The sequence below is a fragment of the Urocitellus parryii genome, chromosome 3, assembly GCF_045843805.1.
Source record: "Urocitellus parryii isolate mUroPar1 chromosome 3, mUroPar1.hap1, whole genome shotgun sequence".
Taxonomy (NCBI): Eukaryota; Metazoa; Chordata; class Mammalia; order Rodentia; family Sciuridae; genus Urocitellus; species Urocitellus parryii.
The window spans coordinates 30,625,927-30,698,015 of NC_135533.1; the positions used below are offsets into that span (position 1 = coordinate 30,625,927).

General features: G+C 36.9%; 1 protein-coding gene across 1 annotated transcript; it reads left to right on the forward strand.

Annotated features, from left to right (window-relative positions):
- Window positions 1–3,720: 3,720 nt before the first annotated feature.
- Window positions 3,721–39,074, forward strand: Col1a2 (collagen type I alpha 2 chain). The gene is made up of 52 exons (XM_026391508.2): window positions 3,721–4,041; window positions 6,635–6,645; window positions 7,230–7,244; window positions 7,883–7,918; window positions 9,060–9,152; window positions 10,430–10,483; window positions 13,464–13,508; window positions 13,600–13,653; window positions 13,745–13,798; window positions 14,092–14,145; window positions 14,549–14,602; window positions 14,909–14,962; window positions 16,521–16,565; window positions 16,857–16,910; window positions 17,014–17,058; window positions 17,440–17,493; window positions 18,005–18,103; window positions 18,238–18,282; window positions 18,397–18,495; window positions 18,915–18,968; window positions 19,094–19,201; window positions 19,578–19,631; window positions 19,736–19,834; window positions 20,752–20,805; window positions 21,273–21,371; window positions 21,797–21,850; window positions 22,339–22,392; window positions 22,544–22,597; window positions 22,874–22,927; window positions 23,909–23,953; window positions 25,068–25,166; window positions 26,359–26,466; window positions 27,142–27,195; window positions 28,063–28,116; window positions 28,822–28,875; window positions 28,979–29,032; window positions 29,129–29,236; window positions 29,612–29,665; window positions 30,572–30,625; window positions 31,572–31,733; window positions 32,741–32,848; window positions 33,512–33,619; window positions 33,972–34,025; window positions 34,108–34,215; window positions 34,352–34,405; window positions 34,818–34,925; window positions 35,418–35,471; window positions 35,595–35,702; window positions 36,017–36,275; window positions 36,703–36,887; window positions 37,529–37,771; window positions 38,588–39,074. Exons 1-52 carry the CDS (start codon window positions 3,972–3,974, stop codon window positions 38,732–38,734), a joined length of 4,101 nt encoding a protein of 1,366 aa, XP_026247293.1. The 5' UTR covers window positions 3,721–3,971; the 3' UTR covers window positions 38,735–39,074.
- Window positions 39,075–72,089: the final 33,015 nt, after the last annotated feature.

Here is a 72,089-nt window from a genome sequence, read left to right on the forward strand (position 1 = left end):
CGCAGCTTCCACAAAGCCCTCCCTGATGCAACTCCTTAAATATAGACATATGTAGTCACCCCATTCTTGTCTATCCTCCAATAGACTATAAGCTCCCTGAGGGCAATCAATAACCATGTCATTTTGTTTCACAGTTATATATCCAGCAACTCTCTGACATAATGCTAAATATCACTTAAGTGAATATACAGCTAGTTCCATTTAAATAAAAGGAACTGAATATCAAACCTGATATAATATAGAGTAGTATCTCCATACCCTCCAAACACTTAAGCCTTCTCAGCTACCACCTTGACTATTAGCAAAAGCCTTCTAGAACTGGAACTCAGCAAGGTAGCATAGTGTTGGTGCTTTTCACCAAGTGTGGATCCTCAAGAGAACATCCTCAGTAAACATTTGAAAGGATATGTCAGGCAGATGTGTAATCTTTACCAAAGAGAAGAATGTAAACATAGGAAAACATGGTCTTCCCCTACTGTCCTGCATCTCTCTAACCACTGACTCTAACCAGTTTTCCATACCTAGAGGTATGCTCCAGCTGTAGTCTGTGGGTTGTTGAAAGCTGAAAAGATCATCTTTTTGCTTACTAGAGAATGATAGGGAGATTGACCGTCTAGTAGCATTAACTGCAGTAGCCAAGTCACTGAAGTATTGGATAGCTTCTGCTTCCCTTCTTCAATCCCCCCACACTCAATCCAGGCCCCACCCACTCTCTTTCTCCTTTTTTGTCCCCTTAGTTTTGCTCTCTGCCTTCTCCATTCCACATACCATCCAGGCCATATCCAGGACCCTCAGTTCAAGCTTTGGGTCAGCTCTTCCAGCTCTCTCAGTCCCGCCCCCATCCACACAAAAAAACGCCTTGTTATTGGGAGGTGCAATATATTTAACAGAGAGCTAGATGTAAGCATTAAAGAATTCCTCCTTTAAAACAAACATCTAATGAACTATCTTCCCCAATAACTGATCGGTAGGAGAGTCTCAAAATTACACATGAAAATAGCTGAAATTGGAATCTGTCTCCCACTTAAAAAAGAAAAATTCCCCTTCCGTTTTTCTCTGTTTTCATTGTTCCTGTCTAGAACCAGGGCCTCCCACTAAATGCTGACGACTGCCTGCTGCATGCCCTGCCACATCAGCAGGGAGGGAGCCCAGAAGCATTTGGTATTTGCATCAGTTTCCAGGAATGCTTTTCAAGATATCAGTTCACTCTGCTGTTAGCAGAGATGTTTTTCTTCTCAGTGTATATGTGTGTGCTTGAACTTCTATTTCTCTAATTCTCAAAAACTAGTGGACTTTTTGTTGGTTGGTTTGTTTGCTAAAAGGGAAATTATAATCACTTTCAAAAAATATTCTACATTTTAATCTATTTTGACAACAAAAAAAACCTACAATTAAACGTTTAAGGTCTTAGATAGCTACTGCAGTCCAATGATTTGGCCAACTTGACCCCAGAAGCATGAGATAACTTTCCCTGAAGGGCATTGAAGTATTTCTTTCATAAATCTGTTTTCTTACAATCTTAAGTCATTTTGTTCAGGATTAATCTCTGACTTTCAGCATCACAGGACAAATGTACAAATAATGTTCTGCAAAAGCAATTCAACACCGTGGCAAAAATCATAACTCACTCTTTTGATTAATACAAAAAAAAATTGGCTATGTAGCACTGAAGTTTTTCTTTTCTATAAAAGTGATTTCTACTTTTAAAGTTTTTGGTTAGTTCTATAACAGCAATAATTTGGGGAAAGGGTAAAAATGGTCTTGGACTATGCAATTCAACCTCAGCTCTTTTGTGGTTGTTACCAGAACCTAAGAGACTTCAAACACTGTCACCTAGTTAGGAACAAACTAGAAAGTGGATTTCTTCTTGTAAACATCCTCCTAGGACTGACCAGACACCCTTTCAAATTCTTTTACTCCAAGTTATTTCAAAGTATCTTCCAAAGTTGTCTCCCAAGTCAGTGCCTATAAGAACAAACTGTTTATTGAAGTTTACTATAGTTATTATTTTACTTCTGCTAACTGTTTTTATTCTTTGAAGTTCCGAAAAAGCAGTTCATTTAAGAATATTCCAGCCCTTTGGTTTATAGCAGCTGCTGATGGAGTTAATTTATGCAGACATTCTTCCTCACAGCAAAGCAAGAAAGGGAGAGGAGTGGATAAAGAAAAGGGAAGATTCCCAAGGAATCCACCCGTTTCTGTTTCTAGTGGACACAGAATTGACCTAAAGATGTTCCTTTTGTGATAACTTCTGGGGTAGAATGACAGTCTGACTAGTCCATCACTATTTCATTAGGGATGTTTGGCAGACTGAGAAGTTGAGACCCATAGTCTTCCAAACCCTGGTCCAAGAATGACTTCCCAAGAGGATTTTGGAGACAGTATTAAGAATACAATTTTGGGGAGACCCGGCCTTCGGCACCTCTCAAGTCTCAGGGTCAAGGTTCCATGTCATCCTCTCCCTGGTGGGGAGTTGAGAACTGAATGAAGGCAAGGGAAGAAGGAGGTTAGGTGTCAGGGAAAGAGTTAACATCCACGTTGCAGGGGACAATCTTGGAGTGTTGACAAAAGACTGTGCACAACTCAACCTCAGAAGGTCCTCTAGATGCCCTAGATGTTTTCTCCTGTGTGAGAGAGAAGAGAGGCTAGAGAATGAAGGTGTCAGCTTTAAGAGAGGTGTCAGTGAATGGACAGCAAGGCTAAGTGAACTGGGGACTCAGAGGAGGGTTATCTGGGTCCAGGCTCAGGGTACAGCTGGTAAACCTGGACTGTAAAGAAGAGGAGAAATATGAAGGGAAGTAGGTTCCCTACGGCCACCTTACAGAGGAGAAACTGAGGAAGAGAAGTCACCAGGTCAGTTGCAGACATTTTACAGGTCCAGATAGTCCCCAAGGTACAATTTAGAATTAGCCTTAGCAGAAGCAAACCAGGAGTTGAAGTGCTTTCCTGATGGCTTGATCTAGGCTAGTGTGCACGACGCCTACCCTTTCTGGTGCTGGGTGCCACGCCGTGTCTTCCCTGCTCCCCACCCAAGCAGTTGCTCTCGCCCCCGCCCCCAGTCCCTTTGCACTGAGGGGGGGGGGGAGAGAGAGAGAGAGAGAGAGAGAGAGAGAGAGAGAGAGAGAGAGAGAGAGAGAGATGGTGAGAGGGAGAGGCAGAAGGAGAAAGGAGAGACTGATTAAAAAAAAAAAAAAGTGGGCACACTTGCCCTAAAGCTGGAGAAAAGCTGGACTCGAGCAGGGGGCAGGGTGGAGGAGGCTTGGGAGGGCGGCCTCGGGCTGCGCCACGCAGTCGGATCTTCCCTCCCTCCCGCCCTGCCCCCTCCGCGCCCGCCCAGCCCCCTCCACCCTGCAGGTGGCCCATAGGGCACAAGGTGAGGCAGGACTGGACAGCTCCTGCTTTGATCTCCGGGCTTCAGGTCCCTCTACAGCTGCCCAGCTGCCCAGCTGCCCAGAGATCCTCAAACTTTTGCCCACGTCGGAGTCGGCAAAGCGCTCCGACGTGTCCAAAAGTGTTTCCAAACTTGGAAAGGGCGGGGGGAGGCGGGTGGATGGGGAGGGAGGAGGTATGCAGACAGCGAGTCAGAGTTTCCCCTCGAAAGCCTCAAAAGTGTCCACGTCCTCAAAAAGAATGGAACCAATTTAAGAAGCCAGCCCCGTGGCCACGTCCCTCCCCCACTTCGCTCCCTCCTCTGCGCCCCCGCAGTCTCCTCCCAGTGTGGCTGCCCGGGCCCCCAGCCCCAGCCCTCTCATTGGCGGAGGCGCTTTTGGAGGCACCCTCGGGCCAGGGAAACTTTTGCCATATAAATAGGGCAGATCCCGGCTTTATTATTTTAGCACCACGGCGGCAGGAGGTTTCGGCTAAGTTGGAGGTACTGGCCGCGACTGCATGCCTGCTCCTGCCAGGTGATACCTCCGTCGGTGACCCAGGGGCTCTGCGACACAAGGAGTCTGCATGTCTAAGTGGTAGACATGCTCAGCTTTGTGGATACGCGGACTTTGTTGCTGCTTGCAGTAACTTCGTGCCTAGCAACATGCCAATGTAAGTGCCTTCAGCTTGTTCGGGGAGGTGGGGGAGAGAAGTTAGATGGGTGGACGCCCTGGTCTGAAAAGGGGAAACCTAAACCTCAATTCCTTGCACAGCTTGGAGGGAAGGCTCTCTGGCATGTGGAGAAACGCTGGAATTGATCAGGAACACGGAAAGTACTTTAAAAATGAAAACATGAAGGACTCAACAACTCTCCCTACAAGTTAGGAACTTTTAACTCAGTAACACAGTTAACTTAATCTGGATCCTCAGTTAGAGAAGCGCACAGGGAGCAGAAGGTCTTTTCCCCTAAGGATGAGCTAGCTATTAACTTACTTGGCGAAAAAAAAAAAAAATACAGGCCTACACCAGTTATGTCCCATAACTATCCTCATACACACATTTTAAGACTTGAGGCCTGCTTTAGAAAGCCCTTTAATTCAATCATACAAAGCTCAACCATTGAACTTATCTTCTGGTCGTCTTGAGGTTGGTCTGGATGATGGTGATGATGGTGGTGGTGGTGGTGGTGATGGTGATACGGCGCCCTCTGGAGGGGGGAACATGAAAGTACAGGGGACCAGGCCTTAAGCTAATGGAATCCCAATTTAAGACTCCACAGGTTTGTACAAAATTATTTAATTTCTGGTTGGAGACATTCCCAGTGGCTAGTCAGCATATCCTGCGAAGGATTCTACTTGGAGTGGACACCTTCTTAGGAAGTAAAATTAGCTTCTCAACACTTTATATGGTAATGGGAATGGTGAAATTATATTTAACTAAAATTTACTTTACCTTTTGAGTCTTGGAGTTGACCCTAAACCTAAACAGATGATCACTGTTCCTAGTGATCATCAAACGCTGAGCACAGCATGTTGGGAAATACCAACCTTGTCTTGAAACTCAAGGGACATGGTTCTTCTTCCCACGACCTTGGGCTACTCAAACTGGGCCTGTTCCAAAATGTGGAGTGGAGCTAAATGGTCTCCAAGGTCACTTCTTGGTTTGGATTTTATGACCAGTCTTCCAAGTCAGGATAGAATGAAGAAAATCAGTCCGTTTTCATCTTAAAAATGGCTGCCTAATTACTACTACTAGACAAAGACGTTCACTTGAGACGGGATGAGGGGGATCAGGCCACACCCAACACTTCAAAAACTTGCTCCGCCCACATGCCACGGTGTCTTCCACTGCATTTTTACTGATGCATTTCTCTCTGTGTGTGTGTGTGTGTATGTGTGTGTGTGCGCGCGCGCAATTTCCCTTCAGCCACTTTTAGTATACACACTGTGGATATCAAGGAGTAAATTCATTGAACAGATTCCCATTACCAAGTTCGTTTTTTTATGGAACCTGAGAGTGGAAGGGAAGAGTTGAGTCCTATAGGAAAAATTGGAAAGCGAACTAGGGAAGTTTGAAGGCACCCATGGCATCTCACCTAATCAACAGCTATCCAGCATCTGTAATAAAGGTTACCAAACACACATTCTTCAAAATGGCTCACGTCTAAGTAATTAAAAGGGCAAATTTCCAAAATCTTAAGGGGTCTTATTAATCAAATGGAGCCTAATTAGTCTTCCTATTTATTAATGGACACAAAGAAGTAAACATATCATTTTTATAATTTAACAGTAATTCTCATAAATTGCCCTTAAATGCCAGTGCTGGATATCGCCCACCCTCCTGAACTGTGACTGTTGCAAGAGATGTTCTCACTTCAAATGACACACTTCTTGGCCACCTAATTAAAGCAATTTTTAGGGGTGATTCATTCTATTGGAAGCTTAGCCACACTTGTATCCCATATTAACCCATAATTTTTATACTGTAGAAATGAAAGTCAGTCTTTAAAGACTGAAAAGTAGTAATGACAAAGGAGGAATTTTACTTTAGTTTGTTTTTCCCATTATATTTCAAGCTCTTTAATCCACAATTTTCCCACAAAGTAACCCTTTCTTAGAGACAAAGTGATACATGTTAGGAAAATGGCGTTGGCTAATTTAAGTGAACTAATTTAAAGCTAAAACTCAGATGTCTGAATTAATCCATTTTCATAGTTACTAACGTACAAATTAGACCTTAAAAAAAAGACATTAAAAATGGTAAAAACTCAGTGACCTACTAAGTGACGTTAATGTTTTATAAAAGACAAAGTCTGCTTTAGCTAACAAACTTTCCTAAATTTTCTGTTTTTGACATTTAAATATTAAAAATGATCTAAACCATAAATTATTTCCTCCACCATCCACTGGTCTTGTCTTACAGTCAGTGATTCATCTGTGCAATTTCCAGCCTAATTGCTAAGCATTAGAAATATCCTTCAGACACATGAATATTTCACAGCATTTATAAAATAGTAAATAATTAACAATTTCATTCAAAATATATTTACATATTAATATAGCAAACAAATCACCCTGCTGATCCCTGCCATATTTTTTGACCTGCATAATTTCCAAGTCATTATAATATTCTTAATAAAAAATATAATTGGCCCTTTAATTAGGTAACTGAATTTTGTAAACTTGTGTATCTATTTGGCAATTACCGTTAATGATCAATGAAATTATACTAATAATAATTTTCTACTTTTCTCTTTTCTCTACAGCTTTACAAGAGGTTAGTAAAATTATATTTATAAAAAAAATTATCTACTTTGATTTCCTTGGTCATAGTGATTGCTTCTCTGGGAAGGGAAGGTGAAGCTACCCTGGTATTGACTAACCCAGCTTCCAAAGAAAACCATGAGATATTATGGGAGTCAAACCCTTTTTGGCTTCCAGAGTAAGTGCCCACCCCATTTTCCAAAATGGGTGGTGCTTCTGCATAAGGGTAGTTTCATAAAATACCCATGAGAAATAGAAAGAGTAAATAATCCAGTTTAAGTTTGGGTTTTAGCATTAGCTACTACAAAGGATAAGACTTCACTGAGCTACAGAATTTTTCATTTCTTTGCAAAATAATTATGAGCAAATTCTTTGTGAATTGAACTTGCAGCAGTATTATAGATAAGTATACATATTTGTTTCTGTACAAAATACATTTTATTTAATGTATTGGTAAAATTTTACATTGTATTTTGAGAGTAGATTAAGATAATAGTAAATGGGTATATAATGCAATCTGTAGATATAATTGTTTTTAAAATATATATGTATATATAGTTCACATAATAATCTTTTACTTATTCTTTTCTTTTCTAGGGAACTGCAAAAAAGGTAAGAATCCAATATTTCTCCATAAATATCTGAGATTATCAAGATACCTTAGTTTAACTAAATTTAAAGTAAACTATAAAAGGAAAATACTTTGTCAAGATTTTTGCCCACATGAATATGCATTAGTTGAAACATAAAGTAGCTTTGATGTTTAAGGTAATAAAGTTTTATTACCTTTCAAAATCATCTCTAATTATATTTATGTTATACAAACTGATTATTTACATACTACAGGAAAAAAAGACTTTTTTCTTGAAGATTGAATGGTATTGTGTTAATTAAAGGTAGTAAACAAAAGTTATTTTAAAGAACTTTGACTATACAAATATGCTGTTAAACTGTAACAAAATGGTCACCTTATCTATAGTAATCATCTTATTAAAAATACTATGCTTAATATTGGCCTAATTACTAGAGACTATAGCAGCCTCCAGTTCTTCAATTTTTTAAAAAAATTACATATAATTATAATAAAAGCAATATACTTTTATCTATTGTATTGTGACAATTTTTAGCTACTATCTAAAAATGTTGGGCTTACGTCAGACTTACCAACTAATTATTATCCATAATGGCTTGTTTCTTTGCTGGAAATTATTTAGACACCTATTATTGTGCCGTTTGCATCTTCCTTGTAGGGCCCAACTGGAGATAGAGGACCACGTGGAGAAAGGGTATGTAATTTTTGAACTACTAAATGGCTTTAGCCCATATTGGAAAAACCACATATTAGAAACTAAAGGAGACTGACAATTCATTAGAATATTATGTATCCAGATAATTGTGCCACCTTTTAAATAGGAAATGCCCTGCCGAAAGGGTGAATGAGCATTATTATATATAATCAATATTCTTTTTAGGTCAACATTATCCTTTAAAAAGAAAAACTATTACAGACAGCCATATTCTTTGTGTGGTCTTTCTTTCTTTGTTTTTAATGGACCTGCCCGACACATACATAATGGCAATGTATCTACACACCACCACACAGTCCTCTTTTTAATATGTTCTGTTTGCTTTTGAAGTAAGATCTCTTCTATGGCTTGGGAATAATAATAAAGTGATAGTCAGTAACATGTTTCTCTGTCTAAATTCATACATGTACAAGTCAGCCTTTTACATTTTATTTGTGGCTTTCTTAGATCTCCCTGAAATGCTTACTTGACATTTATAATAACTACAAGTTTTTGCGTTATAGGATACTTTCGTTAAGACATAAATGCTGATATCTCATATCAGTCCTGAAGTGCAGATTTACATGTATTCCACTCAAACAATTTATTAGAGATAAATTATTTCAGTTAATTACCTTAACAACTTAAATTGTATTTGTAATAGGAAATCTTCAAGAATTTCTATATTCTGATAAAATGACTATCAATTAATCTACTATTCACATTTAACATACCAAATTGCTTGAATGCCTTCATCAAAATCAGAAATCAGCCATCAACAAACATAGTATATTTTTGTGCATTGTGAAAAATGAAGGGCATACACTTTAGCTATAATTTCTATCTTCGTTTGAATACTGGACCTCCGTTTCAAATTAATATCCCATGACTAAGATATTCCTTTAGGAAAACTACCTGCTGTTACTAAAGTTTATTCTAAAGTTTGTTCTAAGACAGACCCATACCTAAGTACATTTCAGTGAATGATAAATACAGTGTATTAAATTTCCACCTTTCATGTACATTGAAAAGTCTGAACAACTACTTTTACCTTATGTATTCTCAGGTCTCCTTTTCATTTACTGCATAGGTTTCCATGGAACCTGTCTAATCCTATTTTAATTCACTCTATACACAACAGGGTCCACCAGGCCCCCCAGGCAAAGATGGTGAAGATGGCCCCAATGGCCCTCCTGGTCCACCTGGCCCTCCTGGCCCCCCTGGTCTTGGCGGGGTAAGGTGTCTTAAGTACTTTTAACTTTTTATAACTTAGTTTCTTATACTTCTGTTGGAAGAAGGCTTATTATAGAATTTATTTTTAGCAATTAAGGGAAAGTCTGCTCTTCGGAAATTAGTATATTTTATTTCATTTCTTGGGTTTCTTCATTCACGTTTCTGCTTTGCCTGTTCTCTTTGTGAACTCTTGTCAATTATAGGACTGGTCTTTGTGTTCACTGAAGGTAGCTGCAGCCATCAGCGCCATTATTTAATTTGGGGATTTAATATCTTTTTTCAGTAAGGCACAAATAAGAGGTGTTGCATTATTAAAGAGTTTGATTAGATTGAATTACATAAGTGAAATCCCTGATCTTAAGCAATTTCACAAACATCCTACCCTTTTTATTCTTCTTGGCTTGAAGTCTGCTGAACCAACATTCAAAGTGGTTTTAGGTTTAATTTGCTTGAAACTAATTTGAGAAAAGTACATTTCCCTTTTTCATTAATATCTTCTTTTAGCTTTATGTCTTTAACAATGGTATGAGTGCCAAATGGCCTCACTGCAGGAAGGAAAACATATTTGCTTAATTGGTTAGCACTATGAATCAGAAGCCTGATTCTAATACCCAACTGTATGCCAGTAAAATAAGACCTTTCTCCCCAAAGATCTTATTATGATTGCTTATCTACTGAGTACATTAAAAAGCACCTTCTTTAATAGAGCTACCACTCTAAGAGAGATCTTTAACAGTAAAGTTATTACTGTGAACTATTTTTTAAAAGTTTAATCTTCCAAGGGGCATTTTAATTTAATTTTCCTCTAAACTTGAAAACTTTTTATATCCTTTCTGAAACTCCAGCAAGAAAAAGGTCTTTCAGTTATTTTTTGTGAGTTTTGTAGGGCAAACAGTGAAGGGCAACAGGTGAAAAATGCAAAGGTGTCCTCTTGATCTCTGCTTAATTTATTCATGGCTCTAGGACACTTTAAAAGTTTAAGAAGCTTCCCTTTCTCACTGCAGATGTAGGTAAGGGTTAGGGGCAAATAAACTGAGTTAACAGAGCAGAAGAAAGTATGAAAAATAAGACAGGAAGGCTCTGAACTTCAGACTAGGTGTGGACTCTATTTTAAACTTATATTTCTCCTGAGTTTTTAGAAATCTAATTCAGTTGGGAATTGTAAACTAATTATAGCAACAAAAAAACCTTTATAAGTAGAATAGAAAAAATGAGCTGCATGACCAGTAAAAATATATATATATATATATACACATGTACTTTTTTTCACCCTTCTAGCACTTTGCTGCTCAGTATGATGGAAAAGGAGTTGGAATGGGCCCTGGACCAATGGTATGCTTATCTCTTTTTGTCTTGGCAAAAATGTATACTATTTAGAATTTATTTTATGGTAAATTTTGCAGTGCCATACATTTAGCTACTTAGGTAAACATTCAAACCTTAGATAAAATAAAAACAATAATTCTTTCTGTGTTTAAATATATCAAAACCCAAGCCTAGGTTAAATATGTCAATTTTCTCTACAAACAAGCCTCATTAAAATAGATTAGCCAATAAATTTTTTAAAAATAAAATAGCTCAAATATAATAAAATAAGTGAGATATTTATGTCCAAGAAATAATCTTTGGATGTCATAACCATAACTTAGGAAAATCAGTTTCACTCAAAATATTACAATTTCAATTCACTTTTTTTTTTACATTTCTTAACATTGTTAGAATATTAAGCAACACTTAGAAATATAGAGCTATTTATTTCTTAAGTTCCCTGAACTTGGTGGAAAGGATCAACAAGTTCTAATCTGGTTCATTTATTTTATGACTAGAGACTTCAATCCCTTTTCCCAAGGTCATGCAGAACTAGACTTAACCACCAGGCAAGATGTAAGGTAGCCAACAACAGCGTGGCTCATGTTCCTAGTTCTCATATATAATGTTCATTTAATCACAAGAGTTTTATCAGAGGCATTCAATGGGATATTAATGGTAGTATGCATTTGGAGAGATAGCCATGAATGAATGAATGAATGACAGATTCTGACTCTCCCTCAAGGAGTTGACAATGTTAGAATTTTTTCTTTATTCTCCATTTTGATAAAAAAAAACCCTATTGTTAGAATATCAATGACAAATTGATGTAGAAGACAATATGAGTAAAATTTAGCCCTTCTATCACTCAGCACAAAATATGGGAACATATCCTATCATTTGAGTAAAAGTTTATAAAAATTCCATAGGAGCTTATGTTGGTGACGGTGACCTTTTGAATGAATGAAGCCTCTACCAAATATTAGTGAGATGTGTTAGGCAAAAAACTGATACGATCATGCAAAATGTATACTATATATGTATGCAAATGAGGGGAAAATTACCAGCAGTAAAAAATATTAGTTTGATTAAGCATTGCAGAATTTAATACACATAGATACACACACAATTTGGTGATTCTAATTACTTGTTTCCAAAGATATTTATCTGCCCAAAGTGAGTATGGTCTTTAAAATATAAATCTTACCTGCACCACGCATTCAGTGCTCTATATTCAAAAGATATTCTACTGGAACTAATGGTCCGCAATAAGCTAATATACTATAAGGGCAAGATAATATTTTCTGTAAATTAAAATCTGACTTGAGAAATAATGTACCTTTAATTGATGTTTTCCAATTTCATGATTTTTCCTGGTAATTTAGAATGCTCATATCTTAAATGAATATGTATGTGGGGGGGTTTCTTTTGGCATTGTTTGTATTGGATGTATGAAATTAGCTGTTTCTGCTAATGCTGGACATTAGTTGTGAAGCAGTACCTATTTCTCAAGAAGAAGCAAAGGGGGAAATAAAATAAAGTGACTGTGGATGTCATTTTAAAACCAAAAGCACATATCAACTGGGAAAATTAATATGGATTTCAGATTCCCCTGTCTTTGGAAAATCTCTCTGGGGGGCATAAAGCAGAGTATTTTACTTTTAAATATCAGTGAAATATAATTGAAGCTTGCACATCCACACACATGCTCAGACATATATCAACAGATATGTGTTTCACAAAAAGGGAAGATAGGCAGCAATAAAGCATTAAAATAATTTTCCATGTTGGAAAAATCAATAACTCTAAAACCCCACAGGGTTCTTTTCTGAATTAATGAGTAATCATAGTGTGTCTCACAGTCCCTACAAAATAAACTACCTTTTATGTAAATGAAATTGTTGCAAATACATGGAAAAATGAATAAATACAATATTAAAAATTTATGATGGCAAAGGAAATTATTTGAATGTATATCTAAAAATTATTTTTATTGAAGAGAGACAGCTTCTTTTAATGTTGAAGCACATTTCCAAAACCAAATAAATAATTCTTATAATTAAAATAATGTGCATTTTAAATAACATTTATAGGGTTTCACTATAGGCATTAATATAGTGGGGCCATTTGACTGAAGAGTCCCCTCAGTTGATCTGTCATAAACAAATTGCTCAAGACATGCAGGAGAAATATTTTCAGCATTATGAGGGATGGGTCTCACCGACGAGCTCATCCAGGCATTGATTACTGCAAAGGGGGGTCAAGAGTATGTATTCAGCTTGGAAACCAGTAACATTCTGTTTTACCTTCTTTGGGTATTACAGAATAAAGAACAATGGGAAAACAATCTGCTGTCATTTGGGCCATATTTTCAATACTAATATCATAGGCTGGACTCTTCCAGTAGGCTGTTTCAATAATATTTCATTGTTCCTTCACCCCTCATTACATCCACTTTCCTTTGACATTTTCATCAGTCACCAACAGCCCTTAAAGGAGCTATAAGGTTATAATGCACCTCCCTGTAATCATTAAGAAGGACTTTTGATCCTTTTCAATTTATGCCCCTTGTGGCAATAAAAATATCAATTTCTTAGCTAAGTATGACATTGGAAGATGACATATGATCAAGGGAATCTAAATGAAATTCTTTGTCAGCTGATAGAAGGCAATCATACATTCTGTACTTGTGCAAAGACCAATTCACTTCATTGCATCAGAACAACCTCAATATGCACAATTGTGCACAATTTTAAGTGAACGATGACCATCCTATCCAGAGCTCATTGAGTTTCACTAATTCAGGTTGAGATAAAAGGAGAATCAAAGGGAGAAAAAGTGGGGAAAACATGGGTTCTTTGGAAAGAACAAAAATATGAGATAAAATCAGGACAGTTCTGTTCATTTGTCTATCACAAAATATCTGTGGCACAGTAGTGTCTTAGCTAATTCATCCAAGGCCATGACAACTTATCAGTGCTAACCATGTCTGTCATCTTTGTAGGGTTTAATGGGACCTAGAGGCCCTCCAGGTGCAGCTGGAGCCCCTGTAAGTATGGAAAGCTCATAATCTTTCTTCTGCAAAAAGAGAGAATTAAAAAATAAAGTTTGGAATGTTACTTTTATTTTTCTTCTTTTAGGGCCCTCAAGGTTTCCAAGGACCTGCTGGTGAGCCTGGTGAACCTGGTCAGACTGTGAGTACATTTTTATTCCTTTGTGATAAATTTTTTTCAGGAAATTTGGACATATTCCCTTAACTAAATAATGAGTCTCCTCTTTCCTTAGGGTCCTGCAGGTGCTCGTGGTCCACCTGGTGCTCCTGGCAAGGCTGGTGAGGATGTAAGTGCTTACCTGAAGGACTTCCAAAACACCATTTAAATACCCCAGATCTAAATGTAATGTTCTTCCAAAATATGCTTGACATAATTCTCCTCATATGGGAAATATTATTGTTAATGAAATATTAATTAACTTGCTTGTATTTAGGGAAATATAATTGTTAATTAAAGAAGTACTTGAATTCACATTTTTATGTGATACCTTTCTCTTCTATTGTGAAAAACCGAGATGCCCTACTTTTGTCTGATGGTTTACCAAGTTGAGGTTGACCCTAGGATGCTTTCATGTTTTAGGGTCACCCTGGAAAACCTGGACGACCCGGTGAGAGAGGAGTTGTTGGACCACAGGTGAGACTTTTTAACCACAGTGTATAATCCAAACGTCAGAGGTCTCACAGATAAAATAGTTGCTCAGGCAAACATCCACCTAAATAGTACTGTAGACATTACTCATGCTTGTCACACTACTTAAAGGCATCTGACAGAACCTGGGAAAGAACGCATACATTTCTATTAATGCAAATAATGTAATATAATGGTAACAAGTGTGCATAAGCAAGAAAACTGTTTTCCATAAATAACATAGTCTTAGCTATTCATGTTAGAGCTAGTTGTGGCTCTGTGCTTTAAAACATTATAGCCTTTGATTCCAAGATTGAACTTAAGTGAGAATTTCTTGGGAAGGAGGAAGTCATTGTCCTTTCATTTGTGCCAAAAATATTATTCATATTCTTCTGTGTTTCTTTCTAAGGGTGCTCGTGGTTTCCCTGGAACTCCTGGACTTCCTGGCTTCAAGGGCATTAGGGTGAGCACATGCTTTGCCCAGATGAGAAAAAAAAAATGCTGATTATTTGGGCTGGGGTGGGGATGGGGAGGGTTCAATTGTTTTAAACTCCTGGATGACACATTCTTGCTTCCACATTCTGGGAGTTTGTTTAGATGACTTACCTGGTGCTCTGGATCCAGCTCACCTGGAGCTAGAGCACTGGAGTCCATCCTATGAAAGCAGTCACAGGATTCACCAGGGAGATATTTATTGCAAAGATAGAAGATTTTGATTTGAGAAAGCACTATAATGGGATAGCATTTAATAATAAGGATTGCCTTTCAGGGACACAATGGTCTGGATGGATTGAAGGGACAGCCTGGTGCTCAAGGTGTGAAGGTAAATATTGAATTAGAAAGTTTGTAAACAACTTATTAAAATTCCCCATCCCATAAACAAAAAGTATATTCATGCTGAGGACTACCCAAATTGTAAATGGTATCTTGTCTCCTCTTCTGTGTTTCAACCCCCTCAATGGTGTGGACTATAAGATTTTATGACAAAAGGCCAATTATTAATGTTTATTTAGTTTAATATCTATTAAACAATTGAGACAAAAATAATGTCAATAGTTTCTTCCTCCATTTCCTTTCCTCTTCCTATAATCTCAATCGATCTCTGCAACCAAAATAAAAGTAAATAAACATATAATCAGATATTAGAATATTACGTGTTATTTTAAACTGTAAATTCTCCTTTGCCATGCACTAATTAGATAGGTACATTCATGTCACAATACACTTTTCAACCTCTTTCCTGTGATTTATCTGTGCACACTCAAAAAATTTTTAATTAGGTAATTAAAGTCTCAGAAGTGTGTTATCTCTTGGCTAGGCTCTTCTCTGACAGCGTTTTCAACTATAAAATGTTCTCTTTCCTATTAAGGAGATAATGTGATATTAAAGTGAATACCAACGTAATTACAAATTAATGAGTAACGAATACTAGCGGGACCAGAAATGAACATGAATATGGAGAATCTGTTCTAACTTTCCAGCTGCCACACAAATGGATAAGGTCAAACTCATTCTCCCAGGGGCCCAATATAACAGCTCAGACTACTAATCACAGTATCATAAAGTGTTAGGGCTGCAAGGAGCTTTGTAGACCCCCTCATTTTTTGCAGAAGAGGGAAACTGAGGCTTGACAAGAGCTAATGACTCTCCCAAAGTCACACATCTAGTGGCTGGAAGGGCACATGCTAAAACTCCTGATGCTCATTTCAGGGCTTAATCATAACTAACTTGCTTCAGGTAGAATCCTACAAATGAAGGTCCTTAATGGTCTCATATAGCATATTCTTTCCATATCTAAATCAGATTATATTGAAGGAAAGTTCTTTACATGTGTCGTAGGATTAAATCACCCCACCACTGCCACTGCCACCATGGTCACTACTAGGGATAAAAATATAGATCGGAAATAAGTATCGCAGCTCTAAAAAATATTATGAAGCTTCAAATTGTCTTGCATATTTTATGAAAATGGTAAGGTTGAGTGTTTAAAATAATTTTAAAGAGGATAAATATGATTATACTGCCATCTCTGTTTTATATTATCATGCCAAATAAATAAGCCTAGTCTAAATGATGTTCAGTATATGAAGAGAAAAATGGGCCACTAAGGAAATAACCACATTTCCTTAGTACCATGACATTTAGTATGTTTAAATAAAAACTTGTATTTTAACAAATTTTAAAAACACACATGTGAGAGATAATTGAGAAATCATCTTTATGTGTAAAAAACATTAAAAATTATGTGAATGGTTCAAATTGAAATAATAGGGTCAAAAATTGCACAATCAGGAAATAGATATATTTTTTTTCTGACATATATATATATATATATATATATATATATATAATCAGAAACTCAATCTTTCTTCTCCACGCAGGGTGAACCCGGTGCCCCAGGTGAAAATGGAACTCCAGGTCAAGCAGTAAGTATTTATTACTTTATTGTAAATCTAAAGGTGTCGTGCTCTTTGTGAACTAGAACTTCCTTGATGTTTTTGCTAGTTACCCTTTCCCTCAGCCCTGTATTCTTTGATATGTTCCTAATCTGCATACTTAATCAAACTATATATACTCCCTTTTAGTTGGTATTAGAATAAGACCTATTAATTTTTCGTGGATTTTTGTGTGTGTTAGAAAATGAACAAGGCAAATTATGCCTATGACACTTTAAAGATCAGCATTCTGGATTTTACTAAAAAGATTTCTGCTTCTAGGGAGCCCGTGGGCTTCCTGGTGAGAGAGGCCGTGTCGGTGCCCCTGGCCCAGCTGTAAGTATCCCATTTTTGTTTGTTTTTACCCTTTTTTTAAAATAATCTTCTAATGGCTTCCCTTTAACTTTCCTATTGACTCTTTTTCTTATTTTCTTCATAGGGCGCCCGTGGCAGTGATGGCAGTGTTGGTCCCGTGGGTCCTGCTGTAAGTGTTAACACTAGGGAATTGGGGAGGGTTGAAAGTGTGGTGGTGGTAGCCACTTCCCTCACTCATTTCCTATGAAATAACATCTCTCCAGACACTTTACCAAATGTTCTGGGAGGTCTTTTGAAGTTTCCATTTATAAGTTGCAGAACCTACTTCCAAATACCTGAGGCTATGGGTGGATGTGTAAAGTAAAATCCACCCCACCTTGGATACCTGTTTTGCCTTCCCTGAATATGACCCTCATGTCTAAGGCTAGCAGCCAATTCTGTCTTTGCCAATATCAAATAAGATCAAGACACTCTAAACGGCTTCTCTCTTCTGTTGCTGTTGCCTTTTCGGTTTACTTAGAGGAAATTTCTTTTTCTGCTTTGATTCCAGGGTCCTATTGGATCTGCTGGCCCCCCAGGCTTCCCAGGTGCCCCTGGTCCCAAGGTAAAAACACCAGTGCCTATAATCATTGCCTTGATAGACTTTTTACTCTGATGTGAAACATCAGAACGGTGGTGGCAGAGATAATTACAGAATAGTTACCTTAATTGTGTCCCCTTCAAAATGGATAGAGGATGATGGATTTTCCACTTCAAGTTCAAAATCAATCATCTCTCTGCACCTGTAAACTATGAGCATAAAGATCACTGGCAATATGGAAATTGATTCCATTGGGTCCCAGACTAGTCAGGACTGAGAACTAGTCGGCCACAGAGAGTCAGAGGTGGAGTCAAGGTAGCAATGAGAGCAACAGGTAGTAATCTGAATTCTGCCAAGTGGCAGAAGTAGGCTAAAAAAAAAGTAGGAAAAGAACCCCAAATCTTGGGGTTACAAATGAGATAAGGAAAATGATTGCAATTCTGAAGAAGTTCCACCAAAATTTGGTGTCCTAATAACAGGGATATGCTGTTTCATTATTTGCTGGCCGATTGTTCATTGTCATTTTCTCTTTTAGGGTGAAATTGGACCTGTGGGTAACCCTGGTCCTTCTGGTCCTGCTGGTCCTCGTGGTGAAGTGGGTCTTCCTGGTCTTTCTGGCCCAGTTGGACCTCCTGTAAGTAGCTGTTGTTGTTAATCTTATAAAGTAGAAGAAGGCAAGGAAAAAAATGAAAAAGAGAAATGAAGGTGGAATTGAAGAAGATCAGATATATTCCAGTGAATTGATATCCTTCTTCCTCTTTCTCATAGGGTAATCCTGGAGCCAATGGCCTTGCTGGTGCTAAGGGTGCCGCTGTGAGTATACCTGGGTAGCTAAAACGTGCTACTCTGGTTTTAAAGAAATTTGATAAGTGCTGCCTCTACAGCTCATCATCACATGATGGACCAGGTTTTGCTTTCCTTCAACAGGGTCTTCCTGGTGTTGCTGGGGCTCCTGGCCTCCCTGGTCCCCGTGGTATTCCTGGTCCTGTTGGTGCTGCTGGTGCTACTGGTGCCAGAGGACTTGTTGTAAGTGGTCATAGCTGTGGCTTTCATCATCCTGAAATACTAGGGCTACCATCATTTTATCACTATCTAGACTTTTTCTTAACAGTTTTATTTTTCCTTCGTTGGCATTTTTAGTTTGTAAACTGTATGCATATGTATGTACATTCCCTCTTCCTCGCATGCACACAGATGCATTCCTCCTGCAATCATCCGAACCTTAATGTAAAAATAGATGAGACCAAGTCCTACAACCTCAGTCTGATCTTTCCACCAATGCTATTCCCCTGTAGGCCATTTGAGCATGAACTGGGTCATACTGAAATCCCTTAGAGAACCTAAGCTTCTCCTTACCTTAACTTATAAATATTCCAGAAAATTTGTCTGCAAGAGAGTTTTGACATATGTTTGGTTTTTGACCACTGTTTTGTATTGGTTCCTAGGGTGAGCCTGGTCCAGCTGGCTCCAAAGGAGAGAGTGGTAACAAGGGAGAGCCAGTAAGTAGTTCTATAACCACAATTCTGTGGGGTTGTTATCCTTTAAATCCAGTTTCTTTAGCTGGATATAATATTTTTTAAAAAAATCTTTTCTCTTCCCTTCTCCTATTCTTTTCACTCAACAGGGTTCTGCTGGCCCCCAAGGTCCTCCTGGTCCCAGTGGTGAAGAAGGAAAGAGAGGCCCCAATGGTGAACCTGGATCCGCTGGTCCCGCAGGACCTCCTGGACTGAGAGTAGGTTCCATATACTCCTTAACACCTAGATACTCCAGAGGCAGATGAGGATACCCCTTCATTGGAAATTGTCAAAATTACTGGGAGTGCTTTTTCTAGACGAAAGAAGCATCTGCTTTCCATCTGTTTTATTAAATCAGTGACTCCCAATTTGGTATGTTTTTAAATTGGTCTGAAAACAATGTTGACCTACTTTGGCAGGATGCTCATCCACGCATTCCTTTGGGGTTTGGGTGAAGTGATTTGGCTTGGTTTGTGTCTGTATCTCAGCCTTAGGGAGGTACAGACACAAAACATGCCATGTTTTCATAAACTGTGCCTGATCAGATTCCAGGGTTTTCTCTAATTCCCTTCTGTTTCATGTACTTTCTTGCAGGGTAATCCTGGTTCTCGTGGTCTTCCTGGAGCTGATGGCAGAGCTGGTGTCATGGTTAGTAGTCTACCCCTCATTTCCCTGGAAGGAACTTGACGCTCTTCTGGTGACTGTGTCACTAACTTTATCATTTTCTCTCTGTGCCCCTTCCTTTTCAATAGGGACCTCCTGGTAATCGTGGTGCAACTGGCCCTGCTGGAGTTCGAGGTCCCAACGGAGACTCTGGTCGCCCTGGGGAGCCTGGTCTCATGGGACCCAGAGTAAGTTTCAGATATATTCTGAGCAAGTCACATCTGGCAGTATGTATTGTTGGCTAAAATTGAAGATAACAAAAACATCTAAAGTAAATTTGTTGCTAGACTTGCCGACAGATGTCTTTTTAATTTAATTTTTAATTTAACTTTATCAAAGCTCTGTAGATTTTTTAATGTATTTAGTTAGTTCATCAATTTCCTATTTATTATACTTGATACAATGGCTTGATCTATTCTTTGGAAGCATAGATCTACTTTAATATATCCAAATTAGGTTGGTTCTCCTATCAGCATGAATCTTTTATCTTAATTTGTAAGTTTTATATAAGGTGTTCATGAAATGTATTAGGGCTATACATTATTAGTTTATTAGATTCATAAGTGAAATCATTTTTCAAGCAATCACAAAGTGCTGTAATGTATTCAGCATCACACTAGCTATGGAGAAATGACCTTTAGATCTGTAGACACTCTAATCCATAGCAATAGAGTAATTTTTTTGCTCCATTATCTCTTATGGGTGAATATCAACTATAATTGTACCATAAACATGTAATAGGGATACCAAATATATCAATAAAAATCCACTTTGGAAATTGCTTACTAAAAGTATTAGTTTTTCTATTATGAGGTAAATAGCATGATACATTTGCCCATATAGCATGTTGCTTAACAGTTTCTTGTGATATCTATAAATGGATCAGTTTCACTAAAATTCAATAAAGGGAAAGGCACAAAAAATAGAAGAAAAATTTCAGGGCTCTTTTCATACCTCCAGACTTGTGGCTAATATCCCTAAAGATTTACCCTCGGCAACAAACAAAAATTGGAGGGGAAAGTGCTTTTGTGAGATTTCAATTAATCTGAGCCTCAAGTATGTGAGTTAAAGTGCCAACATGAAAGCTTCCTCATTTGTTTTATAGGGTCTTCCTGGATCCCCTGGAAATGTTGGCCCAGCTGGTAAAGAAGGTCCTGTGGTAAGTATTGCTCATTTTCCATTATGTTTTCAAGGACACTTATTGCACCCTTATCAAGTCTATTTTGTGGCTTATTTATACATGAATACATTGAAAATAAATATCAGCCACCTACATCATCTGGGAATGCAAAGTAATAGATTGTAATTATGGAGTCCAAATGAACGCAGGACTGAAAGCAGAAAAGGGAAGAGAAAAACGTGGCAGGGAAAATTGAAGCAGGTGACAAGGGTACAGAGAGGTGGGGGAGAGAGGGAAATTATGTACATATGAGATTGAATTGGCCGTGTGTGTACCGACATCCTATTTAGAAAAGGAAAATGGATTCATAATTTATTGGCGCTGTATACAAGAAGCTCTGTGCATCAAGAAAGCTATTCCATTTTATCCCAGGAAGCATCATGAGTTTGAGGTAGGGAGGCCATGCTGATGCAGAGTAAACTTTAAATATGAAACTCTGATTTCAGGGTCTCCCTGGTATTGACGGCAGGCCTGGCCCAATTGGCCCAGCTGGAGCAAGAGGCGAGGCTGGCAACATCGGATTCCCCGGACCCAAAGGACCCACTGTAAGAATCACCACAACTTCCTCTCCCTCATCAGTTTTTTTTTGCTACAGTTCACCAAAGATCTAGTATTTTCTCCCATTTATCAGTCCAAACTACCTCAAGGCATGTCCTTTCAGCACAGGAAAACTGAAGGGCACTCACTACAGTGAAGGGATATATCCTTTACATACCTGCTGAAAATCCATCTCCTGAGTCACTGCCTCCTCAGACACAGGTGCCCCTGACTGTACCCAGAGCTGCCTGATGATGGATCATGCCTTAGATAATAGAAATCCAGGACTAGGAATCTAAAACACACACACACACACACACACACACACACACACACACAAGAAATTAACATTTCAAAATTGGTATGGCTCATTCGACATTAAATGTGTAATACGATCGTTTTTTATTTTGTTTTGTTTTCATTTTTATCGTAGGGTGATCCTGGCAAAAGTGGTGATAAAGGTCACCCTGGACTTGCTGGTGCTCGGGTAGGTGCTAACTGCTGTACCTATCTATTCATGTAGAATTCACCCAAAGAACACACAGCCTTTGAGGCCATCTGATATCTTTCTGTCACTTTCTTTCCCAGAGGGTATCCCCAAGGGTCCTTTTACCGTCATGAAATGTCTTTTTTTCTTTAACCACACATATAAAGCAATGAGCTATAACAAATCAGAATATATGTTAAGTCAAAGATACTTACGAAAGCATTTAGTCTTTATTTTATTCATCTTGTGATTAAAAGAATATAAATATTTAGTAGTATTCTCTGGCCTTTATAAATTGCCTTCCATCCGTGGACTTCCCTCGAACCATATGGAAATTTACTAGACAGTATTCAGGCTTTGGCGAAGTGAGTATAATTCATGCTAAAATGACAAATTTGCTTTGAGGAACTCACTTCAATGATGCTCGGAAGCATTTTGAACTGCCTGGCTTACATGTAACCATTGGTCTTTCTGTTGAACATTTCTAGGGTGCTCCTGGTCCTGATGGAAACAATGGTGCTCAGGGGCCCCCTGGACCCCAGGTTGGTATTTCTCCCTCTCCTGTGCACTTCTGCAATAGAATGTACCTAATCCCTCAAAACAACCTTTTCCATTTTCCAGTCCGTAAGTAATATAGCTAGACAGCAATGTGGCTAATGTCTCTATTAATACTATCTCTGCTGTCACTTTCAGGGTGTCCAAGGTGGCAAAGGTGAACAGGGTCCGGCTGGTCCTCCAGGCTTCCAGGTGAGTCAAAAAAAAAAAAAATGAAACACTGCCTTGGCCAGATGGTACACCTATGATTCACTGTCTCCTTTCCCCCATCACACATATTATGACTTCAGAACTAAAGCAGAGAGTGCATTTTTTTTTTCAAAACAAACTTTGGTGGAGTGCTTTTATAACACTTAATAGTGTGTTTATAACACTTAATAGGTTGTTTCCCCTCCTACCAAACCCAGAGTATTAGAAAATCCCCTCCATATTATCATAAGATTGAGATTTGTGTTTCTTTGCATTTAGGGTCTGCCTGGCCCCTCAGGTACCACCGGTGAAGTTGGCAAACCAGGAGAAAGGGTGAGTAAAACAAGTGATAGTAAATTCACTTGAGAATTTCCTTCTGTTTAATGCCCTATTGCAACACAATTACAATATGTAAAGGGAAGTTTAATATTTCATCTGTTAATGATAGTGTTCTGTCTATGTTGGTGCTGAGGGAGAGAGTGAAATGAGTTACTGATGTTAGTTCAAATTACTTTGTTTTATGGATTCAATGAAACATCACATTATGAAAGTAAAATCTATCAATGAATATTTCATGTAATAGCCTTACTTTTTGTTTTGTTCTTGGTAATGTTAAAATACAAATTATTTCCTTTTCTAGAGTGAGAACATAAATGCACTGATTTTTCATCAAACTGGACCCTGAAAAATTGCTTTTAATGTTTTTCTTGGCATTCAGACATGACAGTGCTATCCACAATCAGAGCATGAGTTCTGAGTCATTTTCTCTGTAATTGTGATGAATGTGCCTCAATTTAGTTACATTCTGTGGCCTGGTCTCCTTTGTCAACAGTGGGGCACATTAAGGAGACAGCTGGTCAGTAATAAAAGAGATACACTTGGGTATACAATTAACTAGGTAATGTACAGAATATGATAATTTCTATTAAGAAGCCAGTCTGTTATATAGCTAAAAATAGGCAATGTCTGATAGTGTTCATTATTATTTATCATATTATCAAAAGAGATAGTCTGCTTTGTCACTTTTTTAAAGACAATGGACTAAATAATGTAAATTTAAATTTTCTGATACCAGGTCCTGTCTTAAAATAGATACATCTTTGATATCCACGGACTTCTCTTTTTGTAGATTTTCATAGACCACTGAGAATTCTGTTGTATGTATTGCATTACCCTCTATACTTAGGCTTTTTATAAGTAGAGCCCACGCAGCTTTATTTCACTTTTTCAGAACCTTTCAAATATCATAATCATAAGTGAATTTAGAAATCACCTATACACTTCATGTTTGACATATTCTTGGATTTTGCCTAGGGTATCCCTGGTGAATTTGGTCTCCCTGGTCCTGCTGGTCCAAGAGTAAGTGTTATTTAATTAACTTTCAACAATTTCTGGCAATGTGTTTTTAAAAGAAGGCACACTTTCTCCTAAAGCCACTGATGACCTTCCTTGCACACCTCTTTTATTATCAAATGTGATCCATAGAGATCAGTAGATTTCTAAGTTGATAGTTGACTTTTCTGTTTAGTTACTCAAATTTCCTATTCAATAACTACATGGTCGTAAGACACATAAATGAACTAATGCAAGTATTATAGTCAGTGATTTATATAGACAAGTGTGAGACATTCACGACAGTGGCTCAACTTAACCCAAGGGAAATTAATAACTTACTAAGATCTAAAGTCAGTTTTTGCAATGTTTGTTGATATCCACAGTCTAAAGCTGATTGTATACGTCTAATTTATACAGAAAAATAAAATAAAGATATAGTTTGTGGATATTAACATAACTGGAATGATTCATTTGCCACTGAAGTATCCCATTATGTTGCTGGTGATCATGGACCTTGGAAGCCCAGAGTTAGTATTTTAAAAGTCCATAGTACAATAAAAGCAAGTTATAACAAAGACCTTTGATACTGTTGCAATGTTAACCTAGGTGATAAATATTCTGGGTCACAGAATGCCACATTATAGTGATATTTAGATATGAGTTGAGATATACTACATATATGGTAAATTGATAGATACATATATACACACAACTGAGGAGTTGAATATTATAACTGTTACACCATTATTGCATGAGGTTGAAAAAAGGGGGCAGAGATATAATCTTTATCTATATCTGACATTGCTATTCCACTCTAATGCCACAATCTTTTCCTTTGACTGCTATGTGTAATCAACTTCTATTTTTACCTATGGATTTATCACAGATGCAAAAAAAAGGAAATAAATTCCAAAGGTTGGACATTTTACTTTAGAAGTAACACATTTTAGAATCATAATCCCAGAACATTAGAACTAATTGAGACTTTATAGATTATCTCATCCCATCTCATCATTTTACAAATGGAGAAATTAGAAACAAAAAAATTTTAATTTGCTAAAAGATGGCAGAACAAATGTGAACTGTGGGTTTAACATGGTATCTCTGAAAGTGACATCTCCTAATTTCTGCTTTACAGGGGGAACGTGGTCCCCCAGGTGAGAGTGGGGCTGTTGGTCCTGCTGGTCCCATTGGAAGCCGAGGTCCTTCTGGACCCCCAGGGCCTGATGGAAACAAGGTAAAACTTTGGGTTGTATACTTTGTTGGCATTATACCCAATAATAAATACACTCTTTATAAGAAAAGGAAAATTTTTCATATTTTTATTTATTTCCAATTCTGTGATGATTTCCACCTTAGTAAGCAGTCCAGGGGACCTAAATTATTCCAAAAGAAAACTGAGGCAGAGAGGCCTCAAACAGTAATGAATTAGTGTGGTTTTACCCTTTTCTCATTACATTGTTTATGCCTTTGTTTGAAACAAGAATCATCCTATATATGGGGACATTATTTTCAGAAAACAAACTTTATCCTTTCAATATCCCACCCTTGAATTAAAATTTTTAAAAGTTAAATTTTAACAATGAGAGTTTATAATAATGAACATTAACTGGATACTATATTCACCCTCCCCCACCAAAAAAAATAAATTTGAAAGCTTGTGTTTTAAAGCAGAACCTGTAGTTCAGACTTTAAAGTGGATGGAATTATACATGTTTGGAAAACAGATTACTTGAAACACAGGAAGAAGAAGGCAATTCGTATTAACTTCTGATTCTTACCTTCAAGGCAGAAAATGTGTAGAGTCATTGCAGAAGGTTATTTTAGTATGTGGAAGGATATTATAGGGAATAAATGAAAACAAGGTAAGAGGGAGAGAAGAAATAAGAAAGGAAATAGAGTTGTGTTAGATGATCCTTTCATAGGGACTTATTCATCTCAGAAGCTAGTCAATAGTTTTAAGTACATGAAATTGTGAAGGTTCATACAAAATGGAATCTATAGTCTCCTCTTTTAAGAAAACTAAAAACACAAATATCTCCCCAGTTGATAAGGTCTCTTTCCATGTTTCCTCCCTGGGTTAAGAGACTTATCCTTGAAAAAGGTTTATGGACAAACATTTTTCACTCTCTGCTTCCCATTGTCCCCATCATCTCCTTCTCCAGGCCAGTCTTCCTTAAGAGGATTGGAAGCAGGTTATAGAAGAATCACAGCCACCCACTCCCACTACTCTCTTCTCTTTAGTCATTGTGTCATTGATAGCATCTCCCTGTTATATTCTCTGTCTTTCAATGGCCCTCCTTTGTGTCTCTAAGCAAGCAAGAATGCTACCTATTAAATGTTTAAATTGGAATTCTTCAAGAGTTTATTTCTTCATTTTTTTTTCTTTTGCCACTGAAATAATTGATTTCGCATGTGTTTGATTCAAGGGTGAACCCGGTGTGGTTGGTGCTCCAGGCACTGCTGGTGCATCTGGTCCTGGTGGACTCCCAGGAGAGAGGGGTGCTGCTGGCATACCTGGAGGCAAGGGAGAAAAGGTATCTTCTCAGTGTTGGCCCTTAATACATACTATTGATGAACCCTGGCAAAGGGACCTCACAAGGATGCCCAGTTTTTTTTTACAATTCTTGGCAGGTGGTCTGGTAGCATTTTGATATCTATCTATGTACATTTCCCTCTGCCACCTAGCACCTACGCATTTCTAAACTCACTAATCTGGCAAAATTCCTCACTACCATGGAATTTCACGCAAACAGATGGTGTTGAGTAATACATGAGGCTCATTTTAATGCCACTAACAATAATGCCTCATCCTGCCCTAATTAATGGGAAGAAGCTCTATTGAACAGCTGTCAACCGTGCTGCTGCATTAGTTATGCCGTAAGAGTGATCAGGCCCTGCAGCCCATTGTGATGTTGTCTTACAATTCTGTCCACATGAATTTGTACCTTGCTTGATTATGCGTCAGAAGGGTATATGGAAATTAGGGGGGAAATGTTTGACAATAATCCGGAATGGATCTTGAATTATTATTATTTTTAAAATTTCTTTCCTTGTTCAACATCCTATGGAAGGGTAGGGAATTGAGAAATGTACTAAATATCTTAAATGATGAATGGTATTATAGAGTCTTCTATAAAATCACTTCAGATTAATTTTGATTCAAAAATGTGTTCAGAAAATAAAAAGTTGCTCTTGCTTTATACTTTCAGGGTGAACCTGGCCTCAGAGGTGAAATTGGTAACCCTGGCAGAGATGGTGCTCGTGTAAGTTGAATTTTATTTGAATTGAGAAAGTTTTCAAAAATAGCAAGTTTAGTAAGATAGTATTGCATTCCTTCCTGGATCCACCACTAATAATGTCATTTTTCATGTTCCAAAAGAAAAATTCAACAGGACATACTCCTTTGGAAATCACATCTGGAATTTTCTAACTTCCCTAATATTAAATATACCACCTACAGACAAAAAGCTCTGGGTTTAATAGAACATTAAACAAGTATTTGAAGTGATAATGAGGCTTTAAAAAAATAACAAATGTAAATGCCTTTACATTTAAAAAGCCAGAACTCTTAACAAGGTCCTGCAGTTACTCAGATGTCTGCCTTGAGACTTTGTCTAAGAGCAGCCATAAAGATCAGCTGTTAATGCCATAGAGATGCCAAAGAAAATACATAAAAGCATAATTACCCTACCAAGGGTATCAGCATCATGACACTTGCAGGCCACAGTCTGCCTTGGTTCTTTCTTTCACTTCTCCCTCAGAGATGATTTTCTGTAGCCCATTCTTTCCTTTGAACCATAGAGTTCTGACATTTCCAAACAAGGCTAATAAATTTACCAATCTCCAAGTAATTTTTATAAGAGCAGAATTCAGATCTCCCAAATTCTTAGCCTGCCCTCGATTTACACATTTTCATAGCTTTTATTACTAGAGTTCTGTTCTCCTGAAAGTGGCTTCTCATAGTCTTGATAATTAGAATTGAAATAGATCCAAGATTTCTTGATGTCCAACCAGAATGTGTAGTAACAGTGCTCAGTCTCTGCATAGGCCTAGCAGCAGGAATGACAAGGTTCACTTTTGAAGGTGTGGAGTGTTACTAATTAATAAGACATGTTTCCTTTTGTTACTAGGGTGCTCCTGGTGCTGTAGGTGCCCCTGGTCCTGCTGGAGCTACAGGTGACCGGGTGAGCTTGCATTTTCACTAAGTGTAACTCTATGAGCTGATAGCACTATCTAAAATTTCCTGCCTGCCCTAGTCCCAAAGAGCCCCAGCAATTCATTTTTATGGCTTGGTATAAAGCCCACTTATTTAAAAACCTAGCTGTTGTGATAGGGCAGCAGGAAACAAATGCTCTGTGTTTAAAGTTCTCTTTCCCATCCTATAGATGTGCCAGCTATCTGATCTATACTTTAATCCCTATCATTTGTTTTACAGACTTTCCCTGTTGCCCATTAACAATATCCTAATGCACTAAGCCTTCTCAAAGCCTTCAATTGTAAAAAATCAATAAAATACATAGTGTGCCCATTTCACATCAAGCAGTCCACTTAAAATAGACCTTATTTATTGTATTGCAAAGAGTGCAGCAAATAGATCAGCTCTGTGTCCATCTAAAAATTAAAATGTCCTCCTCCTGGTATTGTGGGTTCTGATTTATAGTGTTTTTGCAAGAGAACAACCAAAACCACTTCAACTCTTAAAATGAATACAGCATTAAGTAAAGTAAGAATCCACTTCATTTTGCTCTGTGAGATGTACATTAGTTATCTCTTCCAAGAAATCTGCAAACTCTGACAACAGCCTTGTTTACTGCTGTTCTTCGTCCTTCCTGCCTCTTGGAGCACCTGCATTAGGCACATTAGCCGATTCATCATTTGTTCCATTACAGGGTGAAGCTGGTGCTGCTGGTCCTGCTGGCCCAGCTGGTCCTCGGGGTAGCCCTGTAAGTAAAAATCTGGATCATTTGGACTCTCATACCTCACAACTTTTAAACATTCATGAATTTAGGATTGCTAAGGCTTTTTAAAATCCCTTCTTCCATCTAGGGTGAACGTGGTGAGGTTGGTCCTGCTGGTCCCAATGGATTTGCTGGTCCTGCTGTGAGTATCACATAATGAAGATTGATCTGACATCATACCAGGTTGGGAAGCAGAGTGAATCAGAATACCAGAGCTATAACAGATCCTTTCCAACAGGGTGCCGCTGGTCAACCTGGTGCTAAAGGAGAGAGAGGAACCAAAGGACCTAAGGGTGAAAATGGTGTTGTTGGTCCCGCCGGCCCCGTTGGAGCTGCTGGCCCATCTGTAAGTTGAATTCACTGGTGGTCAACATAGCCTGTATAGTTATCCATGAGATTTATAATTCAACACACATCAATCAAGTACCTACTGTATACTAGGGAATATACCAGAAAGAAGATGATTTTTTTTTAAAAAAAGTTAACCTTTGCACACCAATTAACATTAAAGTTTTGCTAGTATCATCTTATTTATATTCTTCAATAAACCACAGGGTGGTAATATTTATGTAATAATATTTATTTTATATGACACAGATAATAATTTTTCATTTATGGATTTTCTTCTAATGGATATGGGAATGATCCTTTTGGAAAAAGAGTAACATGTATAAGAATCATTTCTTTTGGAGTTTGACCTCATCTTTCTGTTTGCATTTAGGGTCCTAATGGTCCCCCTGGTCCTGCTGGAGGTCGTGGTGATGGAGGACCCCCTGTAAGTATCTGCAATGGACTCTCATCACTCTTCTTTCTTCAGATTCTATTAGGAATAACTTGAACGTTTTGAAGTCTTTAGTTCATTTAAACTCTTACTAGAAGATTCTTGAGATTCAAGTTCATTCTAATCAGAGCAATTCTGATATTGAAGGTAAGGTCAGCCACTCTGGATGTTAATCCCAGCTGAGGCTCAATGCAGGATATGTTTCTACCACCTCACTTGAGGTAATACCCAAGGTCGACCCCTAGTGGTTTAACTGTGAAGTGGATAAAATAGTTCTTTATCCTTTTTTTTTTTTAATGAAATGATATGTCTTTATTATTTTCAACACAACCCACAGAGTAGTTTTTGATTTCTCCCTTTTCCTACCTGTCCTAGTCCTTACCCTTGTATCTAGTGTTGCCAGCTTGACTTTCTAGAGACGCAGAGCTCCCCAGAAATGGATTCTACTGAGTAGTGGGAGTGGGTGGCTGTGTATAGTGCCCTAGGTCATTTATTCTTTCGACACACACCCTCTATAAATAACATTTCTCCTTTAGTTATTTTGTTCCCATTCTCTTAGTCAGGTAGTTAAGATAGTCACTAATGTATACAACATTAATGTGTAACAGTGACATAGTGTCTTATATTCTTGCTCTTACAACCATGAGTTAAGATGTATTTCAAAAAGAACAGTCAAAACCTTAATGCAAAACATGGGCACAGTAACTGGTGGCATGTTGATAAGGAATAGGTGGGGAGGAGGGTCTTCAGAGTCCTGGTTGAATAATACCTATAGGAAACAGCCTACTACTTACTCTTTGGTCCATCCCTAGGCCCATCAGGATTTTCCACAGGAGAAATTCCTCTCATCCAAATTTTTGGAGTTAGTTTGACTGGAATTTTAATGTGCTTCATTCTTAGGGTATGACTGGTTTCCCTGGTGCTGCTGGACGAACTGGTCCCCCTGGACCCTCTGTAAGTAAATCACTCCAAATATGTCTTCATTTACACTAGCCAAAAAAATCCAGCCTCTGATAAGAAACTAGCGAGCAACTTAAAAGTAGCGAGCAACTCTCTATAAAAACATATCGCTAATATTTGCTATTACTTTCCTGATGTAAAATCAGTTTTTCTCAACCATTAAGGCAAAACCATCACAAATTATATTTTATAATATCAATTTAAGAGGCTTTTACTCATGCAAACACCAATCTCATTTTGAGGGCACGATCTCTGTTAAAAATAAAGAAACAGTATGGTTTTAGTCACATATCAGATATTTCTATATCTAATTACCCTTTATGGCTAACATTCTGCCTCCTTTGTTAAGGTATAATTGTTCCTAAATTTAAAGGTGGTTTGGCCTCTAATTTAATTCTGATTCAGACTCTCCTGTCAGGACTCAAGAGAATTTAATTAATTACCAAGGATTAAGTCTTCTGGTTGAGGTTTCAGGTGGGATGGAAATAGCAAAGATGTTGATTTCTTGGAATCCTTTTACAGGTTCATAACAGAAAAATCTTCATTCCCTGTAGGCATTTAATTAAACCTAGTTGAGAGCATATGTGGTTCCTAAGTTATGAACAAAATGCCAGTATTGGCTTTCTTCAAAAAGAAATGGGCAGAATCTTCCAAAACCCAAAGTCCCGTTCACTTAAAATTAACTCTCATAACTTCGCATGGTTCTGATTCTAATATGCCAGGGTCATTTCCTCACAGAAGTTTGACACTAACTGGGCCTCGATTATTTGCTGTGTCATAGCCTCAGGAAATGTATAACAGAAGTTGCTTCTTTCTATGAGGTTGTTAAAAACTCTAAATCCAAACAACAGCCAGGGTAGTTTTGCTTTAAAGTCGGTGGCTCTCTTCCAGGTCCATTATACTCAACAGAAAGTAAATGACCTTGTAAATTTGCCTACAGGGTATCACTGGCCCTCCTGGTCCCCCTGGTGCTGCTGGTAAAGAAGGGCTTCGAGGTCCTCGTGGTGACCAAGGTCCCGTTGGCCGAACTGGAGAAACAGGTGCATCTGGCCCACCTGGCTTCACTGGTGAAAAGGGTCCCGCTGGAGAGCCTGGTACTGCTGTAAGTAATTTCAAACTCCTTTTTCTTATTGCCTGTTGATGAGCTAAAATAAAGCCCCTACGCGAATCCTCAATTTGGCATTTATGTTTGTTGATGAGTATTGCAAGCTCTCGCGTAGAGCTCAGTTGAGCCAGGAAATCTGTCCAGCACACTAGGTGCTGAGGCTTCAGCAGATACTCAGAAGGCACATAACAGGAATTGCAGCAAAGGAGGGAACTCACTCTTTATCACAACAGCCCTTAAGCTGTTTGTCAAGAGCACCTAAGTTTCTAGAATTAAGAGAATTCCATTGCTGTGGCCATCCTACTGGACATTCATCAATATCAATAAACTACTGATTTCTCAAACATGCATCATCCAGTATGATTGCTGCTTTGAAAGTGCTTTATCATATATGTGTTTTAAATTTCAGTAAAGTTGCCAGGCACAGTGGCACACGCCTGTAATCCCAGATGCTGGGGAGGCTGAGGCAGGAGGATAGAGAGTTCAAAGCCAGCTTCAGCAAAAAAGCAAGACACTAAGAAACTCAGTGAGACCCTGTCTCTAAATGAAATACAAAATAGGGCTAGGGATTGGCTCAGTGGTTGAGTGCCCCTCACTTCCATCCCTAGTACCACTCCCCGCCAAATGTTTTTTTTCAGTAAAGTTTTCTTTAAAAAAAAAAAAAGTGAAAAAGTGCCTTTATTAGACCTTAGAGGCCAAAATCAAGATTTGCTTCCCTGCATGGAGTGTGTGAAAACTCTATCCCCCTTGCAAATGGCCTCATTAATTTCAACTACATATTGTTAAATGTTGTACCATTGATCTTAAGGAGGAATTGGGTACAAAAAAAATATATACATGCCAAGATATAAGCTCACTGTCATCACTAGAGAAAAGATATCAAGGATACATCCCACTATTAGGACATAAACCTTTTTGTAAACTCATTTTCATAATCCTCAAACTAAACTGTATTATCATCCAGGGTCTTACCAGTAATACTCAGTATTTTTTCTCTTGCTTAGGGACCTCCTGGCACCCCAGGTCCTCAGGGTCTTCTTGGTGCTCCTGGTATTCTGGGTCTCCCTGGCTCCAGGGGCGAACGTGGTCTGCCAGGTATTGCTGGTGCTTTGGTGAGTGTTTGACACCACTCTGATTCTCATTAACATAATAAAAGATTTTAAAAGCTGCCACTTCAAATGTGACAGATTGATCACTGAATAACTCCACTTAAGATTTTTATTCATGGCATTTTCTTTATACAGATCACATGTCACTTATCTAAGAAGCTTTAATACCACCTTACTTAGACACACACTATAAAGACACAGCTTAACATTATGCAGAATGATTTTTGTTCTTTCTACACGCTTAAGAACTATATAAGCTCTAATTGCATTTACTCCTCTGCAATATGAAATGCTGGCATCATTTATCGTGCAGGAAGAATGAAATTCTGGAAATTCTGAATCATCCCATTTAACCTTACATGTGACAGCAACCAGAAATCATCTCATCTCCATAAACTCTTATCAACTATCTGAATTATTTTCATTTGGGATATTGGATGCAACTAGGTTTGCTTTATACAGAGCAAAATTCTATAACTACTCAATACTGACCTTCTGAGTGTATAGAAGGCAGGCAAGCACAACACTAATGACACCTCCTGACGTTTTACAGTCCAGTTTGCCTTTTTTTTTTTTTTTTTCAAACTAGAATCTCCTGAAGGTTGTTTTTGGAGAGTGAGGTTAGCATTTCATCTAATGAGAGAAATGTTGCTTTATCTTCTTTAGGGTGAACCTGGTCCTCTGGGCATTGCAGGCCCTCCTGGGGCCCGTGGTCCCCCTGGTGCAGTGGGCAGTCCTGGAGTCAATGGTGCTCCTGGTGAAGCTGGTCGTGATGTGAGTACAACACTTGGTTTGTAAAATAATACCGAGAAGGATTAAACTTGAGCTAAAGTTCTCTTGTTCCAAGTTTCTGAACTAGATGATCTGTTTCTCCATAACATCTACATGTAATGAACTCTCAGGACTGAAAGATATGAACAGTTTCTTGGGCCGCAGAATGAGTCTTTAACTATCACACTTTACATTTGGGGCTTAAATATTAAAAATATCTCAAAGAAAACCTAGCTTGGAAGACCTTATCCCTTTAACAGTCTGAAATAAGTTCCCTTGAAGGGGTTGGGAGATGAAGGGACTAGTAGGCCACAGAGCCTCATCAAGAGCATTAATTTGCATGGTGTCTTCACAGGGCAATCCTGGAAGTGATGGTCCTCCAGGTCGCGATGGTCAACCTGGACACAAGGTCAGTACATGTTTTCATTTTTCTCTAACTTAAAAGTGATGAAAATACAGATTGATGCTAAGCTTCATTTTGCCTTTGGTAGGGAGAACGCGGTTACCCTGGCAACATTGGTCCTGCTGGTGCTGCAGGTGCACCTGGTCCTCATGGCACTGTGGGTCCCGCTGGCAAACATGGAAACCGCGGTGAACCTGTAAGTCTAAATACCATTCCCTTAATGCTATCATCCTCAGGACTCCCCTCGTCTTCTCCACAGTGGGAGAGAGCAGGAGCATGAGAGAAGGATCTTGGGCTTAGCTGATGACTTGTTTCTCTTTTCCCATTTACAGGGTCCTGCTGGTTCTGTTGGTCCTGTTGGTGCTGTCGGTCCAAGAGGTCCTAGTGTACGTACACAGTGAGATTTTATACAAATTAACCCTTAGGGAGAATCCATCCAAATTATCTATATCTATTATATATTATCTATAACTATACATTATCTATTCAGAAGTTAGATAATATATATAGGCTAGACTTCAAATTTTAAAAAATATTTTACTCTATAAAAAAAGATTTGATTCAGATAGCTTGATCTATTTGAAGGCTTTTCTGCTTATTTGTATTACATAATCGTAGGTATCTAGCCCTTTCACCCACAGCTCAACTAAAGCAGAGATTATCAGAAGAATTGAGAACCTATCTAGACCTTTGCATGTCTCAAGTTACCTTCACAAACAGGGTAAACAGAATTTATAGAAAAGTGAGCATCATTTTTAAAAAGCTAAAAGTCCTCTCTGCTGTTCTCTTTTCTTACAGGGCCCACAAGGCGTTCGAGGTGACAAGGGAGAGCCTGGTGATAAAGGGCCCAGAGGTCTTCCTGGCCTAAAGGGACACAATGGATTACAGGGTCTTCCAGGTCTCGCTGTAAGTAAAACGTGGCCATTCCACATGTACACTGACCTCAAAGGCCTTGAGTTCAGAAGGACCTCCTCCGCATTTTCACTGCTATTGTTCTAAAACATCCTGCCTCGTGCCCATTTCCCACTCTGGCTAATTCCATGTCTGTCAGTGATGATGCTGTTTCATCCCCAGACGAAAAGGTGAGGGTTAAGGGAGATAGAAAAATACATATATTAAAATCTCCTGGCAACAATGTCCTTCAACCCCACTTAAAATAAATATAATTAGAGGAATGACTAATATTGCACTGTTGAAATAGCTCGTGGAAAAAAAAATAATTGAATGTAATAGACATAATGGGAGAAAAGAGCCCTACTTTACATTTTCAATTTTCTCAGTCCAGAGTCCATTGAAACTAAAGTTTTCTATTCAATTTGGGGGGGGGGGAGAAAATCTGTCTATTGACATGTGTTCTGAAAGTGTGATTTTTCTGTTGTTGTTGTTCTCTCTTTCAAGGGTCAACATGGTGATCAAGGTTCTCCTGGCCCTGTCGGTCCTGCTGGCCCTAGGGTAGGTGCATCCAAAAGATAGGTCATCTCTGAAATTGAGGCCAACAAGGGCAGTAAGGCCCAGGCCACATCTGCCTGGTGTGGATTTGCTCATTCACATGCACTTGTTTTCCTTCTTCTTTAGGGTCCTGCTGGTCCTTCTGGCCCTGCTGGCAAAGATGGTCGCTCTGGACATCCTGGTAGTGTCGGACCTGCTGGTGTCCGAGGATCTCAGGGTAGCCAAGGACCTGCTGTAAGTATGATTTGGTGAAATGAGAAAGAACATCACTGACTAGAGGAAAATTTTCTTCAGACTAAACCCAGGAGGTTTTGATAACACATTGAAGTAGCCCCACTTCAATATATTTTCTAAGGTATCTGAATATGGACTGTATGCATTGAGGTTTGTAAGCCCATGCCTATAAGTGTGCCCCGGAACAAGTTATTTACTTTAACTTGATTCCTTGTTGCTTTTGTAGGAAGCTCCATTGAAAATCTGCTGGCATGGATGTCTCTCTCACCGCAGCTGCATTCAAAGCTTTTCCTTTCTCACTTCTACCTTCACAGGGCCCTCCCGGTCCCCCTGGGCCTCCTGGGCCTCCTGGTGTAAGCGGTGGTGGTTACGACTTTGGTTATGAAGGAGACTTCTACAGGGCTGACCAGCCTCGCTCATCACCTTCTCTCAGACCCAAGGATTATGAAGTGGATGCCACCCTGAAGTCCCTCAACAACCAGATTGAGACCCTTCTTACTCCTGAAGGCTCTAGGAAGAACCCAGCTCGCACATGCCGAGACTTAAGACTCAGCCACCCAGAGTGGAGCAGCGGTAGGTCAAAACGTCCCAGCCACACTGACTGTTCTAACAGGTTGAGCTCATCAAACTCAATTCCCACTGATATCTCAAGTGAAAATGTTTTTGGTATAAAACTCACAGTATGTGAAATTTTAGCCAATTTATGAAGCATCATTTTCTTCTCCCAACCAGTGAGCATCCTCAGAATTCCCTTAACATAGATTTTTGACCTTCTCATGGGTAAATACCCTGCTCTGATTTTGCATGGAGGAGATATGAGAAGGAACTGTCTAATCTGAAACATAGCCTCCTCTTTCTTCCTGATAAATATGGAACAGATAATATCACAGTACCATAAAAAAAGTTACTTATGAAAATCAGTATTTTTGACTAATTATTATTAGAATCTATGTTCTACTCAGTAAGAAGGTTAATTATCTGGGTCTTGTTTTCTGAAAAGGTTACTATTGGATTGACCCGAACCAAGGATGCACTATGGATGCTATCAAAGTATATTGTGATTTCTCTACTGGTGAAACCTGCATCAAGGCCCAACCTGAACATATCCCAGCCAAGAACTGGTACAGGAGCACCAAGGCCAAGAAGCACGTCTGGTTAGCAGAAATTATGAATGGTGGTAGCCAGGTGAGGTGTCCTACAAACACTCCTCACTCTATAAAATGTTATTTTCTTAAGATTGTTTGTGTTTTACTTGTCTGTGTTTCGATATCTTACCAGTTCTGTCCTTGACTGTGAAAGATGGGTTGAATGGATCAAACAAGTAATTCCAAGTTTTTGTTCAAATTTGACTTGGTTGATAATCATTGGAAAAGCAGGCCAATGTCATTTAATGTGAAGGTGTGCTGGCCAGCAAATAGCTATGCATATGTGCTTTCAGAACAAAAGTAGTTTTCCTGAATTTTTAATCAAACTTTTTTCACCAACTTTGTTGAATCCCTTTTAGATTTCCACATATTAGAGATATATTATAGAAAAAGGTTGACTTCTGAATCTCTATCTCATTGCTATGTGCACATTAATGCTTACCTAAAACAGGTGCCGTTATTAAATAATCTCACCTTAGCCTAGTAGATCTTATGTCCACCATATGCTTCAAAGACAAGTGAACTTGAGTTTCCTTAAAAAGTACTTACTTCCTAAGACTTGGATATAAGTCCATTACTCCTCCTTTTACCAGACTGGTTTGGTTCTTTGTTGTTGTTTTAATTTTACTTTTAGAATCTGAGTTCTCCACTTAACTGGGATTCCCATTTTATCCTCTGCAGTTCGAATACAATGTAGAAGGAGTGACCTCCAAGGAAATGGCTACTCAACTTGCCTTCATGCGCCTGCTGGCCAACCATGCCTCTCAGAACATCACCTACCACTGCAAGAACAGCATTGCATACATGGATGGGGAGACTGGCAATCTGGATAAGGCTATCCTTCTGCAAGGCTCCAATGATGTTGAATTTGTTGCCGATGGCAACAGCAGGTTCACTTACACTGTTCTTGTAGATGGCTGCTCTGTAAGTAATATTAAAATGTGGGAATAGTATTTGTTTGGCGAAGTGGGGTTGGGGGAGTTCTAGCTTAGATCATTAGACGAACAGATGAATGACAAACCTAACTTATTCACTCTTTTTCATAAAGATATTTACTTAAATTCAGATGGATAAATCCAGAGAATTCTTATCAGATAACTGCCTTCAGAAGTACTCTGAAGTGCGGAAATAACTACTGTGTGTATGCATTAGTTGTTTTTCCTTTAACTTAATTCTTACATTACAATGTATGCCAAGAATTTAAATTTTGAGATTTACAGAGCCTATAATTTTAAAATTTGCAGTCATGTTGTATTTTTATTTTACTTCTTAGTATGGCCTATATTTAATTTTTTCTTTAGATAATTTTTCTTTCTTTATAAAAAAGAAAATATGTAACATATTCCCTTCAATATGTTACAATTAGGATAAAATTTAGACTTCATTCATGGCAGTACTACATACCTACCCAACACCCTCTTCCCAAATACACACACACATACACACACACACACACACACACACATCCCAATTTTGAAAATGATATTGTAGAAATAAGCCTCTTGGACTATATTTAAATGCATCAAAACTTAGGCTGGGCTGGGCAGAACCTCTCCGTAAAGAAATGCTTGACACTACACTCTCAGAGACGAGTTTGTTGATCTGGAACAAAATCGTCAGAATGCTATAAACAAGTCAAAAAGTGCTTCTTATAAAATCTAAAGTGAGGATGTTATCCAGTGCAGGAATAATCCTACTTTACATATCTCTTTCCTTCCTTTTTTTTTTTTTTTTTAACAGAAAAAGACAAATGAATGGGGAAAGACGATCATTGAATACAAAACAAACAAGCCGTCTCGCTTGCCCTTCCTTGATATTGCACCTTTGGACATCGGTGGCGCTGACCAAGAAATTGGTGTGGACATTGGCCCAGTCTGTTTCAAATAAATGAACTCAACCTAAATTAAAAATCAAAAAAGAAATCTGGGGGGAAAAAAACACTTTTTCTTTACCATTTCTTCTTTTTCTTCTTTTTTAACTGAAAGCTGAATCCTTCCATTTCTTCTGCACAACTCCTTGCTTAAATTGTGGGCAAAAGAGAAGAAGGATTGATCAGAGCATTGTGCAATAAGATTTAATTAACTCCCACTCCCTCTCCCCCTCCCCAAAAGATCTGGAATTTTGTGTTTGTTTTTTTTTCAACACTCTCACACCTATTGTGGAAAATGTCAACCTTTGTAAGAAAACTAAAATAAAAATTGAAAAATAAAAATCGTGAACATTCGCACCACTTGTGGCTTCTGAATATCTTCCACAGAGGGAAGTTTAAAACCAGAACTTCCAAAGGTTTAAACTACCTCAAAATGCTTTCCTGTGAGTGCGATCCACCTCATCCATGCTGACCTAGACAGACATGAACTGAGGTACTTGTTTTTGTTCATAATACAAAGGTGCTAACTAATAGTATTTCAGATACTTGAAGAATGTTGATGGTGCTAGAAGAATCTGAGAAGAAATACTCCTCTGTATTGAGTTGTATTGTGTGGGTTTTTTTTTTTTTAATTTGACTTAGCATCCGTATGTTTCATCTCATCCCCAAGTAAAGGTATGCACATCATTTGCCCAAAATCGCCCTCTTCTTAGATTCAGCATTTGTTCTTTGCCAGTCTCATTTTCATTCTCTTCCATGGTTCCAAAGAAGCCTTGTTTCTTAGACAAGCAGAAAAAAATTAAATTGTACCTATTTTGTATATGTGAGATGTTTAAATAAATTGTGAAAAATGAAATAAAGCATGTTTGGTTTTCCAAAAGAATATATTGAGTAAAATTCCTTGCTTCAATGCTCTTTGCAATGTAAATATGCATCTCTACCAGCCATTAGACTAAGTGCCTCTCGTTAGATAGAAATTGTGCAAAAAAGGGCAGTGTAATCGGGTGTTAAGAGCAGAACACAAGGACCGGGAGATCTGAGCTTTAATTCTGACTCTGTTCCTTGTGGCTGGGTGATTGGAGCTTCTGAGCCCTGTGTTTCAGTTTCTTATCTATAATACGGAGGGGAGTCCTTCTCTGCATTATTAAACATTAGCCCTACTCAGAATATGTAAAGCTTAAGCAGCACAGCATTGTCAACCTAAGTTTACTATAAGCAAAGGTCAATAAAAACTTTTGGTTTATTATCCATTAAGCACTTTGCAACTGAAAATGGCTGAAAGCTGGTCTATGCACAATTAATATTATTAACTAAAACAGTTTCAAATATTCAGTAAAAATGCCATACACTTAAATCTGATGCAACTGAGTACAATGCCTGTTAAGAGGTAATGTGTGTGCTGTCAATCAGCATAGACAGTTGTGGATAATAGTACCATGAACACCTACCTGCCAAATCAAGTTCATTTTCCTCCCCTGCACCTTTCAATGACATCTTTAATACACTTAAACATAGTAATGTGTCAAGTAAAATGTTAAGATTCATTTAGAACTTATTTCCTGTTGCAGAACATAATTGTGATTGTAATATTTGCCTCCTGTTATAAGTCATCTCAAGATTCAATTAGTTTTTAAAGCAAAGACTGAACATGAGGAAAATCTAACATTAGCTCTAAAAAGTTATCAAAGTTTGCTAACCACATGCTTACCTAAAACTATGGTCCTTCTACCACCAGATCAGAACACTGAGGTGTTGTTAAAATGCAGATGCACAATTTTCCTCCACCAAAATCAGATTTCATAAGGAATTGGTATTCATAAGCACCATGGGAAATTCCAAAGTGCACCAATTGAGGGAACACCAGATTATGTTATCTCCGTAGTCCTGCTTGGCTCTAATGTTCTACATCAGCAACACAGAGAAAACTAGACCCTGGAATCAGAATGTTAGTAGCCCCTATAAATGAGCAATTGGAACAGGCAGGGCAAATTTATATGATAAAACAGAAATCTCTGAATGAAATATAAGCTATGTCCTCAGACTTATAGTGCAAGGGAAAAAAAAGAAAACACCATGTATTAAGTACCAACTATAGGTCAAATGCTACTGAAATAATAATAACAACCTTTGATAAAATGAATCTGAATCAGCAAATTTCCAAGCCAACAGTATCTTATCTTAATATTTAAATCATTCATCAGTGGGAACAGAAAAAGTCAAATAAATAAGGGTATTTTTAATGGATAACATGCAGAAATGTACTTTATGGTGTATCTAACAGATAACATTAGGATAAATAAATGTGGGGTATCCTAATGACATTTAGGAGGATGATTGAACAGAAGAAAAACTGCCTTTTGAAACGGCCAGTCTTTAAAATGTAATTTCCAAGTTCAGTGTCACTGTCATAGAAATATATTAAAACGTGCATTTTAAAAAATTCTGTGAGTTGGTGCTCTAGTGGAGGAACGTTAGGAATGATTTCTAGGCCTAAGTTTTCTAAATTTGCTATAATGTGATTTTATTACTTGTATCATTTACAACAAATTAACTCAAAATGGTATGAAATGAAATTAGTAGTCAACAAATAAAAACAATGTCCGTGGAAGAATGATTATCTCCAGGGAAAAAGGGTGGCCAACTTCCCAGACGCCTAGTTCCTGAAAGGGAAGGAAAAGCCCCACCTGAGTGTCATCCGCCAAGCACCAAACACCCTGGAAGACATCGGTAGCTGCACAAAGCCATAGCAGACAGCAGCATCCTTAGAGTTCTCAGTTTGGTTGCAAATCAGAATAAACTAATGTGTGAACAGAATTTTAAACAACGTGTCCTCTGAGGATGGCAGAGGCCACTATTAATTCATTAGAGGGACTCTCAGGAAATTAACCTCAGTCTCATGTAATACAGTGATATTTAGATTGAACTGGCCCCTCTTGCTAGAGATCTCATTTCACCTTCAAACCCTCTGTGTGGCTAAATGCTTCTTCTGTGGAAGCCACATGTTAAAACAGTATGGTACTTTCCAAGCCAAGTGGTCTACCTTGAGTAGACCAGGGTCTGGATTCAAAAGAGTGGAAATAGAGAAATGTCCTGAAGACTTGACTCTTCTATAATCAGTCTCCCCTGTGAAGCTAATCACCAGGCCTAAGGGATACTTCTCATGACATTTCCTGATCCTTGACTGAGAGAAGGTCAGCCACCTCTAACTTGTGTGAGTGTGAAAGGGAAGAAGATTTCACACGATAGAGGGAAGAATCGGGTAGCCAAGTTGTGGGGAGGGGATATTAATCAAGTCTGGTAAAAAGGGTCATTTAAAATTCTAAAATCAATACAGCTAATGCACTGGCAAAGAGCAAAGACACCTGAACAATGCTGAACACATTTATTATCTTTAATGCCAAGAGACTTTTTTATGCTATTCCACTTAATATCACTGAAAAGGAAGTTCAGAAATTGGATTATAGATAAGAAAAGTTAGAAATGTCATTCTGGGTCAGAACAACAATCCATCTAGATGAGCACTTTGCCTTTGACAGTGGCACCAAGGGAAATTCGGGAGAAAGAGTGGTTGGCACTTCTCGTGAAGCCAGCCTCAGAACTCCCATTTAATAACCCCTTGTAAATCTTCTTTGTACATAGATGTATCTAAACCCTTCCAGAGCCTTCTATCTGTTTTGAAATATGTTGGTATTACAGTACCAACAGGAGAGAGCTAATGCTGAATTGTTAGCTCAGCTTCCTGGTCCTCTGATCATATAGCTAAAATATGTTTCCTAGCCCTGGGCCTGGATCAGCAAGGGATTCAACAACTCTGTATCCTCAGGGAGCACCAGTAACTGCAGCAAGGGGGCCATAGGCAGCAGCACTAGCTCCACCATTGACTAGTCAAGGGCCCTTGGGAAAGTCTCTTATTTGAGGATGGGATTAACATCCCTGCTCTCAGAGATCTCAATTAGCATAGGGACTCTGCCTATCTCGCAGAACAGCTAGGGAGGGGACAAATGTGGCCTGTGCAAAAGCATGGAGTAAAATACAGGCAATGTTACTTGTTATCATTAGGTCCCAAATGCTCAGTCACCAGCAGTAACCTCTTGATTTATTATCACCAGCCCACCAATTTAGAGAGAAGGGAATCTAGAATTTAAATTTGATTAGCACTACTCTCTAAATTGATAGTCTGTCCATTTTGAGTTGTGCCTCCCTATCAATAAAAATTTGAGCTCTTACAACTAATTTTGTTTATCTATCTACATATAAATGTTGTACATGTACTATGGTCTAATATATTATGTGCAATATAAAACTTCTACAGAAAATAAATATGAATAGTAAAGTCCATATCTCTGTGGATAATTTTGCACTCCCACCCACCCCATCTGCCATTTTAGACTATTGCTCTGAACAAGGATTTATGACGGGCTTCGGAAGGGTCAATCAATGAACTCCTCAAGTAGCATGTAAAATTTTATATGTACGTGCATTTTTCTTAGAATAATATCCACAACTTTCTTCAAATATTCCCATGGGATCTATGACTCAAAAAATATTCTTCACTTTATTAAAATTTGGACTTTTTGAACTATGGTTTTCATATCTCGTCTTGGGCATCTTAGATAAAATATGTGGCTTCTCTTAAGACACAAGAGAACTAACCAGCTCAAATTAAAATAAAATGTTTCCTTTAATTCTTCTACTTCCTTGTTGTAAGCTTTACATCCTGTGTCTTACCAGGTTCAATAGGTACCGTAAGGCACAAATTTACACTTAGCAACATCAAAATGCACCTGCCCATAGGAGCTCTTGTGTTTTTGGTTTTTTGTTTTGTTTAGGTTTGGTTTTTGGTTTTTGTTTATTTGTTTGTTTGTACCAGGGACTGGACATAGGGGTGCTTAACCACCTAGCCACATCCCCAGCAATTTTTATTTTCTAATTTTGAGACAGGGTCTCATTAAGTTGACTAGGGCCTCACTAAGTCACAGAGGTTGGCTTTGAATTTATAAGTCTCTGGGATTACAGGCCCAGCCCATAAAAGCTCTTCAAAATCAAACAAATTAAATAATGGAGGTCAACTAATGAGCTATTTCTTTTAGGCAAAATATAAGTTTTCCTAAGTTATTTAATTTAATTTTTAAAAATTAGTGATAGAGTTTAGCCTAGAAATAAGTGTACTTCTTGGCACCATAAAATGTGTTTTCCAGGGACCTCCAAATCTCTTCATAGAACCAAGTCTCCTCATCTGGCTGCTCCTAAGAAAACGTATTATTCTGAGTCCAAGGTACAAGAATAATTTGGGCCAGAATTAGGAATCCTACTGGAATCTAAAAGATAAACTTAAAACTTCAATTTCACCATGTATACAAAAATTCATAAACACAAAATGCATTTTACTATTAAAGTGAACATTTATTTCTAAGTGTAGTATTGCTCTTGGTACCCATGGCTTAATTAACCATAAACTGAACGGGAGAAAAAAGAACCGAAATAATCTTGTGGCGATAGAATGTATTATGCCAGGAAGGATAAAAGCACCTGCTCATACCTACTCCGCCCAGTGGATGGATGGCTTCTCCCCTGCAGATGTCACTTCAAGTGCACTGCTCCCCCTGCTGGTTGGATAATAGAACACCCTGGTCCTTTCACTGCCGTAAGCAAACATCACTGAAGAATGAAAATTCCAGAGAAAACAGAGCCGCTTTCTGTGCCTATTTCCTGTCGCAGACACACGGCCTTCTCTCCAGCTTCCGTGGTGGTCTGTCTCAGGCACTCAGTGCCCTCTCTTTAATTGCCTTCGTTGATCTGTTTCAATACCTCTTCCTTGGAACTGGCAAGTGGAAGTCACCAAGAGGCAGACCTAAGTCCCACAGAGAGTGGCTTTTGGCTTGAGTGGGGCTAACTCTACAAATATCTCAAGATTCAGGGAGCCAGCGACCCTTGAGGATTTCAGCAAAGAGTGGGTGGGCGCGTTTCAGAGACTGTTTAGAACAAAGGCAAAAGGATGTGACGAAAAGAATAAGGGTTCAGGACACAGAGCTATCTTAATTTTAATCTTGAAGAAATCTAACAATTTCCTCATCTGTAAAATGGGGATAGTGGTATCATCACTAAAGATGGGACTGTAAAGATGAGAGATAGGAACAGTAGCAGGCACCATGAGCACTATTACTATAGTTGTCCTTACAAGGCTGGTTTCTCCCTAAAAGCCTTCAACTTCACAGATACTATCTTCTCCTGCAATAGTGACTTAACATTAATAGCACATTTGAAATTCAATAATTCAGCTATACTTCACCTTCTCCTTCCACAGAGAGATTCCAACAGACTTGCAAACCCTCATGGTTTTGGTAAGTTCTCCTCCACAACCTAATGAAGAAGTCCCCAGCTTTTATTAAAAGTGTGAAAATCATTTCATTGTTTTACAAAAATAAACTGACAATCCTATCTTCACAGTAAAAAAGATAAATAAAGTTGCTGGCAAAAATAATGGATTGCATTTAATTGGTCACTGTCATAGGCTATTAGGTGTATACAATTTTGGAGGGAAAAAAAAAAAGAGTTCCTGAAGTTAGAAATGTCCCCTTTGCTTACTTGGAACTGGTTCTTCTACACAAATGGACTATAACTCATACATTTTGAATCTGCCAAACTTCTGACACTTCATTTGTACAATTTGATTTTCTGAAACTTTGTCTCTGGCAGTGAAAATCCTAACTCAAGAGTTATAAGCACAAGAAATAATCATAATTATTAAATTCATGTCTTCGGAGAAATTTCTTGGCCTATATGAATTTACTCAAGGGCTTTAAACATCACTAAATCACCTATTATTGCCAGTTCTTTGAGCATCTATATGAGTAATATTATAATGGATCCACTTCAAAGACACGTAGAAGAAGCTTTGATTATAGTTATTTCCAACATGGTTTTTCTATTGCTGATTATGGATCTACTTTCCCTTATAACACAGAAGTCTGAAATAATTTTGAAAACTTTGTCAATGTAACTAAATTAAAGTTTCATCTACTACTTTGCTCATCATAAGATTTGTTCCTAATCAAAGGAATAAAAAAAATCCTCAGATACCATCTAGAAAATTGCCCATATAACAAATTATTCATAAAGGATATTTTCTTTAAGTTACTACTCAGCATGCTGTTAAAATATAGTGAACTTACGGTCAATTTTAAGCTCCACAATTTTTTAGACTTTCTTCAACTAAACTATCACAATAAACAGTCAACTGGCCACTGTAAAATATAAAAAATAGCCTTGCTTTTCTTCTCTCAAACTGGGAAGGGCTATCTATCAAACACAGTAAAAGTCCACTAAATCCTTTGAACCTTTGAAGAAGAAAGACAAATCAATGCCAAAAATGACATGCTTTCTCATCAATACACAAATTAAACTGTGTATTTGCAAGATTTATAGGGTTACTTGATATCTTTTTATTCTCACTTATGTGAGGTATCTGACACATGAGTCTAATTCAGTAGAATAAATGGATGTATTGGGGGAAAAATTTCTGTATTTTTCATCCCAGGTTGGAAAAAACAAAAAACATGCGGATGGTTTAGTCATCCCATACAACCACTATACCACTCATTATGATGAGTTTAATTGGTCTGAGATATTTTTTAATACTCCTTCGGCAATTGTAATTTGCCATATGTCTTAAGAAAAACTTCACCCATGCTAGACAGAAGCCACACAGTTCTGAAGCCCTCCTTTCAAATCACTGACAAAGTTGGAAATATGGACATATATACCATTTTCTAGGAAGCCAGTGTAAAGCATATCTCGAAGATTTTCCAGACCCTACCTGATATCCACCAAACCACACTTGCTGAGTGTGCAGCCAAACATATCAGCATTTTCAATCAGACATCCAAGATGATTCTCACATACTCTCAAAGTTTGGGAACCACCAGTTTATCACTGTCATCACATTCTTGGGCTATTCCGCGTCACTCTCCCCAAAATGTTTAGGACCATAGCTCTCAAATTGTGGGCTCTCTAAGCAGCTTTAAAAGAGAACATGTAATGGCTCATTGAACACGTGAGCAATTAATTTGGGAACAGTTGCAGTATTACAAATGTGATTACTTATTGCAAACCCAATTAATCCAGTCAGGAGGAATGTTAATTACAAAGGAGTATGGAAATTAGCATGAGTGCATGACTAAATGCCTAACTTCTGGCCTATTATATTATCTGTCTAGTCATTTACTTTAAAAATGCTTCCTCAGGAGGTCTTATGTATGTGCGTGTGGGCAAGAAGGTAACATTAGTCCAAACGCCAGGGCTGATTAAGTAACCTTGGAAATGCCACAATTAGGAAAACCTACAGCTTCAGAGGTGGCTGCTCTGGCATTTCAGATACCATCACTGAAATCTACAGCAGAAAGTATACTAATTAAGCATTAAAATGTTTAAAATAATTTTTCATTGTTGAAATGATTGTCTTGAAGATACTTGGCTAGCTGATATTTAATAGTAACACAATTGGGGATAAGTCTTTCTCTACTTGTAGCATGACACCCAGTAGCAAGATTGACAAAAACAAAACATATAATCCTATCTTTCTTCCACCCCCAGAGGCTACTTACATTTACCAAAAACTCTTGAATCACTACATTGGCTAAGATCAGTTCACAAAATGACTCAAAAAAAAAAAAAAAGGAAAATGGCAGAAGATGGCCAAGAAAATAACATACAAAAATGAATCTGTGCCCAATTGATTTAAGAAATGAAATAAAGTAATGTTCAAAATAATAACTGTGTTTCTCTTATGAGCAATGCAAAATAAATCAAAATGAATCTAGATATAATAGAAAGCAATTGGGAAGGCCTCCAAGCTCCCAAGAAACCATCTCTCTCCTCCAGGGGAACAGCCAAGATGCACTAGATCCTCCGGGCATTCGTGACCCTTCCCTCCTGGGCATAATTGAAGAGCTGGAGGAAGAGCTGGCCTAGTCAGCTCCTCTCTTCTGAGAATCTAAAACTTGGAGTGGAGAATAGCAGGGAATGATGGATCCACTTGTTAAGGCATGTAAATGACTGCATTGTCATGAATTTCTGCAGGTGAGACCCCCAAATAGCTCTGGGTTCTTAGATGTTCTTTGAATAATTAATAATAATAATAATAGTCCTTTGACTGACTTTTCTTTAAGTCAGAGAAAGTTAATTTCTGTTAAATAAAGCAAAAATCTTTTGTTTTTTTAAATAGAGAGCTGCCCAGGTTATAACTCCAGTTTCAGCAGGCCATGTATCTTTTCTGCTTTTTATTTCTTAAATAAAGAAATAAAAATAAAATATATTTTTTAAAAAATGTATCTTTTTTAAACAGGATATGGAAAAAAATGGAGGAATACAAGACAGTCTTAGGTCAGCAGTTGCCTCAGGTAATCAGAAATAAGAACTAAATTTTCAAATAATTTCAAAATGTACCCAGAGAAAGAACATGGTTGGGAAGTCATTCTCCATGGGTGTTGGGCATTTTATTTATTTCTTGCAAGCAGAGGAACTGACAACATTTGTTCTGGACTCTGCGTTCACGGATGTTTGTATAATGATAGTGAGCAACCTTGGAAGACAGAGATAGTGTTTCCCTCCAGAGCAGAGGGCAAGTTACTGTCCAGTATAATAAAGATGATGTCTCTCTGCAGGGCAAATGTCAGGCAGGTTCGCTTGCAGCGCATTGGAAAAGATTTGGTTCCCCTCTGCTCAGTGTTACTCAACTGTGACACATCCACTTGGGTTGCTTTGCATTACCCCCATGGGACTCGGGGGGCAAGGGAGCCTAAAACAAACATAAAGCTTATGTTCCTTGCCTTGTTGTAATAAAGTCCTTTGTCTCTGGGACCCAGAAGTCACATGTCCTGTGCCAGCATCTATTAAACTGTGGCAGGCTGACATCTTAGCTTTAAAATAGAGAAAATTTCAGATCCTTCACAGTTCTTGACAAACCTTTCAAAGAAGAATTCATATCAGAATGGAGCTGCATCCCTTCTGTATTCCTGTCCTTCGAGTTGCCTAGCAACTAGCTGGTCACCATTAATCTGACAATCTGCAGTAATGAACGGCCACGCTATGTAGAAATGTGTGATTGCGCTGTATGCTCCTGGAGATTGTCTGATTCACCTGTGTACCTCTACCACCTCACGCAATAACTATTCCCGAAGATTCTATGTCCAACCATTGTTAAAGGAAAGAGCTAACTATAAAATGACTCTGCTGGGGTACGTACAGAGTTATAGTGACTAAGATAGTTTTAAATCCGTATCCTAAGTCCTTTGCCTTAGAATCATCCTGTTTCTTTAGGTTCATTTAACCAGAAATAACAGAGATCCATTCAAGGAAGCTCAAGTGACAGGGACGTACGTGGAGAAATAAAGAGCAGGAAAGATAAATGACCTGCTGAAACTAGAGCTGTAACCTGGCCAGCTCTCTATTTCAGGTGGCTTCAGCAATCTCTGCAGCAGGAATTTGAGGTGCTTCCCTCTCCAAGTTCCACCACTAATCTGCTTCATTCAATTTCGGCATGTTTCTTCTTTCAGACCTGCTATTAATTGGTAATCTCTTTTTTTCTTCTTTTCTCCTAATTCCTGGGCAAAGGCTTTCTGGCACAGTTTGTAAACCCCTAGGTAGCCGATTAACTGTGACCTTTGAGTAGACATCCCATCCTGAGAGTCACTTGATATGAAAACGTGGCCTCAGCATGAACAACCATGGGTGGGGCCATTTTTAAAGGAGGCGAGAGTAGGAAAGGCCATAAGTAACATCTCTCTTATGAGCTGCGTCACAAAAGCCACAATGTTCTGGAGAAAATGAAAACTTCCCTTAAAACAAATACTTTGTATTTGAATGTCAGCTGCCCCTGTTCCTTTCTCACCTTCTTTCTGTCATATCTTTCTCCTCAAAAATAGGGATCTGAATTCACATGGTTTGAGCAGTATCTTTAGATGAAGATTAAAATACAAAGAGTTCTCAGACAACCATTGAAAGGAAAATTCTGGGATGTGGGGGAACAAAGAAAATGAAGGATTAAAGGCTGTTCAGATGCAAAAAAAAATAAAAAATAAAATAAAATTGTTTAACTCCTTTGGCAAATAAAGAAATAGAGTAAAAAACTCACTGCATTTTTGGTTATGCTTCTTTTTAAACTAGTGTTGACAAGGGTTTTGCCAAAAGATTGTTGTCATATCCAGTTATTATATGAATGATTTGGTATAAAATTTCCAGAGAAGAATATATCAATACCTATGCAAAGCCTTAAAATATTTATACTTTTGACCCATTATTTATTCAACACTTAGGAATGTCTCTTTGGAAATGAATCCTTGATTTTTCAAAAGACTTTTGAACAAGGAGAGTCTGTATACACAGTTGCTCATAAAGGTCTGAGACTAATTTTCCCTCCACTGCTCACATCAGAACAGCACAGAGCTGCCCTCCAGAGCAGCTGTCCAAGGAACCTAAACTTGGAAGGAGAGCTATGCAGGTCTGAAGAACAAGCACATGGATCACAGAAGTCTTCTAAGTTTGGGAAATGCTGTGGCTATTTGTAGCACAGATCTAACAGAAAGAGCTAGAACACTGCAGCTCTCAAAATGTCCCAGCAAATATACTCTTTGAACAAGCTCACATGACTAAGTGCCAATCTGACCCTCTGAACAGGTGACACGGCCAGAAATCTGCAAAATAACACCAAAAGGTAATATTAAACAATTCATGTTTTATTGCCTCTGCTTCCTTTGAAGACACTCCCTAATTGGTTATTGTGAAGACACGTGCCCCTTATTCCTATATCGTATCAGCATGAGAGTAGTAAAAGTGCTTAAAAAAAAGATATTAAAACAGCACCAAGTAAGTGTGCAAAAATAATGACTGAACCTCATATCGGGTCTCAGGCACAACAGTTGTCATGGCCTTATTTATAACAAAACATTGGAAATTAACCAACTGTCTAATAATAGTAGATTGGTAAAAGTATATTCAGGACATCCATAAGATGGATTGAAACACAGCTATTTTAAATGTTCTCAAAATATACCTAATGAGATGCAAAAAATTAATGACTGCTAAAATAAACAAGTAGAATACAATGGAGTTGCACCTCATACAAAAGTTAAGCTTTAAAATCAGTGCATGATAAAAAAATCAATATTTTGTATAGTCCACATTATCCTTGAAAATCTCCAGATTGGGGACCAAATACTATAACTTCAACACAATTTTCCCTTTTGTTTTAGAATAGATGGCTGTTTCTGTGAATAAGCATCAAAATTCATGGTTTGAGTTGAGGATCGTGTTGTAAGAAAAACATGGATATTTTATCATCAGAAGCACCGCAGTCACTGTAGCAAGATGCACATACTTGAGAAGCTGGAACTGATTGAGAAAACAAATCCTTATCCCCATCTCGTGCTTATTCTAGAGCATATGCTCATCGGAAAATGAAGGAGGAATTTTAAAAATCTATTTAAATTATAGTCTCACACACACACAGCAGAAAAACAAAGTTAAAAGTGTATGGTGATTATCTGTATAAATCAATATATACAAGTCCAAGTTTGCTGAAAGCATTTTCTTTTACACAGATATGCACAAACATTCAGAAAGAATGTATGCAAAAATATTTACAGTCATCACCACTACACTATGAGTATTGCTAGGGTTTTTGCTTTGATCTTTTTGTAATCTTTTTAAAAATGTAAATGAACAAGTATTGCTTTCATTATTAGAAAAAAACTGCTTGTTTTAAAAGAGCACTCATAAAACATAGATATCCAAAAAATTAAGCCTTATTTTATTACAAATCCTTACCAAAGTATAATTTCAGGTGTGCAATTTTTATATCAAAAGGAAAAGCACTTGGTTAAACAAATCACAGCTAAACAACCACAAAAGCATGAGGGCATGTCTGTGCTGTGTGATGTTTAAATCAAAAGGATTCTATTAGACTACCTTGGTGAGGCGAGGCTATCAGGGACTACTGAACAGGACATGGAAACAGCCTCCTTATATTGAACTGGACATTAAAATGCACTTGTCAAGCAAAAGAGATTCTAGCTAGATATGGATTATATAAAGATACATGCAAAGTCTACTGGAAGTTGCCTTAGGTGGTGCTTTCTAAGCCTCCACAAATCCCTACCCTTTAGGTGCTTCCCTGAAATACCGTTCCAATACGTATTTCAGCAATACTTCCTCTCCTTCATTCATAAAAGATGCATAAATGCATTTATGTCATCAAGAAAATTTCTTACTGAAACACATATATATCACTCTAGTAAGTCTGTTTTAATGATAGAAAAAAAATTACATGTCTCATATGAGAAGGATTTAAAAGACAGGTCAGTTAAAATAGTTTTTTGATGATGTAAAATGACTAGTGGCTGAGCCATTATGTCAAATGTGAAACAAGATCAAATTGTAAGAGTAAGTTTTAAATTCTCAGCATTAAACTGAATTAATAAATTGAGCAAAGACACGGTTCAAGTAGGATTGAAAAGTTCTGCTAAATCCAGACTGTTTAGATCCATTAGCAACACAGCTACAAAGAAAGAATATCTTATCAGAAAGCAGTGTAGGCTGTGGAAAATTAATAGAGTGCTAGACCCAATCTTGGTGTAGAATTACATGGAGGGGATTAGGAAGTGAGGGGAAGGTAATTAAGTAGAAAGAACAGCCGGAAAGGACTGAAAAGCTAAAGATCAGATGGTCCTAAAGTTGAGCCCCTCACCATCTGTTGGCAATCATCAAAATTTATTTGATCTTATTGCATATTTACTTTGCAAAAAAAAAACTAAAACCTCATTCTAATGAATGAATAGGTGAGCTACAAGGAGAATGGCCATTATAGCAGAGCTCATTAGTGTAGCAAGTGAAAATCATTCCCATTGCCACATAACAAACACAATTAATACAATATAATTGTTCTGTCTTTGTCCATGTCCCTCACATCAGCTTCATAAAAAGGTTCTTAGGTTTTCCTGGCCTTTTGTGGTTTAGTTGAAGGGCTTTGTCTGTAATTTCACTGTCATTGTTTATTGTATGTTTGTCCATACAATTTGCTCTTGTAAAATTTCTGGGTGACTGCATGTATCCATTAGGAAAGTAGGTCAATCAGCCACTTAGATTCCCCCTCTAATTTGCATCAACACCTGTGATTTCATTATCTGCCCAGATTTACAAAGCAGAAAACTCAGTTCTTTCCTCTCCTCTATCTCTGGCCCTCATATCCCATCAGTTATCAAATTCTAACTGTTTTTCCTACTTGTTTTACTCTGTGGATATTTGGGGGCTTTCTCCCTTCTTTTTCAACTGTCGTGCAACTTTTCAGGTCCAGCCTTACCCAGTCTGGACTACAACCTGCCTCTTCTAATTAGTCATTCATTACACCGAGAAAACACAAATCTGACCGTTCAATCCCCTGTTAAAAGATTTCTGTTTCCACAACACTCACAGGATAAAGCCAAAAGGCATCTGTGTGGTATGGAAAGCCCCGTAACCACAGTTGTCCCCTGCCTGTTCACCTCTCAAGCTCCTCTCTCCCTTCTCATAGCTTATGCCCTCCAGCAAAACCACAGTGAGTAATTTATAAAGCAACTACTAATAAATAATTAAGCAATGCTGATTATAATCAACTCATGACATGCTTCAGGGATGAATATTTTTATTCCTTCTTGAGGTCTGTGCTTTAGTATTGAAAAATTAGCTGCTTGGCTTTTAGGCTGTGAGCCTTGCAGAAGCGGCAGAACAGACCATGCCACCAGCTGTCACACAGGAGCATCTGTGCGAGAGGTCTCCGCCACAGCTCAGCAAGACAAGAGGCTATATCATCGTATCTCTGAACACATATTAGTATTTCCCACCAGTCAAGCAGTGTGCAGCTGCACAAGAGAGCCGTATATTTTCCTTTATTAAAAAATGATTGAGACAGTGTCATTCTTTGTCTAGTGTCATCTTTCATGTATCTAGCAGCACACTTTGACCATGCCGGATATTTGAAAGCTTTATCAGAAAAGGCTGGCTGCCTCAAATGAAAGCTTTTATTTAATTTAGCTCTGCAGTTGTTTGAGGAAAATAAATTGATGTTTTTAATTTTACAGTTACATTTGCATTGCAGATGGACTATTTAACAGTTCACATAATCAATAAAATTACTGCTAATGCACAGGGTAGGGTGTATTAATGAGAGACTCTAACATCTGAATAAATTGTTTCTTGCTGAAAATTCACAACATGCTTGTTTGCTTGCTTAAGTTTATTAATCCCAAGAAATCACCATCTTGTGATTAAAAAAATAAGTAAATGAATGTTTGCATAAAGTAATTGGCTCTTCCACATGGTATTAATTTCTTTTTAGGGACTTGTATATATTTTTTGATAAGTAGACATTCTGTGTGCCACACTTGCAGAGAATGTGCTGATCCAAATTCATATAAACTAACATGCTTATTCATTATTGTGCTAAAATGCCAACAAAGAAATATTTTTAAATGTCTTGAGTATACAACAAATGGGATAAAAGGAACAGTGAGCTAGAAAAAGTAAATGCTCTGCATTTTTAACTATTAGTATTATTTTTAGACAGGATAGATAAAAGGTATTTTTATATTTTATTGGACAGCACTATAAATTGACACACAATCATAGGTGTATATGTGTGTATATTTTTTATTAAAATAATAATCAAATTACATGTATTATTGTATACCCTAATTTTAAAGAAATTTTAATAAGCAGTTTGTATGTTTGTAATTTTTTATACACAAAAGTTAAAAATTACATAAGTGACGAGAAAGCAAAACCTAGTCACACAGGTAATCACTACTTAAACTTTGGAATAAAAATGTTCTTTTGAACAGATAGCTATAGACAGAACCACGTACTACTTCAACATTACCTTAAGTCTAAATTTGGTATGAGCATTTTCTATGTTATCATATATTTTAAGGAATAATTTGAAATGGTAGAATCACCCTATAATATAGAGTGTTTTTATAATTCTGGGTATAATAAAATATTTAAACTCTTAGTTTTATAGCTAAATTTTTCATTTTTTAAGAATGTGCACTTCTTTGATTAGTTATGAGGTTAAATGAGGTTTTCAAATGATCATAAGCCTTTTAAAAGACATCTCATTTATCTCGCGAGTTCTGTATGTTACAAGTATTTTTCCAATTTTTTCATTTGTTTCATGTTGATTTTGATGGACCAGAGTTTTTCCTTATAATCTTCTTTATAATTGTTGACATTTTTGCTTAACCTAAATTTGCAATTGTATGTTTTTAGGTGTTTAATTTTTAATTTTTCACATCTGGAATTTGTTTGGTATATGATGTGACGTAACCAAGTATCCTCACGCATGGGTTTGAAAAGTCATCTTCATCACGCCATAAATTCTTACGCATGCATTTGAATTTAAATTTGTGCTAGTGGAGTGATGAAAGTTGCAGTTCAATCTCTGGGCTACAGTTCCTTCTGTACCTGCTTAGCTAAATGTGGCATCAATTTAAAGTCATGCTTTGTTCCTTCCACTCCGTAAGGCACGGTTATTAAAGACTTACATTTCATCTTACATGCACATAAATAGATGCTTTTCCTCTTCAGATTTGCATTTTCTTTTAAAGCAATACAAACTTTCTATAGCGCACATGCACAAAAAGCATGAAACGATAATAAATTGTAAAAAAGCAACAAAAATCAGCTTAATCCCTTTTCATTATGATATTCAACAGCAACTACTGAGAACACTTTGACATATTTAATTCTGTGATCTTTTTTTTTCAGTTTTCTCTTTGTAGACACTGCAAGAGATGTAAACAAAGGTTCTTTAATGGTTTCATAATGATGATCATTTTATTCTTCCAGCAGGGTCTTAAATTGGCTACTAATAATGAAATTCTTTATTATTTGAGTGAATTTTGAAAGTTTTTTTTTTAAGTCTTACCTTACAAATTCATACTCTGAAAATAGAAAACAGTTTTGTTGTTGTTGTTTGTTTTTTGTTTTTTAATTGCTCATTAAAATGGAAATTCTCTGTTTTCACCAGCGGGTGGCAATCTCAACATATACACAGCTTGACATTTTCTACAAAACAGCTTTTTGCAAAAAAGGAAAACCACCTAAAATGTCTGACAACCATAACTCCAGCAGCTGTTGTTACTCTTTCGTTGTTGTGATTAAAAGAAAAAAAAAAAGAAAAACCTGCAGGAATAATCACAAGTGAACACATTACCCAACAGGAAACAAAATTACCTTGGTTTAATGCTGGCTTGGTGAAAATAAAAGCTGTGTTCAAATACTATTTCTCATGTGTTCATAAAAAAACAAAAATGAGTTTTTTGTATATTTCCAGCTAGAATTGAGATTGAAATTTACATCAATTTTTCCATAGTTGTGTGAATTTTAACTGTTGCATTAAAAAAAATGTGGTGAATACAATCATGAGAAAACAGCAAATTTGAATTGCTATCAAAACACAGAGCTAAAAACCAACTTTAGAGGAGTGGAGTCTCTAAAATAATACTTAACTCTGATTTTAGAAATGAAAATGAATGTAAAATTAATTTTTTTTAAGTGCACAGTTAAGTATCACCAATCAGATTTTGAAAGACAGCAGCTTGGGATATTTTCCCAGATAGTTTTTTTTTAAATAAATATGTATTCTTAGTTGTAGTTGGACACAAGATCTTTACTTTATTTATTTGTCTTCATGTTGTGCTGAGGATCAAATCCAGTGCCTCTACATGCTAGGCAAGCACTCTACCGCTGAGCTGCAACCTCAGCCCCAGATAGTTTTGATCTATAAATTTAGATATCTGTCCCCAAACCAAATATAGTTCAAACACAATTTTTTTTAAAAAAATGTAGATTAAAGCATACTCTTTCATGTACTATTAATGTAAAAGAAACTAAATGGAAAAAAATTACTCAAGAGAGAAAATCTTTGAAGAACGGAAGGTCTTAAAAATATGATACATCAGGGGCTAGGATTGTGGCTCAGAGGTGGAGTGCTGGCCTAGCATGTGCAAGGCCCTGGGTTCGATCCTCAGCACCACATAAAAATAAAATAAAGATATTGTGTCCAACTATAACTAATAAATAAATAAATATTTTTTAAAATATATGATACATCAGCAATAAATTTAGAGAGTTCATCTTCAAACCAAGAGCATGCTTCCAGACAGATAGCTCAGGACTTTGCATCCACTCTGGCCTATCCAGTGCTCTCTTACTGACCATGAATCCCAGTCCCTTGGCTATCTACAGTTTGTTAATTTCAGTTATTTCTGTTCTATTGATATAGAGCTTATTGGGTCTGGGAGAGCAGAGCAGAAAGTGTGTTTGACTCAGAATCAGCGGTGCTTAGACTCTCTGGCAAAATGGTAGGCACTCCTTCAGGAAGATCAGGGAATCAAGATTAAGGAGCCTCTGGGGAGAACTACTTAAGCAAAGAAAAATGGTAATGGTGATAGAACCAACCTAGAAATAGAGCCATTGTGCCTGCAAAAGGAAGGACTACTAGAATGAGGTGGAAGCTACCCTTATCCCAGTCACAGAGATTTTAAAATTCAATCATAAGCAGAAATCTAAAAACTTCAGATCTCTCCAACAGCACGTAACATCAAAGAAAGAGGAAATCTGATTCCCCCATCACCATCCAGTTGTTCCTGCTCTAACATCTGAATAAATTGTTTCTTGCTGAAAATTCACAACATGCTTGTTTGCTTGCTTAAGTTTATAAATCCCAAGAAATCACCATCTTGTGATTAAAAATAAATAAATAAATAAATATTTGCATAAAGTAATTGGGTTTCTAGACTATCTCATCATAATTACCCTCCTCAGGCTGAGTTTGTGGCTCAGTGGTATAGTACTTGCCTAGCACATAGAGGCACTGAATTTGATCCTCAGCACCACATAAAATCAAATAAATAAAATAAAGGTACTGTGTCTATATACAACTAAAAATATTTTTTAAAATAATTACAATTACCTTCCTCTCCTTGCCTCTTGTATCAATATGTCTTTAAGGTGTAGATTCCCATTATTAAACCAATGAGGAATAAAACAGTTCAAGTTGGACACAAGATCTTTATTTTATTTATTTGTCTTCATGTGGTGCTTAGGATCAAATCCAGTGCCTCTAGCAATGAGGAATAAAACAGGGTTTCTGTAAGTTGGATACTTTTTCTTCATTAGTAGGATAAAGTATTCCTTCAGCTTTTTTAGAATTGACCTAGAGTTTTGAGTGCATATTTATTAGAGGCCAGTATAATTGTGAACAGCACTAAAATAGGCAGTCCGCTATCTTGATATTTCAACCATATTCAGCAACCTAAGAGGGATTAAAATGGCCTCAGTAGATGGTGATGAATGAAATAATGCATGATCAAGTGCCAAACCGAGCAAGTCAAGATGCCAAGAGCTTTACTAGTTCAGAGTCGAGGAGTAGCTGCAGCAGACAGGAGGACTTAACAGCTAACATTCACGGAGTGTTTCTTTGGTGCCAGACCTTGTTCTAGTAGCATGAGCTCATTTAATCCTCACATCAACCCTGTGAGTTAGATGCTATTATTATCTTCCGTTTACAAGCAAGGAAACTGAGGCTTAGAGATATTAAATAACTTGTCCAAAAGTACACAGCAAGTAACTGGAAATATCTGTGTCCTGAACCTAGACAGCCTGACTCCAGAGATTCTCAGAAACACTCGACTCTGCATTCTCCCTGCACAGCTGTGGCACCATCCGTCTCAGTCATGCCCGAAAAATCAGAGGTGTCTCATTTAGCCTGGTTCATGGTGGCTGCTTTCTGATCTGCAGGGACTGGCATTTCCCAGCTCCCTTTTTATGTGAAACCAGGCAAACTGATCTTAATGAAATAGTCTGAAGCTCTGTCACATCTAAGTCCATTGCATTCATGAGGATCCACCCAGAGTGGCAGATTAGGGCTCTGTGAAAATGAGTAGCCTAAGTGTCCAAAAGGCCCATGATTGCAGTTTTATGAAAAAGAGTTGTTATTACCATTCACTTTTTATTTGAGGATAATAACACAGATAATTTAAAACTATTTACATATTTTTCACTCAAATAACAAGCAAGACAGATTGCATATTGTGTAGAAGCCTATTGCACTAGATGCTATGAGTGAGTATTTACCCCAGGGCTTGAGGAGATTTTGGGGGCTCTGTAGAAGTAGATACTCTCTTTGGGGATTTTTTATTGGAAGCATACAAGGTAATCATGAGAAAGAGGAGTATGGAAAATTCTATATAGCAGCAGGAGGAAATATACCAAAAAAGAAGGGGGCTTTCTCCCCAATTAGTTAAGAATATTTGTATCAATTGAAAACCAATAGCCTTAGACTTATTATGATAATGCTCACAATGTCAAGAAGAAAGAGTCAAGAAAAATGACAAAGTAAAAGGAATCTCTTCTCCAGAAATAAAATATGGGATCCTTTTGACACTGTTCTTAGGGCCAGGTGAACAAAACAAAAAACTCGCCAACAAACTTGCAAATAATTACTACGAGGCTAATGGAAAGTGAAGAAAACTACCAAAGAAACTGTGATTTTATGTTTTTTGTTAAACGACTTAAACATTTCTCTAGACAAGGACTATATTTAAGGAGCCAAAAGCTGCCTCAAAGGGAACCAGCTGGCCATGAAATATAATCCCTTTAGCTGGATGGAGGATAAACAAAGTTTAGTCCTTCGTGCAGAACATGCAATGAAGATAGAAAGCACACTGCCTTGGGATTCGTCCAGAGCAGGTGTCAGCGGTCTCCCTGAGATGGCTGCCAAGTCTCTATTTATTCCTACTCTCACCAACTGGAAGAAGGGAGGACACTAATCTCTTTAGGTCACTCGCACACTCTTGCCCAGAAGTGGATGACTTTGAGGCAGCTAGGTTACCTCTACAAGCATAAACACAGCAACGGATTCCTGGGTCAAGTTTGCTGCTCCATAAAAAAAAAAAAAAAAAAAAAAAAAAAAAAAAATTGGCTAGGACGCCCTTCCCGAAAAAGCTCCTCACACAGAATCCTATTTATGACCCCCAGGGCTTAGAACTCAGGAATTTTCTTTTACAAGGCAAATACCCTTATGACAGACTGTATCTTAAAATTTACTATTGCAAAAGTCTCAGAGAAGCTGAGAGCCAGGTAACAGCAGAGTTAAGATCTTGCACTCCAAAGAGAGAGCAACAGGGCGTGTGGGGTTTTTTGTCCTGGGGGCCTGGATGTGGGCAGAAGAGTGATTAGAGAAAAGCAAAAAGAGTTCTTTTACTTAAGGAAGCCGTGAATTGCTTATATTCTTATAGTTTTTCAAACTTTCTATTTGTACCTATGTTAAGACCTCAGAGGAAAAATGTTATAGATTAATTTTGAAGCTAGAATATTATATTACAATCATGTTTTACATATTTGCCACCAGGTGGGTCAGTAAACAAGAATAATTGAGATCTGATTAAAAGCAGTACACTCTAATCAGACTTACAGGAAAAATAAACAATATAGTTTGGTTTATTCCTAGTTTGCTAGAAGTTTTATTTATTTATTTTTTTAAATATTATTTACCTACTTACCAGAGGCAAATGGAGCAATGTAAACAAAGTTTTCCAGGTCATCAAAATAAACAAAATCAGAGTCTCAAGTACATTTGAATCAAATAAGGAAGCAATTACTTTTTCTATTTTATACTATATGTTTCTTTTCTTCCTCCTCCCACCACTTTATCCTAAATAAGTACTATTTAGTCTATTTAGAAGTTAACAGAAGAATTAGGTAAGATTGATGACAGAAAACTAATTAGAAACTTTTAAACAACTTCATAATTCAATTGCTTCTGTAATAAAACGGAAACCCATAGCTACCTTTGAAGTCTTCAACAGGAACTAAACAACAAAAATCCTATTGTTTTTGTGTCTTCCATTCCCAATAATATCTATAAGACATTTTGTTATTCTTAGTTCCTAATACCCATCTGTGGCTTTTATAAGTCAAATTACACAAATTTACTTGGAGAATTATTTCTCAACCCTGCAACTCTCAATCTATGTGTTTTGTGAGGCACACCATTCTTGTCCCTGGCCAGTGGAAGCAAAAAAGTCACCCAGAGACTGGGCCAGAAGCCACATGACCCAAGTTGGTGCCCAGGATCAGTGTGGAAACTGCTGAGAAGATATTTTCTCCCTTGTCTGTTGGAATTGAACCTGGGGAAGTCAGGCCAAGAGCGAGCCTGAGACTGAAGCCAACGAAGGAAACAGCAGACTAGAGAGTTGTGGAAAGATGAGGTCCCAGTGACACCGAGTCCTGTATTAAACCTTTAGAATTTTCTGTCATGTTAGCTAATATATTCTTTTCTTAAGCTATTTGTAATTAGGTTTCCTTTCCCATGTAGCCAAAGGAGCCCTATCAGATATAGAAACCAATTTGATTGCCTCTGCTTACCCTGAACAATTCCTTCATTCAGCATATTAAATATTTAATAAAGATGCCATACTTCCTTGGCTCTAAAACATATTTTTTCTCACTTCATTCTGCCCTCCAAAGTTTTCAGTAGTAAGTCGTGACATAACTGGCATCCCCTGCATATATCTGAGTTAAAAAGGACTCTTTGTCTTTGGCCCGTGACCCTAGTACATGCATTGCCATTACACACTATTTAGCTGCACATTGACTTAAATTCAGATTCCAAATTTTCACTAAATATGCTTTGAAAAGGACCGAATTGTGATGCAGCACTGAATTGAAAGGCTATTGTGATAACAGGAACTAAAGATTACCTGGCAGAAGTCAGGCAATGCAATTAGAGGCAACAGAAATTGCCAAATCTTTTAAACAGATCATCACATTTTCAAAGCTAGAAGAGATTTGTGAAAATGATACATGCTTAGAAAGAACACAGTCAGGCCCCCAAATAGATATCTGTCAAAAAAATCTTTGGCAGACTTTCAAGAGAAGCTATTCAACTTCCAGAAATCTTTAATTCAATTAAAAATAAAAAGAAAGGATGAGTTTCATCAAATAGGAAATGCAGACAAAATTTCCAGTGCTCTCCCATCTTGTGGTATCAAAGTATTGATCCCAGACATGTTAAAAAACTTAGTCTTCTAGGAAGTATATTTTCTGTATGGTATTATATATGATTATTTGTATATGAGAATGATTCAGTGGAGCATTTAGACCCAAAATATGAAGAAGAGTTAAAACCAATCTTTATGAAGTTACAGACGTAAAATGCCATTGCTTTCATAAATTTATTGACATACAGGTACTAAATTTTATTTCTGATTCTAACATATATCTCTTCCCATACCAAACCAGAGAATAAAAGGAAGAAAGAAAGAAGGGAGGGAGGGAGGGAGAAAAGAGAGAAGATTGTTAACAGGACAGGAAACTTCATAAGATTCTTAAAAGAAAGACTGGCAGCCATTGCAATGAGTCAAAATTACAGCCATAAACTTAGGAGGCATCCACTGTGTGGGAAGGCATTGTAATTGGAAGTCATTACAATTTGGGGCCTTTGGGGCAGGAAATCTTTGTGACCTTTAGGGCAGGAAATCTTTGGGCCCTTTACATCTGGAGTATGTCACAGCTACTAGGCTAAGGAGTCAAGACAGACATCCTGAAAGAAAATACTACCCTTACTATAGCCGTGTCTCATTGTATGAGAATTACATCATTCCCAAGGGGAGTCAAATTGGATTCCATGTAGGAGACTGCCACAGCCCAGCCTATATGCAGGAGAACTCTGTCATGGAGATAAAAGTCCAAAGTTTTACAAACCCCTGGCAACACCCTGAAACATTGTCAATAAACTCAGCCCCTCACTGCACCAGAAAGAACTTACACCTGAGGAAACAAATTAATAGAAAGAATTTCAAAGAATATTGAATACTGTAGAAGAAATAAAACAGAGAATTTAGTCAAATTAAAAAAATAAGAACAAATGCTTATGAAATAAGTGGTAATAGAAGTAACCAACAAAAAGTTTTAAAAATTTAAAATATACTCATTAAAAATATACAATTTAATAAATAGACTGAATAACATATTAAATCTACTTCAGAGTAAATTGGTGATATAGATTGCTGATGAATTCTTCCAGAACATAAAGCAGAGGTAATGAGATATAAATTGTGGAGAAACTTTTAAGAGACATAGCAAGTAGATTCAAGAGTTTGAATATTCGACTTAAAGAATTTTCATAAGAGGGGGAAAGGGCAAAGAGAAATAGCTATGTGGCAGAAACAGAGGCAAAGAACTTTTGAGAACAGAAAGAGTTGGAATTCCTTTGTCATAATGTTTTACCAAGTGCTGCTAGAAGCTACATTTAGTACAAAAAAAAAATCTAAACAATTGGAGTAAAATTTCCAAACATAAAAAAGAAAAAAAAGTTTTATATTCCTCTCTTTCTCCTCTACAAATTGATTTTCTTCCTTCCCCGTCTTTCTCTTGGAGGTGGCATCACGGCCAGAGGCACTGGAGGGAGCAGTGGGATTGGGAATGAAGAGATTGTGGGACTAAGGGGCCACCAGTGCATTCAAGGACGTGACCACAGAGATGGTGCAAAGTAGCCCTGGGGTCTGAAAAAGAGGCCTTGAAGAGGTGAGCGTGGAGATAATGGTGAAACAAATGAGGTACCCACAGGAGATTGAGTAAAGAGGTAAATATAGTAATGAAAGTGGGAGCCAGATTTCTCAAGGTTGAAAAAATGAGTTACAAATATAAAAAAGGGAAAGGCTAGAAAGAGCGCCAAGTTGTTAAATGAACATTGGAGATGCCAATGTGAACTCATGTTTGTTTTTATACATTCATATGGGTGTAGCCGTAAGTAGGCATAAGGATTATGTGCCCAGATAATATGCATGTGTGTTTATACATGCATACAGATTTTCTAGGACCATCCACTGAGAAGATCTAGAAACAGAGACATTCTAGTAGCTAACAACGAACACAAGTGAGTGCCCAGGCTTTAGTTTCAAAATTTCTTTGTCCACTAAGAGGAATTCAAGATTTGGGGGGAATTAGCTGACTTCAAGTTGGGAATGAGAAAAGTACAGAATAAGATTGGAATATCTCAATGTACCAGAAAGTAAGAAGGTGCTTAAGGAATAACTGGGTATGTCAAAAGGACCCAGGAGCCAGCCTTGAAGAGATTCATGTTGGTCAAATCAAAGTATTAAAATAATGATAGGAATTTATTACAACCCAATGAATGAAATAAAATTTTCTGAGTTATGATACATACATAGGCACATGTATAAAGGAAAGCTCTTTCTTAGTAAAATTATGTTGATAAAATCAGAAAGTAAGATAGAAATAGAAAATTACCATATGGCAACCATCCGAGTGGTAATTGATTCAGACTGGAGTCATCAACTGCTGCTAAGTCTTCTGTGTAGAAGTTTGATGAGCATTTGTTCTTATTTTTTTAATTTGACTAAATTCTCTGTTTTATTTCTTCTACAGTATTCAATATTCTTTGAAATTCTTTCTATTAATTTGTCAGTATAATCTAATATCATCTTCCAAAATATTTAAACAGTTGTACAGGAAGAAAGGGTAAAGATCACAAAAGATGGGAAGACTGAGGAATTGCTCCAAATTGAGAGAGACCAAAGTCACTTTAAATGACAACTACACACATCTGATCCAGTAAAAGAAAAAAAGACCACACACACTATTGGAATATTTGACAAACTAGACCTGCAGATTGGACTATGTTGCCTAATGCCCATTTCTACCTTGGATTTCTGTACTTTCATTATGTAATAGAGTTTTTGTTTTAGGGAAATATTTATTCAAATATTTAGGTGTAATAAAGTTTCATGTTTGTAATAGGCTATTAAACTATTTAGAAAAAATAATAGTAATGGATATTTGAAGACATAGAGAAGACACAGAGTGAACATTGTGGAATTGGGATAAAGGGAATAATGTGGTTGTTTATATATTTAAGGTACATAACTTTGAAAATAAAAATCTATATTCAGCCAAATATGTCCCAAAACTGAAATCAACATATTTTCATACATTGAACTCAGAAAATTTACATTCTTCAACTCTCTTTGAAATATTGCTAATAACAAAATACCAAATAGACTAATAGAAATTAATGGTATGCAAGAAGCAACAGACTTAGTAAGTGAACCATTACTGCTACATCCATGTAAGTACTGATCATTTTTTTAAAACCTGTCTTTAAGGACAAACTTGAACATTAATCCCAGATGATATAAAACTTTCATCAAGTGAAGTGGTAGGAGTTCAGGGAAGTAAGAAAGAAAAGGACAAAAGGACAAAACAAGCCTAGTTCTTATCTTTTTCGGAGAGAAGAAAGAGACATACTGATCATTCAAAACATAGCATGCATGCTAAAAATGTGCGGGCAGAAGAACAAAGCATCAAAGTCTAATTTTCCAAAAGTTAAATACATGACTCAGAAATATAGAGCATGTGTCAAAGATTTACAAAGTCTTTATTTGAAAGCATTTTTTAAATGTTAGGATAAAATTGCTAGATTAGAGAAGAATTTTCCAACACTTGGAAATAAGGTAGCACATCCTTTAAGTGTAGTGAGAGTCAAAGGGTAATTTAAGGCAGGTTTCTGCATATTTTTCTCTGTAAAAGAAAAGAATTTTTATTTTTGATGTTGCAGGTCACAGGTTCTCTATCACAAGTACTTAGCTCCACTAATGTAGCACAAAAACAGGCGGTACATCAACCAAAAGGCATGGCCAGATCTGCCCTGCAGGCTGTAGATAAACCAGCCTCTGATCTATAGGAATGCATTTTGTTGACTCACTGTTTATTATTGATGAAAGGTCCCAGATTTAATGACTTTACATATTAATTTGTATATTTTATTCCAGTGGAGATGTAAATAATTTCTTTTGGTAGAAACTGTAACCTCAAAGGTTATGGTTTTTTGCCCCGTAGACCATTAATGAGTTTTGTATTTAAATTTTATTCTAACAATATTTTATTAAGTGGCATAAATGTATAGTTCCTCAAATGTTGTTTGATCTTATTTTAATATCCAACTGGAACCTTCATTAATAGGTTGAATAAAATCTTTGCCTCCAAACTTATTTTTATGAGAGTTGTGATTTTACTTTTTGAAAATTATATGTTAGAAACACAATGTGCACTTCAGAAGAAAAACAAAATAAAATAAAGCAATTATGGGTAGGGTTATTACTTTTAATGGACGAACATTTACAAATTATCATGTAACTGCATAGTGTCCAAACTTTAGTCAAACAATGAAGAGCAGAGATAAGCTCTGGCATATTCCTCTAGATCACTAGGTAATCTGTGAATACTTCTTAGTATCACCTAGTATGACACAATATAATACACTTTATTCTTTCTGCTTTGCTTATTTTATACAACATTAAAAAGTAAATGAGAGGAAAAAAGAAATGAGAATCATACTAAATTCAAAATGAGAAGGCATAAATAATTCTAAATGTAATGGTAATTAAACATATCAGTAATTACAATAAATATTAATGAGTAAAACATTCAAAATAGATTTAAATTAATCTAGCTCTGTGAACAACAGCAACAAAAAATGAGTGTTGTTTACTTGACACATCTTAAACTAAATGACACAGGCAGGTTTTAAAAGAGTAAAGGGAAAATATACCAGGAAAATTCTAATAAAAAGAAAGATATAAGGTCAGACCAAAATTATAATTTTCAAGGAAAAAGCAAATAATAAATTAAGAAAAATATTTCATTCATACATTCATAGAATTCATGATATATTGGACACTGATACATATAACATTTATATAAATAAATAAATAAAGTTCAGAATTCCAAAGAGAAATTGATAACTTTATAATTATTTTAAGAATTCTTAAGACAACTATCTTGGACAGCAATAGATAAGCAGATTCAAAATACATATGGGAAATGTCTAAAGAATATAACTTAACATTATTCACACTCTGAGGGCAAATGAACGTTTTTAATATAAATTGGAAATTTATAATAAATAACCATATGCTATCCACAAAGGAAGTTTCAAAAAATTAAAATATACACACACAAAAAATATTCTGTTATGTGCACCATGTTCACAAAGCAATGAAATTACATATATACACTAAGCAAAAAAAACTTTTAAAGTAAAAACACATGAATAATAAATGAAGCAATTTTTTTTGAGACTCAAAACTGTTTTTACATGAATAGTGAATTTTCCAATTGAAGGCATCTTAAAACTGAGGAATTAAAAGCCTCAATGAATTTCCGAAAATTCCCAGACCCAGAAAAATCTGGAAATCTAATGTAATTTAAAAAATTTATTTGGTAGCAAAATGCAATCTGACCTGCAATCATTTAGTAACAAAAGCTGATCTTAATTGACAAGAGGCCATCTAAAGTATTTAACTATTCTATAGAATGTGAATATGAATATTCATTCATAACTACAATATATATATATATATATATATATATATATATATATATATGAGTGCTGCCCAGGTGCTCTGGGAGAAATTACACATTAATTTTATGTATGGTACATGAATTTCTCTTACAATTTTGAAATCTAAAAATTTTTGAACTCTGAAATGCACATAAGCCCATAAGTGATTTGTATAAGGAATTCTAGACTGGCATAGTACTTCTTCTATATTCTTAACCTGAGAAAAATAGGGTAATTAAGGGAGAATTTCAGCTCTAATGTCTATTTTTCCACTGCCTAGAACCTCCCAATCAAGCATTTTTCTTCATCAAGACAACAATTTTGTAACTATTATAATATGCAAACTCAAACTGTTAGGCTTTTTCTTTCTTTTCTTTCATGCAGAGACTAATGGAATGCAAATATTTCCTCTCTCCTAGAGGCAGTGTTTGAATATTAACAAAAATAACTAATATTTTGGTTGTTAATGATTTAGTCTCTAAGGGTAATGAAACATCAAGGTTTATTATGAAAAGAACAGAACTAAATTTGAGGGAAAAGACAGTGCCTCGGAGGGAAATCTGTATAAAGAAAGGATTTTCCTCTTCTCTCCCTCTTGGTTGAAGGGAACTTAGAAAGAGGTGAATAAATAGAAAGGGTTACTGGAAGGAACCCCTGGAGCTTATGAGTTAAAAAAAAAAAAAATGGAGAAGGGGACTTGCTGCCTGAGAAGAAACAAGTAGGTGGGCCTAACCAAGGGCCACTACCAAGGGCACAATTCAGTGACTAAGTATCAAATGGAAATTGAGTAAGAGGGAGTCTTCATTTGCCTGAAGTCACTACCCCAGCTGATCCTCTCCTTAACAAACAAGAAAGAACTTAATTATAACCCAGTGTTTTATCTACTGGTTTTGGGTCATGATGCCTACTGGTTATAAGATTTTACTCTGCTTGGTCAGAATAACCCATGACCAATTGTCCACCCTGATTATGACACTTCAGGGTTCATCCAATCCCAAGCTAAGAGAGGTGAGATTGAGGACATGTAGTGTAGTAGAAGTGATGGGAAAATCATTCCTATCTTTTTGCAGAGACAAGGGTACAGAACTTCAGAAGCTTTGTTTTGTAAGTGACCTGACAGACTGTCCTGCATTTAAACAATTTGCAAAAATGATATTTAATGCTTCTGGCTATTCCACTACTTCTTTATTGATACTTGTTATCAGAAGTGTGGGCAATTTTAGTTACTGAACCAACTGATAAACTTTGAAATAAAAAATAAAAACAAAGAATCATTAAGAATGGTTGCAGCCTACGTAACAGATTTCATGCACAGATTTTTGTATAAACACTTGCAAAATAAATAAACAATCAAAAAAACTCAGAGGAATGTCTGTAATCTTATGGACTCATTTCCTTGATCTCCTTTGCTTATTCCAAACTCCTCCATTTTCCTTTACTCATATCACTTGTATACAATCTTTAAACTGTCATAGCTAATTCCACAATTCTATAAGTCAAGCTGAAGGTTTTCTAAAGGAAATATTCATCATTCATGTAGATTATAATAAAATGTCAAGTCTTTTGATAATTGTCAAAGTATCAATGACAGTGAGTAGGCAGAAATTACTATTTCCCCTTCTGATACTTAGTAGCTACACTTAGAGTTTGCAAAGGTTGAGTAAGAATAAAGAAAAAGAAAAATATTTTGTCAATCATTACTTTTAAAATAATGTCCAAATAAGAAATTTATTGATAGTCATCAACAGCAATATCAATAGGAATTTTTGTATATGCTATAATATTTGGGGATAGAAATACAATTAATGGAAGAATCCTGTCAATTTTCAACCAGAGCAACTTACAGAAAAATGTGGCAAGAAGTTCAAACTTTGCTAGATGTATTTTAAAGAGAACTGGGTCACTCACATAGTCATTCCTTAATTTGTATTACATTCTAACATAAAATTATAGTCAACTAAATGCTAACAGCTGTTGGCATATGAAATACTGGTCAAAATATTGGTATAGTAGGTTTTGTCTTTGATATACATCACATATGTTGAGGTCCCTTTTATAAAGTACAAAGAAAGTCAAACCATTTTTACAAATCTAAATTATCACGTCCTTATATAAATTTTATAGCATTGATTTATACATTGGGGGGCTCCCATTAGAATTCATTTGATGCCAACTCTTTCAATCAAAATAAAATTCTAAATTAAAGCACCATGAAAGAATCTGATTTTTAAAAACTTTATTTATTGATATAACAAAATTCTAATGCAGTGTAAAGTAGGGTTTTTCCTGTGTATTTTCCCAAAGGAAGCTGGGGAAACTGTATTTGCAGTTATTTCAGAAGTGCTTGTAACAGAGTAACCCTCTTTCTAAATGCTAACTATGAAAAGCATGAGTTTGACAACCTCAGAAGGCAGCCAAGTCAGGTAGGACTTAAGTAGTAGGAGAGAAGAGACTGCTATGATGAGGTGAACTTTTGCCCTTTTTTTCTTTGAGAGCATCTCTAGATTTGCAGCTGAGAGAAACAAAGACAAACCTGGCTAACAACACTCTCACTGGGCCAAAGAGACAGGTTTGGGTGTTGAGGGCATCTAGCAGGGTTAAGATTTAAAGAGAAAACACATAAGAGTAAGCCTGAAATTCTGCCTTAATTTCCATCCAAAAAAAATTGCAGTTACATGAATGAGACTCCCAGAAACCTAGCAGAAAGTAGTGGTGTGCCAAAGAGCTGGAGAGATTTTAGCAGTATGGTAGTGCTGAAGACACAGAGATTATAATTTGGGGTTCACAAAATGGAAAGGAACCCCATTATTTCACTTGAAACAGACTATACCCTAGAAATAAGTGCTATTTTGCAGGAATGAAGGCAAATTCAAACTAGACTGGTATGGCCCAGTCTAGTTCAGAATATAGAATCCATTCTTGACAGAATCCAGCTTCTCTGCCATTATCTCTATCTGCTTTCCAAAATGAAGCTAAATAATCTCCAGGGAATACACTATAATCTAGGGTCTCCATTAGTTTTTTAAAGATGCCCAATAATGTTTCAATGATGTCAAGGATATCCAATGTTTTATTGAATGTTGCTAGGCAAGATCAGAAACAAAAACAAGACAAAGACAAGAAAAACAAATGGAGAATAAAAAAGAGAGAGAGAGAACTAAAGACTATCCAGATAGTAGAGTTATCACTAGAGAATTTGAAATAATGATATCTAATATATTCATGAAAACCGAGAAAAATTAGAAGACAATTAGCTACTAAAGAATAAAATGGATGTTGTAAATTAAAAAAGATAGTAACTGAAATAAGAATACAATACCTGGGTCTAAAAGTAGATAGGCAAATAATAAAAACATCTGTCTACACAAAAATTTGTACATAAATACCATAACAGTATTATTTAAAATAGCTGAAAACTAGAAAGAGTCCAAATGTCTATCAACTGATGAATGGATGAACACAATGATAGTATATGAACACAATGATATATACTTTAGCAAGAAAATGGAAAAAACTACTAGTATATTCAACAGCATAGATGAACCTCAAAAATATGCTAAGTGAAGCCTGGCATGGTGGCATATTACTGTAATCTCAGTTACTCAACGAGGTTGGAGCAGAAGGATAGCAAGTTTGAGGCCAGTCTGGGCAATTTAGCAAGACCCTGTCTCAAAATAAAAATTAAAAAAGAAGGTTTGAGAGTGTAGTTAAGTGGCAAAATGCTTGCTTAGAATATTCAAGACCCTGGGTTCAGTCTCCAACACAAGAGAGTTTAAAAAATACACACACACACACACGCACATGCACATACACATATATGTAAACATATGCTAAATGAAAGAAAAGAGACACAAATGCCTATATATCATTACATTTGTATGAAATTTCTAAAAGAGAAATCTATACACACAAAAGCAGATGAATGGTTATTTGGGGCTCAGGGTTGGGCTCAGGTTGAAGATAGACAACAAGTATGCAGAAAAAAACTTTATGAGATGATGAAAATGTTCTAAAACATTTGCACAAATGCATAAATTTACTAAAATATACAAAATTGTATGCTTACTCTGTGTGAATTTGTTCTATGTAAAATCATAAATTATATCTATATCTATATTTTTAAATCTCCTAAATTACTCCTAAATTATACATGTGCTAGAAGACAATCCAATTAATGAGAAAAGGAATTTAACCATAATTTGAGTTACCACAAAAGAAATAGAGCTTGGACTTTGAGTCCAACCAAGTTTATTACCTGTTAAAGCAAAAAGATCAGAACTTTTGGAAGATTATGGCAGAATACACAAAATACCAGTGCTATGCTCAGGATACAATTCACAGATACTGAACATTTAAAAAGTATTATTGAACCCAATTTTTTAAAATGGAAAATGTTACCCAAGGGGAGAGGGAAGGTATTTTTAAAAGGAAAAAGTTGGAAATAGCAGGTAAGAATTATAACTATGTCCCGTGAGGTAAATAAAAAGTATGCCAGTAATGAATAAAAACGATAGGAAACCTCAGTAAAGATATGGTAATCATGGAAAAGAAACGAATTCTAAAATTTCAAATAAAACTGCATCTGATAATCGTAGTAAAAATAAAGATAACAGAGGGAATGGTGCCCTTGATGATAAAATAGTAGAAATTGCTAAATCTGAAGAACAAAAAAAAAAAAAAAAGACTGGAAGAAAATGAACAAAGTCTCAGAGAACTCTGGAACCATAGAACAAGATCTAACATATCTGTAATTGGAATCCCAGAATGAGAGGAATGAATACATCTGGAAAAAAAAATTGAAGAAGTAGCCAATTACACATACTTAAGGAGCTTGGTGATAAACATGATAAGTTCAAAGAAGCTATGCACACACATATCATAGTCTAACTGCTGAAAACCAAATGAGAAGAGAAAAT

What these genes read in the sequence shown, in the direction of transcription:
- Col1a2 (XM_026391508.2), top strand. Translation starts at nt 3,972, where the DNA reads ATGCTCAGCTTTGTGGATACGCGGACTTTGTTGCTGCTTGCAGTAACT. An exon ending in CTGGTAAAGAAGGTCCTGTG is followed by an intron (nt 20,806 to 21,272) that starts GTAAGTATTGCT and finishes CTCTGATTTCAG; the next exon opens with GGTCTCCCTGGTATTGACGG. An exon ending in ATGGAAACCGCGGTGAACCT is followed by an intron (nt 34,216 to 34,351) that starts GTAAGTCTAAAT and finishes TCCCATTTACAG; the next exon opens with GGTCCTGCTGGTTCTGTTGG.